Raw genomic sequence first — 72,089 nt, 5'->3', positions numbered from 1 at the left:
GTTCTGAAAGATACCTTGCCTTGGCAGACCAGGGCCGGGTATCCTCCCCGTAATGTTGTATGCCTAGAGTTAGCTCTGATCATGTGCTTGTATGACCTTTGCTAGTATAGATAGATGCCATTAGGAACTCTTGTATGCATTGCTCCTGCTAACCTTAGGTTTATTCTTTTATTCTTTATTCTTGAGATTGGCTTGTGTGTATCACATTACCCTCAAATATTTATCATGGCTTACCCCTGTATGAACTTTGGTCTATTACTTTAGCTTATGATCTTGGATATATATCCGATAAATCCTTTTACACCAATGCCATTCTTTGGGAAAATATAAATAATGATACCCTGAATACTCTCCGGTTGAAATGCTACAACAGTATATCCGTGCGCTTGTGGATTTATTTGTAACGTTAAGAAATACCGACAAGCATTTCTGGCACCATTGCCGAGGATGACATTGGTTAAAATATTTATCAATACATGTTCTTGGTTATATGGTTAAGGAATAGCCATTGCTTATACAGGCTAACTTGTCTTTCTTTTCTCCTGATGGATGAAAATAGGGTAGTGTATGACCGGTTTCGACTTGCCGACCAACTTCATCGAGAATCCAGAGCGTCTTATGAGAAGGGTCCAACCTCGTGTCGTCCCTCCTCAAATCGCTCTTTCAGCAACCAAACAAATCATTCTAGCACCATCTGCTCCTAAGGCTATGGCTGAAAATACTCTTCACGAGTTCTCCATCCCCTCCACTAACAATGTGGCCACTGGCCCCGCTGTTGACTTGGGAGAAATGAACTTCGAGCTAAAGATGAACCTCATCAACATGGTGCAGGCTAGCCCCTTCTATGGCAAGCCGAACGAGGATGCCAACACACATCTCCAACACTTCCTTGGCCTTTGTGACACCGTCGCAATGAGGGGAGTCACTCAAGATGCCATTAGACTCCACCTATTCCTGTTCTCCCTCCTCAGGAGAGCAAAACAGTGGTTCTACAAGGACAAGGATGTTGTCAACACATGGGCAAAGTGCTCCACGGCGTTCCTTGCTAAATTCTTCCCGTTGGGCAAAACCAATGTCCTACGTGAAGGTATGGAAGGTGAAGGACGTACAGTCATCCGCGTCATCTTCTCCTGGACTGGATGCCCCATCCACAAGCTCAAACGCTACGGAGGAAGTCCCACTCAAAGGACTTAAAATGGTGAGCCCTTGCCGAAGATAAATCAATAGTTATCTCATATTTAAATTTTCAAAATTTGGATTTCCTTTATTTGGTTTTTCCAATTGCATATTTAATTTCCCAAAATTACATTTTCATGCTAGAATTTATTCTAGCCCTTTTTCCCTTTCATAAAAACTTTTTGAAATTCAAAAGTAACAAAATAACTTGAGCAAAATACTTTGAAAAATTATTTCTGAGCAGCAAACTTTGGCCGGGCCTCCCCACTATGTCACCATAAAGCCATTGGGAAGCCATGAGCCAAAGCTGGCAGCTAGTGGGGCCCACTAGGGGTCGGCCGAGCCGTTGGTTCGGCCAAACTAGGCCCAACAGCTCCTGGGCCCCACCGAGTCCAATGGCTCCTAGCCATTGCCCTTGGTCGGTTCCCAATGGCCCGGCGGTTTTGCCCTATAAATAGAGGCCGAGAGGAGGGTGTTGTTCATCCATCAACACTTTCATTCACTCATCTCTTCCCCTTTCTTTGCTCTTGGGATTTCTTCAAGTTCTTGCTCAAGTTCAAGTGCAAGAAACCTCTCTCTCTCTCTCTCATTATCTTTGCTACAAGAATCGACAACCTTAGTGGAGCTACTCATGGGTAAGAGTTCATTTTGATTTCACTAACGTAACATGTGTGCAAGTTGTGTTTTTCTCCATCCACCATGAAAGGAGTTGGACGAAAGCTCTTCGGCGCATACAATAAGGTGACGGGATCGAGCTCAAGCCGCTCCCGTGGAAGCGCAAGCATGCACCACTCCAACGACTACACATCAAGCCCAATACGGGAGGAGGAGGTACCGCAAGAAGAGCAATCCGAACCACAAGCCATGGAGGTTGAAGAACTTCAACCCGACCTACATGGCGATAGAGAAGCACAAGCCTACGCTCTCATCAAAGGCCAAGTCTTCATCTCGAGCATTTGACTCCGAGCTTCTTGAGAACATAGGTATGGATGTCGATTTTGCTAACATTTGGCATGTAGTTGGATGGGATGATTTTGTACCCATTTCGGAGGAAGGTTCCCACCTCCTCACCATCCAATTCTTATGCACCTTGCAAAAAGACGATGGTATTTCCTTCCATCTCTTCGAAGAAAAGTATGAGCTATCTTGGAAAAACCTAAGTCTATTGCTTGGTTTTCATAAGAAGTGCTTAATCAACTTTGACAAAGCTATCCACGATTTTAATCGCCATTCCTTATGGACAAGCATTTTTGGTCAAGTCATTGTTGGCAAGTTTTCTCCTCGCTGTAATGAAATTCATAATCCTACTTTGAGGTTGATGCATAAGTGGCTTGCTTTATCGATTTTCCCTAGGGAAAATGTTCAGCCTATTCGTAATGATGAGCTTAAAATTCTTTATGCCATGGTTAAGAAAACAAGAGTTTCTCCTGTTAGGCCTATGATTGATCAATGGTTAGAAAATTTCAAGATGACTGGTCCTATTGAGTGTACCTCTTTGATTACTTGCATTGCTTCCAAAGTCGGGGTGTTAGATGGTATTGCATTTCCTTACATTCAAACACCCCACACTGTTATTGATGAAGCATATCTTATTCAAGGTCACATTCTTAAGCATGATGCAAACTAGTCACTTGTATTTTCTTCTCTGGCTATACAAATGAAATCCCGTTACCTAACCCGGAGCTTTATTTGTACGAGTGTTGGGAGCTAACCCTTCCTCTTATAGCACAAGAGGAAGCTCGTAGGAGTAGTATTTCTAGCAGAGTAACTCGGAGCAGGTCTAGGAATGAAGCCACTACCTCACAGTACTAGCCCCCGCAGTCCCAGCACATCATGCAGCAGATGTGCCACGCAGGGTGGGTTCTAGCCGGGCAGATGCCAAGGTTTGCACCCGGGTATTAGCCAGGTTGGGACCAACTACCACGACCATGTGAAGCTAGAGGCTCGGGCTGGCAAAGTGCAAGCAACGTGGAGAGATTCTTGTCATGCTTTCATGATCAAGATCACGTACACTCCACATATATTCATGCTGACTTCTACACCGGAAGTTACACAAAAATATGCCTTCCACCCACATAAATATACTCCATCCCTATGGCATGATTCCCCCCTATTCATCATGCAAAAGATATGGGCTATGCAAAAAAAAAGAGAAAGGAAATAAATATCCATGCTCAAATAGCATGAGAGAAAAAAAAGAGAGAGAAGAGAGAGGAAATAAGAAATAAAAGATGAAACAGAAAGAACAGATAGCCCATATCCCAAAAGAAATAAAAGAGGGAGTCATGCAAAAAAGAGTTCAAGTAAAATTCCACCAAAAATTCCACACACATGCACTTCTTGATCAGATTGTATGTCTTGCACCTCCTCGGATCCGCTCTTTGACTTTGCAAAATTATGCGATGCAAGTATGCTACCCAAAACCCCACAAAAAGCCTGTTAGATGTAGGATGAAAAAGAGGCAACTCATGCCTTGGTGAGGACTATACACGTTGGGTGATCAAGAACATCATAAGAGGAACTTGTTTTCTTTTCAAAAACTTATCAAAAACCTTCGGAAAGAAAGTTGAACAAGGAGCAGGTGAATGGTGACTTTATATAATCATTCTATCTTGCAACCACCTAAGACAGGGGAAAGGCCAAAAGCCCCATGGGACTAAGGTAAAAAGAGTGGACAATGCCAACTTATTCAATTCAAGGAAGAATCCTTTGTTGTACACATGGTGCATGGAAGAAAGAAGAACTCCTAATCAAAAACCTAAGTCTTAGTTTTTGCTGAAGATGAGCAAAGGGCAAGCTTGGGGGAGTTTGTTGACGGTCCTTATGACAGAAATTCGACATTCACACTACTCAAAGAATGAAGGAAAACTAACATTCCGTACTCGCATATTTGTTATCAATAATCTAGTTCCACATGTATTGGAAAATAAGTGATTTCAGGGATACAAGTCTGTACAAGAGAGGAAACGTGTGCAAACGCAGACGAAACACATAGAAGAACATTTGACACGTACACGATGGTTAAGAGGGCCCACATCCAGAGCAAATCAGCCCAATCCAATGTGGGTCCATGAGAAAAAGGACCAAGGCGCACCAGGAAGCCCACCACGCAAAGGTGGTGGCCAACCGGCCCAGCCCAAGGTTGGCCGAACCCTAGTTTGGTCGAACCTGGATAGGTGGTTCCTGCCCTCATCCTCCACGTGGCGGTGCTTGGTTGACCAAGGATGGTGGTGGGAGAAGATTTCCCATGGATACCTCCTGGAAACTGCCCGCAACTACCTATAAAAGGAGGAGGAGACCTCCCCTGTCACACACACCACACTTGAAGCCTCTCTCCCTCTCTCCCTTGCTACTGTTGTAATCCTTAGGCTAGTGGAGCTAGGCTAGAGCTGAAATTCTAGTAGTGCTAAGCTATTCTTCGGATGGGTTAGGGATGTAACCACCGGCTCTTGATATGGCTTTGTACTTAACTTGTCAGTGTTCTATCTATAAAGAGTTTGGTTGTTATGCTATCTCGGTAGTATATTATGCCATGACTTGTGCCTTATTAATTTATACTCATATGCTTAGACTGAATCTATGTTATCATATCGGTTCGTTGTACCTTCAGGCTTGCTCTAGTTCTATGCCTGTCGATCATCATGGTCGGGGTTTCGGAGGGGCTAAATTAGTGATCACGTGTACGAGCGTGGTGCTCGGGTGCGTTGGGATCCATTGAATATGACTGTGCCCCACGGTCAGAGGAGTAGGCGGCAGGTGGTGACATTCCTTTCCGTCCCTTGTAGTCCCCCACGTTCGGGTATGGTGCTAGAGTTCTGAAAGATACCTTGCCTTGGCAGACCAGGGTCGGGTATTCTCCCCATAATGTTGTATCCCTAGAGTTAGCTCTGATCATGTGCTTATATGACCTTTGCTAGTGTAGATAGATGCCATTAGGACCTCTTGTATGACTTGCCCCCGCTAACCTTAGGTTTATTCTTTTATTCTTTATTCTTGAGATTAGCTTGTGTGTGTCACATTACCCTCAAATATTTATCATAGCTTACCCTGTATGAAGTTTGTTCTATTACTTAAGCTTATGATCCTGGATATGTATCCGATAAATCCTTTTACACCAATGCCATCCTTTGGGAAAATATAAATAATGATACCCTGAATACTCTTCGGGTGAAATGCTGCAACAGTATATTCGTCCGCTTGTGGATTTATTCGTAACGTTAAGAAATACCAACAAAGACCAATGACCATACCCTTCGCCTATGATAAGTGTTGATTAATGCCCCCAAATGTTCATATACCCATACCCGGCTATGAACGAACGGCCGGAGATGTATAGATGCACCGTACACAGCCGATCACACCTCATCGCATCCCGCGCTGAATCCGGTCAAAGCAAGATGCGACTTATGCTTCTTGGCTTACCATTCCCATATTAAGTATGTGGTTTGTACAAAATAGTGCTCAAGAACTCGACAACAAAGTCACGGTCCTTAATCAACTCAAGCAAGTCTAAGTCAAGTGAGCTTCAATCTCAACATGACCCTGCCATTCTTGCTCAAGTTTGATTTATCATTCATAGTTGCTCAATTTTAATCCATTCATGGTTACTAAAGTATTAACTAAGCAAGCATCCTATAACTCGCGAGTGGTGGTGACCTTACCACCTCTCGAGTTCTACCAAGCTAAGCATGGATAAACAATTTAAATTCGTGACACCTACACAAGCATGCTCACCTAGAAGTAGTTGTTCTAAATCAAGGATAGATAATTCATCAAGTAGGAGCTAAGCAACACATGTACATACAAGACACATAACATCATTGATCCAAAATAGGGTTAAGAGATGCTTAGGTTCCTACCTTGGTTCACAAAGGAAATGTCGTCGGCAACGAGCTCCGGCTCGGGCTCACCCTCGTCTTGCTCCGGCGTTTCATTCTCTACATGAGTGCAATGATGCTTGATAAGTAAATATACCATGAATGATTGCAATGACATGAGTATGACATGATTAAGCATGTTTTAATATTGCTAGATGATTACACAAGAGTTGGTTGTAGCATACATAAGCTAAGTAATACAAGTGTAAGTGTAAAGGTGCTGGACGAAGGGTGGCGGATGTGGCGGAACCGTCCAACTTAAACTGGTTTAAATGCGCCTAATTGCTGCCGACACAGCAATTATCCGAAACGCACTTAAAACAGTATAAGTCCGATCGTCCGTCGAGTGTCCCTGGGACTCCTCAAAAGATCCACGTCGTGTCTCATAGCCATACATCAGGATTGTATCCGCGATGGGATAGCATCAACAAATATTACATTTTTATATACATACAAGAGGTACGAGTTAATACAAGACATAGTTTGAAGCAAACTTAACAGTCTAGTGTTAGACAGAGTTCTAGGACTTAAAACATAAACGGTTCGGATGGAGATGAGCATTATGAGACTTCTTCTAAGGGTATTGTGAGACTCATAACAATACCCTAGAGTTTCGGGGCTTCCTCCTCAGTGGACTCCTGCGGTGCTTCTGAAAAGATAGCCACAAGGGATAACCCTGAGTATGGAGTACTTAGCAAGTCTTACCCGACTAACCAATATAATAGTTTTTCTTGGAAGCACATGATAGCTTTTTCGGTGTACTTGGCTGATACATTTTTGCCAAAGAGCTTACTACAAGTGAGACCTTAGTTTTATCTTTTACTTGGGTTATGTTTTTACCTAACCATTCTAGATGATGAGAAAAGATTAATTGCGACAACAAGGTATTTAAGTCATACACCAATCATTATCAGAAAGATATGACATTCATGAAATTATGCTACGATGCTCAACGGTGATCAAGTGCATTCATAACCGAGAATTGCGGCGATCCGGATCATATTACATCCTGCAGGAGAGTACCTTGATCAACAGCTATATACGACTGTCCAGGTCGTACGTAACGACTTTTCGATTAGCAAAACCAATGATTGGGAATAAGACTACCCGGACCCAGGGACGCACCCCCACATGGGACCCCACGTCTGGCCCGATCACCATGTGAGTTTCAGGCTACGCCCCTGCCAATCTCCAGCACGTCAAGCGCGGGTACGAAGTATTCCCGATCAAAGAGTTTACTAACCTACTGGGCTTTACTGGTCCCATACCCAGTAAGTGATCAGATAATTATCACTTGATCAAAGGTTAAGACAACGAATCGGGCCTTAACCAAATTAATCTAGCATACAGAACTACATCCTTAGCTTCTGTCCGCTTCTCAATTTCCAAGTCATCTTTCCATAAATAACATGTATGACTCAAGATTTTCCTTAAGGTTGGTAAACCAAGCATTTAAGCAACTAAGCAATTCTAGACTTGGGTTATCTACTAAAGGTTTGAACAACTGGCAAAGATGTCCTTAAAACAAGGTATGACAATGCACAAGAATGGGTTTCAAGCAACTCCTAGACTTAGTGCATACATATAGCAAATAGCTAAATAATGGACACGTGAAATATTGACTCCAAAATAATAGGTATAATGCACCGGGGCTTGCCTTGTTCGCTAAAAAGGTTAGCACTGTCCGAAGGATTGGCTTCACAGGGGACCAATTCAAAGACTTCTCAAACTCCGGAGATCCTTCTGAATATTCCGAGTAATCTCCTTCTGGTGCTTCGATTTCTATAACACAACATATGCAGGGGTTAGGAATGCAACTTTTTGAATACAAGACTGTACAACTTTCCTTCATGATAAAGTTGCAAGCCAACAAGGACTATACAATTTATCATGATAAAGTTGCAAGCCAACACACAAAAACCCGAAAAGATTAGCCCACAATTTTTATTTCCTTAATTATCCTTACTTAAGGCCTTTTCTTTCATTTTTAGAAAATTTTATAATTATTTTCTAGCTTTAAAACCTAATTTCCTATGAATTAATAATAATTTGTAGTTATGAAAATATTATTCCATATTTTATGCATTTAATAAAGATTAAGTATTTATTTAAATCCCTTAAAAGAAAGGCATTCAATAAATGCTCAAATTTTTATTATTTTTCTAGGGTATGAAAATTTTAATGCATAAAGGAAAATAAAACAAGCCTAACAAAATTGGTTCACTAATTTTGGACTCTCCTAGAAATTTCTGTGATTTAAATGGTGAGATTCGGATTTAAACTAATTATTCTATAAAGGAAATCTAATTTTTCCCGAAAAACACCCCCGGCAACTTTTCTCACGCGACCTTCTTCTACCCCCTCTCTCTTGCACTGGGCCCGCGGCGCGGACCCACCCTTTTCCTATTCATCCTACCCGCCGGCCTACTCCTCCCCGGCCGGGCCCTCCTGGGCCGATTCTTCTCTCCACCCCTTCTCTTTATACCAGTGACGGCCCAACGGCTCATCTTTCTTTTCCTCTTTCTCTCCCAACGCCGGCCTGCTGGATCTCTGGGCCTCCGGCCTTTTTCTTCAACGGCCGACCAACACCGGCTCCTTGGGCTGCCGGAACGCTGGCCCACTGACGCCCGCGCCCGGCCTGCCTTTCTCCCTTCTCTCCTTTTCCTCACTGACGCGCGGGCCCGCGACTCCAGCGCCTTCTTCTTCCTCCCACCAAAACCGGCGCGACAGGGGGCGGCGCGGCTCGCCGGCCGGCGCCCTACCGGCGACGGGGCTAGGTCGGGAAAGCATCCCAATAGCCTAACTCACCCGTGCGCGGCGATAGCTCCTCGGGAGATGGCCGGAGCCACTCCCTCCACGGCGGCGGGCGGCGGCACCTACGGCCGGTCGTGGTCAAGCACGACGACGGCGCAACCCACCCCGACGACTCCCTCTACAGCCTCCTAGCACCCCAAGGACCCACCTATGACTACCCAAGAAGAAAGAGAGCAAGCGCAAAGAGGTGCTCACCGTGAGCAGGAGGTGCAGCGACGGCGGACGGAACCTACGGCGGTTTCTGGCACGCCGGCGGAGAAGCTGGGCAACAAGTGGCTAGGGTTGTTGGTGGGGTATGTATGGAGATGTAGACGGAGGGAATCGACGAGAGCGGCGGTGTGGCGGGGGAATTTTACCCGGCGGCGGCGGCTTGGACAGGGGAGCGGCGGCGGTGAAAAAGAGCAGCGGTAAAACGGGTGGCGCGGCAGCGGTAGTTATTCAAGGTTTTCACCGCGCGCATGGTTGCCACCGTGGTCTACTCGTAGGCTTGCCTGGTAAGGAGGTGGCCTAGCTATCTTGAGCTGGACAGCGGTAGACGCACCGGCGGCGACACGTCCTGCCTGCTCTGTCGCCCCTCCCCTTTCTTATTTTCTGACGCCCGATATTCAGAGCTCCACCATGGCCGATTCCAAATCCAACGGTTCACAAGTCACTTAAACAAAGTTGTAGATAAACTTGAGTCCTTCAACTTTTTTTTTAAGTTTCTACCCGGGATAAACATCCTAGCACAGTGGAATTCGAATTCCCTTTCTTCTGTAACTGAATCACTTAAATTCAAAGTTCAGTTCGTCAGTCTTGAATAGAGTCACTTACCTGACTTTAAAAATGGTTTTAGTGATCTAAATCCCTTCCTCTCTGTCCAACTTCTTCCCAATTGTGTTCTACAACCTTCAAAGTTTCCATTTTGCCCATAAACACTTGCACCTTTTGTTCTACATTTTTCTGAAATCGGCTCCAAACTTGGCCAGTTTACCGTGACAAGGTGCCGACTTTGAGCTTCCATTTGAAATGGTTCCCTCTACTATTCCTGATCAACAACACTTGAAGATTCTTGTCCAAAGTCCACACTTTAATATGGTATAGTTGTTTGGATCCATTTATTTGAAAAATTCAACAGAATCTAATTTCCAAAAATGAACTTTGTGCTGTTTTTCTGAAATTCCTGTTGTCGGACAGGGAACAGTAACTTTGATTTTCAATTTCTCTCTTTGATTTTCTTGAGGTATTTAGAACCAAATCTTGTCCCAAATCTTGATCTTTAAGTTCTAATCATCCTTACACCTCCATTCCATATTTTTGCCAAATTTTTCTGAATTTCAAATTCAAAATTCAAATTTCGGTCAAATTTGACCCGAATTTGATTTTTGGCCAATTTCTTCTTCTTTTCTTCATGAATTGCTTCCATTTCTTCAGAGTCACTTTGATGACTAAAAATGGCAGGTATTACAGCCTCTCCCCCTTAATAGAATCTCGTCCCGAGATTCCCGGGGTTAAATCCTCGGCTTTGAGAATGGAAAGGAAACTGCGTCAGGCTAACTAATTTTCTCTTTTCTGTATAAGGAAAGTGGGGTGGTGGTTTTTGTTCATCTGGTCCTGACGGTTTCAAATAACTCAGGATATTTAGACTCTAGGTCTTCAGCCTGTTCCCAAGTAGCTTCATCCGGAGTATGATTTTTCCATTGTACCTTGTAAAACGTAATACTCCGAGTTTGGGTATCTCTTGTCTTTTGATCCAGAATTTTAATAGGCCTTTCTTCATAGGTTAGATCTGGTTCGAGCTCAATTTCTGGATCTTCTAGAATCTGTTCTGGAACTCTTAAGCATTTCTTAAGCTGGGATACATGAAATACGTCATGTATAGAAGTAAGTTGGTCTGGTAACGAAAGTTTGTATGCCACTGGACCCTTTCGTTCCAGAATTTCATAAGGACCAATATACCTTGGGGCTAATTTACCCTTTATTCCAAATCGTTGTATTCCTTTCATCGGGGATACCTTCAAGTATACAAAATCTCCGGTATGAAATTCTAAGGATCGTCTCCTTTTGTCTGAACAACTCTTTTGTCGGGACTGGGCCACTTCCAAATGTTTACGAATTTTCCGGACCTTTTCCTCGATTTCCATAACCAGATCTGATCCTAAATGTGTCCTTTCTCCTACTTCCGACCAATTCAAGGGGGTTCGGCATCTTCGACCATATAAAGCTTCAAAAGGTGCCATTTTGATACTAGCTTGATAACTATTATTATAGGAGAACTCGGCTAGGGGCAAACACTCGTCCCATAGCTTAGAGAAGGTAAGGACACATGCTCTTAACATATCTTCCAAGATTTGGTTGACCCTTTCTGTCTGTCCTCCAGTTTGGGGATGATAGGCAGAACGTCTAATTAAAGTAGTGCCCATGTCTTTTTGTAGTTATTCCCAAAATCTGGAAACAAACTGGGAGCCTCGATCGGAGATAATTGTCTTTGGTACTCCATGCAACGATACGATCTGGGCTATGTAGAGTTTAGCATATGTCGACACTGGATAGGTAGTCTTGACTGGGATGAAGTGGGCTGACTTAGTAAGTCGGTCGACAATAACCCATATGGAATCATATCCTTTTGAAGTGGTAGGCAATCCAACTATAAAGTCCATGGAAATATCCTCCCATTTCCAGACAGGGATTTCTGAAGGTTGAAGTAAACCTGCCGACTTTTGTAGTATGGGCTTAACTCTCCGGCAAGTATCACACTCGGCTACATATCTTGCAATTTCAATTTTCATCTTGGCCCACCAGAATCTTTGCTTTAAATCTTGGTACATTTTATTGCTTCTGGGATGAATAGCGAACTTAGACAGATGTGCTTCATCTAAGATCAACTTTCTTAGGCTTTCATCCTTAGGAACTACTATCCTTTTCTTGAAGTACAACCCTCCATCTTCTTCTTGAATGAGTTCGGGAATCTTCCCTTCTGCCTTCTGTTGATAGAGCACCTTAATCCAAGGATCTTCTTTTTGGGCTGTTATAATTCTTTCCTTTAGGGTATCTTCTACAATAATGCTCTGGAGGGCACCTTGTTTTACTATTTCCAAACTTAAATCTTCCATTTCCTCACATAAGGTCTTAAGATTAGATTGGATGGTAGTGCAGTGACATTGGGCCTTTCTGCTCAAAGCGTCGGCCACCACATTAGCCTTACCAGGGTGATAATGGATTTCTAACTTATAGTCTTTAATCAGCTCCAACCACCGTCTTTGTCTCATGTTCAAGTCCATTTGAGTGAAGATGTATTTTAAGCTTTTGTGGTCAGTAAAGATACGACATTCACTACCCAAAAGATAGTGTCGCCATATCTTTAATGCATGCACGACGGCAACAAGCTCTAAATCATGGGTAGGGTAATGCTCTTCATGATGCTTCAGTTGACGAGAAGCATAAGCAATAATTCTGCCTTCTTGCATAAGAACACACCCTATGCCTGTTCCTGAGGCATCACAGTACACATCAAAGGGCTTCTCTATATAGGGTTGAGCTAGTACTGGAGCTGTAGTCAGCAACTTCATTAGGGTTTGAAACGATTCTTCACATTCGGGTTTCCACTCAAATTTCACTTCTTTCTTTAATAACTCTGTGATTGGTTTGGAAATTTTTGAGAAATTGGGAATGAACCTACGGTAATAGCCGGCCATTCCCAAGAAACTTCTTACTTCATGTACAGAGGTTGGTGATTTCCAATCCAATATGTCCTTGACTTTTCCGGGATCTACTTCAATTCCTTTTTCGGACAGTATGTGCCCAAGGAATAGAACTTTCTTTAACCAGAATTCACATTTACTGAACTTGGCATACAACTGGTGTTCCCGGAGTCTATTTAGAACAATACGCAGGTGTTGCGCATGTTCCTCTTCATTTTTAGAAAAGATAAGGATATCATCTATAAAGACGACCACAAATTTATCTAATTCTGGCATGAATACCGAATTCATGAGGTACATAAAATGCACTGGGGCATTTGTCAGTCCGAAAGACATAACTAAATACTCATACAATCCATATCGGGTTGAGAAGGCTGTTTTAGGTATGTCTTCGGGTTTTATCTTAATCTGATGATATCCTGACCGAAGGTCGATTTTTGAAAAGACCTTGGCTCCAGCTAGTTGATCAAATAACAAGTCAATCCGTGGCAACGGATACTTGTTTGTAATGGTTACCGCATTCAAAGGGCGGTAATCCACACATAACCTCAATGTGCCATCTTTCTTTTTAACAAATAGAGCAGGGCAGCCCCATGGTGAAGTGCTAGGTCGGACAAAACCTTTATCCAACAATTCTTCGAGTTGTACTTTTAATTCTGCTAATTCCTTAGGTGGCATCCGATACGGTCTTCTTGAGATAGGAGTAGTGTCCGGTTCTAACTCAATGGTAAATTCTACCGCTCTATCAGGCGGTAGTCCAGGCAGATCTTCTGGGAACACATCTATAAACTCATTAACCACAGGAATAGATTCTAGAGTCACTACTCTAGTCTTTTTGACCATCTGGTCCAAACAGGGATGAGCGGGTAATTGGAGCTCAAAAGAATGGCCTTGGTCATCTCTCATACTAACGACCCGATTATCCATATTGATTTGAACTTTATGTTCTTTCATCCAATTCACCCCCAAAATAATATCTATTCCTTGATCTTCTAGAATTAAAGGATAAGCACCCACCTTATTTCCTTCTAAGTTCAAAATCACATTGCGAGCTACTTGATTTGTATTCTGAGTAGCCCCAGTAGCTTGAATAGCATATTTGACATTTAAGGTATGCACTCCTAGCTGGTGTTGTGTAACAAACTTTCTACTTATAAAGGTATGTGATGCACCCGAATCAAATAAAACCATGGCAGGATAATTGTTAACAAGGTACATACCTGCCAGAATAGGCTCTCCTTCCGGAATTTCCTCCACATTCATATAATGAGCCTATCCTGTCTTGGTGTTCACAAACTTGCGACGAACAAACTTCTGCCTAGTGCCTTGACCAGAGGTTTGAGCCCTTAAATTTGCATTTCCCCCAACCTTGGGAAAACGGCAGTCCCGGGCAAAGTGTCCCGGCTTCCCACATTTAAAACAAACTTGTGGATTCCCTGGAGGAGTAGGGTTACGAAACCCAAGAGGTGGTGCATTTACAGGACGAGGAGCATTAATAGGAGCTTTAACATTCCAGGGCTGAAAGGGCCTCTACTGAAACGAAGGCCGATACATGGGTCGAGGAGAACCTTGGTATACCACTTTCATTCTTTGTGGGGCATTACCGAAGGTTCCAAAAGGAATATTCTTCTTTCTTTAAAGTCTCATCTAAGATCCTCATCTTTTCTTCTGCAGTAATGGCTGTGCTTACCGCAGAACTATAGTCAGCAAAGGTGCAGGTGGACAGCTTCTTCTGCATTCGTGCATTTAGCCCACGAAGATAGCAATCTCTTTTTCTGGACTCTGTATTGACATGTTCCGATGCATACTAGGCTAAGTGATCAAACTCATTGGTGTATTCCAGAATGCTGCGGGTTCCTTGCTGTAGCCCTAGGAATTGCTCCAGCTTCATGCGCATGATACCTTCTGGCACAAACTGTGTCCGGAAGGCCTCCTTGAAGTTCTCCCATGTAACTTCCCTTCCAACCGGTTGCCTTGCCAGGTAACTGGTCCACCAGGTCCCAGCGGGACCTTGGAGCTGGAGTCCTGCAAACTCCGCCTTTTGGGTGGTGGTGCACTGGGGAATTACTAGAAACTTCTGCTCCATCGTCTGAAGCCATTCATTAGCTTCAAGTGGATGCTCAGCTTTCAAGAATATTGGAGGACGAGTTTCTAAGAACTGGGTGTAGGATACACCCTGTTCTGGGTCTCGTCGGTTTCCACCATTGCCGGTGTTTTGTACGATCATTTGGAGCAGTCGAGCCTGTTCGGCTCCTGAACTCATAAGGCTGGCTATAGCATCTGCCAGCGTTGGAGCTCTCGGTAAATTCTCCTCATGGCCCCCTGACCCTGAAGCTCATGGACCTCTTGGATCCGTCATGCTGTCAAAAGTAAACAGAATATTAATATCTAAGGTGCATTTTGCTAACAGTTCCCTGCACACTAATATTTCACACATCACAGCATGACCATTCACAGACCACACTTATATACATATTTATTTATATTACATGACTTGAAGTTACTTTTTACAAAACCACCGTGCTACTCCGTCCATCACATTTATCTTACATAAATACATTACAACATCTCTTAGTTAAGGTCTTGCTTTAACCATCATAAGGGTAGAGTCCTAGCTCTTCGGCATTCAGTCCTAGCCGGGCCATCGCTGCCTGCAGAATATCTTGGTCCACTGTCATCAGCGTCTGTCCCGGAGGAGCGACAGGTGGGGCCTGATTTACTGAGTTCTCACTTTCTGACTCTGGCCCGGGGTCACCTGAAGTATAGGAAGTATAGGATGCAGAGGTACTAACTCCGGAATTTCCCTCCATTTCTTCGGGGTCTTCTTCTTCTTCCCCGTCTTCCTGCTCCGCTTCACCCTACTGCTGCATTGGTCTATAGCCTTGTGGATCTAACCCATCGGCATTTGCATTGGCCCAGGCAAATTGTTGGTTTCCCATGGGAGCTTCACCCTGATCATCTTCCATGTCAACATCAAACCCTTCTAAGTTCTCGTGAGCGTATAGGTCAATCTCGGGAGCTGCAGGTGGAGCAATATCACCCTCCACTCCTACAACATCCACTAATTGATCTGCTTCTTCTGGGTTCGGTGGCTGGGGTTCTTCTGGTGGTGGAGGCGGTGGAACATTGACTATGTTCTGCGCAGGTACCTGGGCCTACATTTCCTCCAAAGCCAGACGAAGAGATAAGATTTCGTCCAGCTGCTGGAATCTTTCTGCCTCGAGCCTATTAACATTGGATTCGGCTTCTTCTCTTGCCCTATCTGCCATACTCCTACTGGCCTCTATGAATCCTTGCATTACCCTGAGTTTCTCTTCATATTCATCTATTCTTCTGGACTACTCTCTCATGATTTTCTCCATGTCGTGTTCCCTTGCTAATGCCGCCTTCTTGTACAACTCCTTATCGTGTCTGGCACCCATTAACTCCATCTTGGCATCTTCATTTTTCTTCCTCTGATTATAATACTCTCTGATGCAAGACTGGTGCAAGTTGTACATGGCCATCATGTAGTCGGAGGCAGCAACAACCAAGATGTCATGCTCTACACGAGAAGAGTTCTTCAGGGCTTTAATCCTTCTCTTCCAGATTCCATCATCTTGATGCTTTATAGGATAAAATCAAGCAGAGCTCGACCCTATCTCTACCTTGTGCTTCTCACATAGGTCTGTGAGAGCAGTCATAGCCGCCCTTTCAATTGTGTCGTTGAACTCGAAGCCCGACTCCATCACTTCTTCTAGACGCCAATTGGGGTTGGTGTCTTCATCTGGAATGTGCACATAAACAGTGCAGCACTGCTTGTGACACGTGTCCTCCTTCCTCCAATAATACTCTGGAGGGTTATGGAAACCTAATTCCTGCAGCGTTTTCCATAGCAGCTGCACAAACCCTGGCTTATCCAGGTAATGCCCTCGGGTCCATCCGTCCTGGTCGGTGTAGCCTTCTTGAAACATCCTATAAAAGAAACGAGGTTAGGTCTAACGGCACTCACCAAACCCAAAAGTTTTTAAAACATGCTTATGCAACATGATGCAACGACTCCTACGTACTCACAGACTCATATACTCACTCGTACAGAAATTGGTGGCATCGTAATCTCTCCCTAATAATATACTACTGAATACTAGCGACACGCAGCAAACAGTTAGCATCTGCAAAACAAACAACCAGTTAACACTACTGCCACCTATGACTCATGTTTTCTTTATTTTAAAATAGAGTCTCAGTATTTTAAATGGTAATATCTGTTGGTTATCCCAACCTACGGCTCTGATACCAGCTGTGGCGGAACCATCCAACTTAAACTGGTTTAAATGCGCCTAATTGCTGCCGACGCAGCAATTATCCGAAACGCACTTAAAACAGTATAAGTCCGGTCGTCCGTCGAGTGTCCCTAGGACTCCTCGAAAGATCCACGTCGTGTCTCATAGCCATACATCATGATTGTATCCGCGATGGGATAGCATCAACAAATATTACATTTTTACATACATACAAGAGGTACGAGTTAATACAAGATATAGTTTGAAGCAAACTTAACAGTGCAGTGTTAGACAGAGTTCTAGGACTTAAAACATAAACGGTTCGGATGGAGATGAGCATTATGAGACTTCTTCTAAGGGTATTGTGAGACTCATAACAATACCCTAGGGTTTTGGGGCTTCCTCCTCAGTGGACTCCTGCGGTGCTTCTGAAAAGATAGCCACAAGGGATAACTCTGAGTATGGAGTACTCAGCAAGTCTTACCCGACTAACCAATATAATAGTTTTTCTTGGAAGCACATGATAGCTTTTTCGGTGTACTTGGCTGATACATTTTTGCCAAAGAGCTTACTACAAGTGAGACCTTAGTTTTATCTTTTACTTGGGTTATGTTTTTACCTAACCATTCTAGATGATGAGAAAAGATTAATTGCGACAACAAGGTATTAAAGTCATACACCAATCATTATCAGAAAGATATGACATTCATGAAATTATGCTACAATGCTCAACGGTGATCAAGTGCATTCATAACCGAGAATTGCGGCGATCCGGATCATATTACATCCTGCAGGAGAGTACCCTGATCACCAGCTATATACGACTGTCCAGGTCGTACGTAACGACTTTTCGATTAGCAAAACCAATGATTGGGAATAAGACTACCCGGACCCAGGGACGCACCCCCACATGGGACCCCACGTCTGGCCCGCTCACCATGTGAGTTTTAGGCTACGCCCCTGCCAATCTCCAGCACGTCAAGCACGGGTACGAAGTATTCCCGATCAAAGAGTTTACTAACCTACTGGGCTTTACTGGTCCCATACCCAGTAAGTGATCAGATAATTATCACTTGATCAAAGGTTAAGACAACGAATCGTGCCTCAACCAAATTAATCTAGCAGACAGAACTACATCCTTAGCTTCTGTCCGCTTCTCAATTTCCAAGTCATCTTTCCATAAATAACATGTATGACTCAAGATTTACCTTAAACCAAGCATTTAAGCAACTAAGCAATTCTAGACTTGGGTTATCTACTAAAGGTTTGAACAAGTGGCAAAGATATCCTTAAAACAAGGTATGATAATGCACAAGAATGGGTTTCAAGCAACTCCTAAACTTAGTGCATACATATAGCAAATAGCTAAATAATGGACACGTGAAATATTGACTCCAAAATAATAGGTATAATGCACCGGGGCTGGCCTTGTTCGCTAAAAAGGTTACCACTGTCCGAAGGATTGGCTTCGCATGGGACCAATTCAAAGACTTCCTCAAACTCCGGAGATCCTTCTGAATATTCTGAGTAATCTCCTTCTAGTGCTTCGATTTCTATAACACAACATATGCAGGGGTTAGGAATGCAACTTTTTGAATACAAGATTGTACAACTTTCCTTCATGATAAAGTTGCAAGCCAACAAGGACTATACAATTTATCATGATAAAGTTGCAAGCCAACACACAAAAACCCGAAAAGATTAGCCCACAATTTTTATTTCCCTAATTATCCTTACTTAAGGCCTTTTCTTTCATTTTTAGAAAATGTTATAATTATTTTCTAGCTTTAAAACCTAATTTCCTATGAATTAATAATAATTTTTAGTTATGAAAATATTATTCCATATTTTATGCATTTAATAAAGATTAAGAATTTATTTAAATACCTTAAAAGAAAGGCATTCAATAAATGCTCAAATTTTTATTATTTTTCTAGGGTATAAAAATTTTAATGCATAAAGGAAAATAAAACAAGCCTAACAAAATTGGTTTCACTAATTTTGGACTCTCCTAGAAAATTTCTGTGATTTAAATGGTGAGATTCGGATTTAAACTAATTATTCTATAAAGGAAATCTAATTTTTCCCGAAAAACACCCCCGGCAACTTTTCTCACGCGACCTTCAACTTTTCTCACGCGACCTTCTTCTACCCCCTCTCTCTTGCACTGGGCCCGCGGCGCGGACCCACCCTTTTCCTATTCATCCTACCCGCCGGCCTACTCCTCCCCGGCCGGGCCCTCCTGGGCCGATTCTTCTCTCCACCCCTTCTCTTTATACCAGTGACGGCCCAACGGCTCATCTTTCTTTTCCTCTTTCTCTCGCAACGCCGGCCTGCTGGATCTCTGGGCCTCCGGCCTTTTTCTTCAACGGCTGACCAACACCGGCTCCTTGGGCCGCCGGAACGCTGGCCCACTGACGCCCGCGCCCGGCCTGCCTTTCTCCCTTCTCTCCTTTTCCTCACTGACGCGCGGGCCCGCGACTCCAGCGCCTTCTTCTTCCTCTTGCCAAAACCGGCGCGACAGGGGGCGGCGCGGCTCGCCGGCCGGCGCCCTACCGGCGACGGGGCTAGGTCGGGAAAGCATCCCCATAGCCTAACTCACCCGTGCACGGCGATAGCTCCTCGGGAGATGGCCGGAGCCACTCCCTCCATGGCGGCGGGCGGCGGCACCTACGGCCGGTCGTGGTCAAGCACGACGACAGCGCAACCCACCCCGATGACTCCCTCTACAGCCTCCTAGCACCCCAAGGACCCGCCTATGACTACCCAAGAAGAAAGAGAGCAAGCGCAAGGAGGTGCTCACCGTGAGCAAGAGGTGCGGTGACGACGGACGGAAACTACGGCGGTTTCTGGCACGCCGCCGGAGAAGCTGGGCAACAAGTGGCTAGGGTTGTTGGTGGGGTATGTATGGAGATGTAGACGGAGGGAATCGACGAGAGTGGCGGTGTGGTGGGGGAATTTTACCCGGCGGTGGCGGCTTGGACAGTGGAGCGGCGGCGGTGAAAAAGAGCAGCGGTAAAACGGGCGGCGCGGGAGCGGTAGTTATTCAAGGTTTTCACCGCGCCCATGGTTGCCACCGTGGTCTACTCGTAGGCTTGCGTGGTAAGGAGGTGACCTAGCTATCTTGAGCTGGACAGCGGCAGACGCACCGGCAGCGACACGTCCTGGCGACACGTCCTGCCTGCTGTGTCGCCCCTTCCCTTTCTTATTTTCTGACGCCCGATATTCAGAGCTCCACCACGGCCGATTCCAAATCCAACGGTTCACAAGTCACTTAAACAAAGTTGTAGATAAACTTGAGTCCTTCAACTTTTATTTAAGTTTCTACCCGGGATAAACATCCTAGCACAGTGGAATTCGAATTCCCTTTCTTCTGTAACTGAATCACTTAAATTCAAAGTTCAGTTCGTCAGTCTTGAACAGAGTCACTTACCTGACTTTAAAAATGGTTTCAGTGATCTAAATCCCTTCCTCTCTGTCCAACTTCTTCCCAATTGTGTTCTACAACCTTCAAAGTTTCCATTTTGCCCATAAACACTTGCACCTTTTGTTCTACATTTTTCTGAAATCGGCTCCAAACTTGGCCATGTAGTGCTGTTTCAGACTTAGATAATTTCAGAGGTGCAGTTTACCGTGACAAGGTGCCGACTTTGAGCTTCCATTTGAAATGGTTCCCTCTACTATTCCTGATCAACAACACTTGAAGATTCTTTTCCAAAGTCCACACTTTAATATGGTATAGTTGTTTGGATCCATTTATTTGAAAAATTCAAGAGAATCTAATTTCCAAAAATGAGCTTTGTGCTGTTTTTCTGAAATTCCTGTTGTCGGACAGGGAACAGTAACTTTGATTTTCAATTTCTCTCTTTGATTTTCTTGAGGTATTTAGAACCAAATCTTGTCCCAAATCTTGATCTTTAAGTTCTAATCATCCTTACACCTCCATTCCATATTTTTGCCAAATTTTTCTGAATTTCAAATTCAAAATTCAAATTTCGATCAAATTTGACCCGAATTTGATTTTTGGCCAATTTCTTCTTCTTTTATTCATAAATTGCTTCCATTTCTTCAGAGTCACTTTGATGACTAAAAATGGCAGGTATTATAGCGGACCATCCGACTTCGGAAAGGTGGACCGTCCATTTTGAATGGCGGACTGTTATGCGGACTGTCCGCCGATCAAGTGCGGACCGTTTTGGCAAAGGTAGACAGATTCGGGATGGTTTTCTAACTTGAATGGCGGACCGTCCACCCCACAATGGTGGACCGTCAGCAGTACAAAATCAACACAGGATGAAAAGATGTGCAGAGGCTCGATTGGTTGTGTGGTTGAACGGCGGACTGTCCGGCCATCATATGCGAACCATCCGTAGTACAAAAAGTGCTCAAGAAGTAGAAATGTAAAGGTTCTGTTGTTTTTTGGTGTGCAAACGACGGACTGTCCGCACCGCCCTCGTGGCTCGGCGACAACTCTAGCATCGGTTTGGGGTGCGGTTTGTTTCTTTGGGTTCCCGGAAGTGTCTAGAGTTCATCTAGGGAGATAGATTTGACACGCATTAAGGATTCAAAGCTCTAGGTCATTAATGGTGATTTGGCTCTAAAGGGTTCCATGGATTCACAACATAGGGCAATGGGGAACGGATCGGGGATGGAGATGGTTCATCGGCGATGTGTAGGACTCCGGTGAGGTGCCACAGGTTGGTGTAGGGTGGCGTTGGAGAAGCTCTGGGTCGTCCTTCACTTGAATCTTGGGGAAGGTCTTGGGGATGGAGGAAGAAGATCTTGAGGAAACTTCAACTCCGAGCCCAAGGAAGAAGCTGAGGTCGAGGTGGTGCAGGGCATCAACGTCGAGCTCCGGCAATCCTCCAGCGAAGCTCCGGTGAGGTGAAGGCTTCAATGGTGGAGGGACCTTGGGGGCTCCTCCATGGCTTGGGTTGAGAGAGAGAGGAAGTGAATAGGATGGACTGCAAGGTGCTCTGTGCGAGGAGGGATGTGGGCTGACGAGTGGGTCCGTGTGGGTGACGTGGCGCAAAAGTTATGCACGCGCGACACGTACCGAGGTGTGCTAGCGGACCGTCTACGAGTGAGGGGTGGACTGTTCGTGGTGACATGGCAAAGGAGTTGCTGGGTCGTGCTTGACCGAGGCAAGTTTTGTTTATTTGCAACCATGATTAATGCTTAATGATGCTCACGATGACATGCTTAGTCTAAACAAGATTAAGCCTGTTACAATCCGGATATTTCCACACCTAAAACGTCATATAATTGTACTGCACTAGCTACGTCATTATTATGCTGAGTAAAGTGTGTGCCGCTTGCTCGGCACAATGCAAGTTGATCCCAAACCTAATCCTGTAGCTGGGACACTTGTGGTCTAGTTTTGTGAACCTATCCTTAAATCCTGGACACTTGTGGTCTAAATTAGGAACACTCTAACCCTGAATGGTGGACACACATTGCGGAAAAACCCCTTTCCCTGCTGGACCAGAACAAGAATCTGGGAAGCACACTCTAGGATCTAGCAGGTTGCTGCACATTTATGTACTGTACGTGTGCACTACAACAGACACAAGAACGTCAGCAATGCCACCGTGGTACATGCATAGGCATACTCGGTCGGTAATCTTTAGCTTTAGCTGTTGTCAAAACTGCACATGTTGGAATGAACGTCACAACTCACAAACTATGTCGACGAGGCGTCCATCAAAGATGAGTGTAAACAAGGCGAGTTATCCTCCAGTTCAATTCAAAAACGTGTGTCAATTTTTCCTTGCACCAAAGGTGTGGAAATTAAAGCTAGGCACAAAATGTATAGAGAGAGAGATTTTTTTCTTTTTAAGAATCCCATTGGTAAGATATGATGAATCATGAAAACTAACGAATTTGCAAAAGCCATAAATATATTCGATACGATCAATAATACATATAGGGTACTATTGGCAATGAATGGGATGGGGCATGTGAACTTGTGGTAAGAGCTGGTGGAGGGGATTCACTTGGGAATACTCATTCCCTTGTTTGTCTTTTGGAGGAAATTAACAGGGAGTTTAAGTGAGACTTTATATCCTTTGTTTGGCGTGGGGGTTTAGAGGTGAAAATTCCCCTTGTGTGGTAGGTGCACATTTTTTATTTGAATGTTTGAGCATTACAAATAATTTAGCAAATTACTAAAATCTGTCATATGTAACGTTCCTTTATTTCCTTGGTATAAAAAAAAATCTTGACTCACAAATTTTGTGCATGCATCCACACATGATGCTAATTGTTTTTAAATTTTTTTTGCTACATGTTTAGTTTTCAAACTTTAAGGATCATTTGGATTGAAATGAATAGAACGTGTTCACGCCTGCTAACACGTGTACGTTACACTCAGCTAGCAGGTGTTAGCTAGGCTCGACCATATGAAATATAGTATTCATCAATTCGGATAAGAGGGTACAAACAATTAGAGTTATGCTTACATTGTAGGGTGCAATATCGTTGTATCTATTTTTTTATCTTAGAAAATCTCTTGTATAAATTAAAAAGATAGAAATGAATGATTATTTGAGTATAAGGATATATGATTTTTTGAGTATAAGGATGTATGTATAGATCCACTAAATGCAATAAACATATAGTGGTAGAAACAGAAAAAATCCACAAGTTTTTAAAAATACAATTAGCATTATTTTACCATAGCAATGCACGGGCATTTTGCTAGTTATATATTAAGTCATGATTAATAATGTAAATGCATTTATCTTCTACTTTTTAAAAAACAAATTCTCACCCTCCCCATGGGAATTGATTGGTGGGCATTTCTCGTCCCATTAAAACTTCCAGGCCCACTAAACAAATAATAGAATTTTAATCTCTCGCATCTAAACTCTTTTTCCCACCCACCAATTACATCCAACCAAACAAGCCGATAGTACATAGATATATAATTATACGTCAAGAAGATGAGGCAGTGGAGGAATTGCGTATACAATATATTACGATGTGTATGCGTATAAGTTTAGCCGGCGCTAGCATTCACATATGCATGCTCCTCAGCCTACGTTGATACATGTACATTCGTACATACACACAGGACGGAAACACGAAAAGAAAGGGAATTAACAAGCAGGCGACTTTAAACAGAGCGTCAAATAATTAAGTTGCCAAAACCGAGTAGACACTTCATCCACGGTCGCTCACGAGCGAGCGGTCCGCGCGATAAGCTTATTTGGCGCCGCCGGTCTTACTCGGAGCCTGGGGGCTTGTAGGCGATGAACATGACGCACTGCACCTGCTTGATGTTGTCGAAGCCGATGATACGGATGTAACAGTCGGGGTAGGCCTTCTTGCACTCCTCGAACTCAGCGTACACCTGGGTGGCCTCGGTGCAGCCGAACATGGGCAGCTTCCACATGGTCCAGTAGCGCCCGTCGTAGTAACAGGGAGACGTGCTGTTCTCACGATAGACGAACCCGATCTTGCTGAACTCGAGGCAGGGAATCCAGTTCTTCCGGATCAGGTAGTCGATCTGCTTTAGGACCTCGTCCGTGGAGAGAGGTGGCAGGTAGGAGAGGGTCTCGAACTTCTTGTTGCCCTCCGCCGGCCACACCTGAGCAATTAACAATACCCATGCATCAGTTCCTGACTTCCTACTACTCAGTTGCATTTAACTCAGATCGATTGTCGAGCTGTTTATTCGGTCGTGCATGCTCTGTATGTACTCTGTTTCTCTCTACTTAACGAAAAACATGCTATTGCGCGTCTTAAAAAAAAGATCGATCGATTGTTACCTGCATGCACCTGATCCTTCCGCCGTTGCTGACGTTGCCGAAGCCGGAGCTGCTGGAGCGGCGGCTGACGGGGAGTCTGGCGGTGGACTTGAGCCCCTGGAATGGAGCGACGGAGGTGGCGGCGGCCATCGCGGTGGGGGCCATGGCTTACTAGAGACCAAGCTAGCGAATAAAACTGAAGCCTCAGTAGCTTGAGTTGAGGCTTGTGGCAAGGGGCACATATAACCAAACCAGAGGGGATGTCAGGATATGGCAGGAGTGGCTGCTGTTGGACAGTCCAAACGTTTGTGGCTAGCTCATGCGGCGTCAGCTGCTCTGTCGTCGTCTGATGCACCTTTGCTGTATACGGGATGCAGGCGCCAACCAATTAATGAGAGGAGAGGAGCTGGTGGTCCACAGGCGAGAGATGATTTGCCTCCATCCAACCTCATACGAACCAGACAGTCCCGGTCAGGTACAATACAAACGGCAACAAAGCATCTGCGTATGAGCGTATCCTGTGAAAGGCATATGCAAAGAGTACGTGCACACGAGTCCATGTCGATGCAAGGGAAAGACAAGACAACCAATCGGCTTATTTGTGCCTTCCAACAGTTTTGGAGTTTGCAAACCAAGCTTCGGACATTCCAACGTTCGATGTTGGAAGCGAATACATCCAATCTGTGGTTTTCAGTAATAAATATTTGGCAGGGCAAATTTGTTGGACCGGACGAATTTGAACCGCAGAGACAACACGTGAAATATATGCAAACACTAACAAAAACGCAGCTCTCATATAAAAACGAATATCGTGCATTTGCAAAACTTATTCAAGTAAAAGGCTAGCTATTAAGTCAAGAAAATGTATGCAATAATATGCATCAGACCACCCAAACCATACTTTCACTGGATTTTATTATGAAAAATTACTGGTCCAAAATAAATCCAAAACGAAATACAACAGGAAACTGGGTGAAATTGTAGGCTTCCTGGTTTTAGAGCCTGCCCCGCTTTCAAAAATAGCACACAAAATTTACAAGAAAGCAAACATACGCCCTGTACATGCTTGCATGGTAAACGAAACCTTTACAAATTTCTGGTTATATACATGTTGATGATCTCAGAAGAAATGTACACGCCAGAAAATTTTTTCCTTCACTTCCAGTAACTCATATACAACATCCACGAACCTTGACGGGCTGCATGCCCCAATTGATGCCAGCATGTCCCATACTTGGCATATGTGGATCAGATGATATTTGAAAGACCAGTTGGCAATAGCCCGCTTGCCGCATGCGACATGTACCATCAATCATTACCACTGGTCTTTCATGCCTTGTCCTCAATAATCCAGCTAGTCATTGTACCCTTGATTTCACATACAATCAGTGATGAAAGAAGACAGTGCAACCATAGCAACGGAAATGGATCAACTCAACTGTTGCAACGCCAGAAAGGGTCACCTGGTTCAGTTGAAGTTTCTAGCTAAGAGATCGTGAGAATAAACAAGTAGACTAATTTCCAAAAACAAACGTACCTAGCAAACTGGTAAGCCAACCATGCAACGGCAAGTTCAAAGCTGAAGGCACAAATGGACCACAGCCACAGCCATTCTTCTTGTTGAATGCATAGATAATGCAGAATAAGATGCCAGTGTGAACCGGCAAGCTCCATGATATTGGTAGTGCAGGTGAATTTTCTGTAACCAAGATAGTAAGTTGGAGATTTAGAGCAGGTAATTTTAGAAACAAACTGAATTCTGTAGACAGAGAAGAGTTAAAACCATGGCCTCGGCAAGGCACGTTGGAACTTGCTCAACCTGCTTACAGAAACATCATCTTGGCCCTTACATGTCATGAAAAGTCTGCTTCCATGGAGTTTAGTCCAAGTGGTATTCAACATTGCATCAACGAGGCTCAGGATAGAAGGGTTCTAGAGAACCCCAAGTTTTTCCAACCTTAATTTTTGCGCGCAAAGGTACTGAAACAAAAGCAAGCAGCAATTCCATTTTAGCTTGGTTTTGAAGAACTGAAACAAGCCCAACCATCTAAATTCAGATTAAAAGTGATACCCAAGAGTGAAGCTGCTTCCTCCATACATATCTGTAATAGCCTTCCAGCCTGTGCTACCATACATGGATCAACTTCCAATACCAATTCATCATGCACCTACAAAGAAAAAAAGTACTTATATACATCCACATTTAAAAGCCAAACAGAAAAAAAAAATCAAGGAAAATCAATATCATTTCAGTGTCATAAAATACCTGCAAAATTAGGTGACACTTCCCACCGATTTCTGAAAAGTTCCTCGTAACTTCATCAGTTGAATCATCTTCCTTCATTCTGTTGGTAATTAACGAATGAACTCTAATCATAGCCACCTTGATAATATCAGCAGCAGAACCCTGGAAACAAGTGCATATTAATCATATATTCAACAAGATGAAGCATCTAAAACATGTGAGAATGCTCTTATTACCTGGCAAATAGAATTTACTGCTTGTCTCTGTGCTTTAGCTTTCTCTTTGCCATTGCCAGCCATTATTTTTGTAAGAAAACGTCGCCGGCCCATCAAGGTCTCCACATATCTGAAAAGTGATAATAAATAGAAAATTACTTTGATGCATTACCTGGGAATAGGGTCCCATCAAGGTCCCATACTCTATTGCTCTCCACATCTAACAAGCCCATACTCTATTCAGACCCGACGGGGGCGGGGGCAGGTCCGGAATTCCCCCCGCGGGTCTCGGGTTTGGGGACCCGACACATGGCAGGTGCGGGGGCGTGTTTATACTCCTCCCCCCCCCCCCCCCCCCCCCGCGGGTGACCCACGGGGCCCCGAAGTATACAATTCGGCCCAAAAACTAGCCTAGCCCAACAACAACCACCCTAGGTATATAACTCCAAGTCTTAGTGCGTCTTCCACTCTCCCCGTCTCCCCTCTCCCAGCCACCCCTCTCCCAGCTAGTGCGCCGCCAGCGCCCCCGCGCACGCCACCGGTCGCCCCCGCCGCCGCCCGTGCGCACCGCTGGCCACCCAAGCCCCTCGCCGCCGCCCGCGCCCCCGACCCCGAGCGCCGCCGGCCACCTGTGCACCTCGCCACCGCCCGCGCCCCTTGCCTTCGACCCCGAGCGCCGCCAGCCGCCCGTGCCCCTCGCCACCACTCGCACCCCTCGCCCCCGACCCCGACCTCGAGCGCCGCCCGCACCCCCGACTGCCACCCAAGAGCGCTCCGACGCCCGCGCCCCTCACCCCCGACCCCGAGCGCCGTCGGCCGCCCGAGAGCGCCCCGCCGCCAGCACCCCTCGCCCCCGACCCCGAGCGCCGTCGGCCGCCCGAGAGCATCCCGCCGCCCGCGCCTCTCGGCAGCTTAACCCCCTTGCCCGCGACGGCGGCGGCGCAGACCCCACAGCCACGGGCGGCAGCCAGCAGCGCCGAGGGGGCAGTACCGGGGGCAGGGAGCCCAGCGGGCGGGGCGGCCCCCGCAACACAGCAGCACGGCCCCCACGGGCCAACGGCTCGGGTGTCGAGGGACCCGCCGGGTTTCAGGCACCCGCGGGTTTCGAGGTTGGGGCAGGATTTCCACCCGAATAGGGTTTCGGGTTCAGGGCGGGTTTACTATTTGGGTTTCAGGGGTGGGTCCGCGGAAGCTTCACCCGGCTCCAACCCGCCCCATTGCCATCCCTACCTGGGAAGGCTGTATCAGTCAGTTTCCCTTGTGGGTAATATTTAGCCTTTAGAAGTCTAGCACATAGGCTGTCTGGGTAGTAGATCAACCTCCATGCCTGTCTTGCCAAAAGTGCCTGATTGAATAAATTCAGGTCACGGAATCCCATTCCCCCTGCCCATTTTGGCATTATCATGTCCTCCCATGAACACCACTGCACCTTGCTTCTTCCATTTGACGCACCCCACCAATATTTCCTGATAAGCCTCATATTTGCGTAGGAGGCAATTTAAAAACTCCCACTATATAATGGTAGTGCTTGGGCCACCCATTTTATTTGAACTTCTTTTGCAGCTTGTGATACATTCTTGTCGCTCCAGTCAGCCATTCACTTCCCAAAACGAGCACTCAATGGTTGGAACTGATCACGCTTCATTGTCCCCTCCGGCGTAGGAAGTCCAAGATATTTGGTCTCAAAAGCTTCCTGTTGCAACTGTAGCACGCCACGAACCTCCGCTCGGGCATCTTGGGGACAACCAGTACCAAACATTATGGAGCACTTATCTGGGTTGATCAATTGGCCTGTACTTCGAGCATAGTCAGATAACACTTCTCTAATGATATTGGCCTGCTGGGAATCTCCTTTGAAAAAACAAGAGGCTATCATCAGCAAGCAACAGATGGGTAATAAGCGGTGCTTGCCGACAAATACTCAGAGCTCGAAGGTTACCATTGGCGAACTGTTTACTGAGCAGTGTGGACAAACCATCAGCAAGCAAAAGGTTGCATTTGTTGCTCTGATCAGAAAGATTGCAGGTGCTCAGAGCTTCACGAAAATGTTGCATTTGTTTCTCTGATCTTGGGGAGACAGAAAGATGTTCATAGCCCCACATTGCTTCATTGAAATCACCTATAACCAACCAGCGTAAATTGGATAATTTCTTCAACCGTTGGAGCAGTTCCCACATATGTTTCCTGTCTTGTACCCGTGGTTCACCATATACACATGTCAGTTGCCATTTTGGTCCGTCGGCATGCTCCTGGACTTCTACATCAATATATCTCTCTGTACATTTTCTTAACCAAACCTGTACAGATTCATGCCAAAATAGAGCCAAGCCACCACTTAGACCATCACTGTCGACACCCACATAATTCTTCAAGCCTAGTTTCCATCTCAAATAATTCAACTTTACACTGCACTGTTGTGTTTCACACAAGAACACGATTTTTGGGTTATGCTTCTGTACTAGGCCAGCAAGATCACGAGTTGTGCGAGAGTTCCCTATCCCACGGCAGTTCCAACTTATAGCATTCATAGCTTCTTAGTGGCACATGGGATATGCATAGCAGATATGGCGAGAGTCTAAAGAAACAGATTTACAGCAAAGGAAATTACCATGTGGTTGGAAGATTATGCTTCCAAGAGATCTTCCTATGCTCCCCAGAGCTTCGCATGGGCACTAAGCATCTTAGCCAAACGTCAAACCCTTTGGTTGCAGGTCAGCCACAAAGTGAAACAGCTTGAGTGCAGATCAGCCAAATCGTCGAACACCTTGACTGCAGCTAAGAGCACCCGAATCGCACGCGCAAAGAAGGCAACGTCGCGGGAGGTCGCGGAAGCAGGAGGGGCACACACACCTCAACGACGACGGCAGAGGTATGGAGCTCGACAGAAAACAAAAGGAGAAAGGGGGTAACTCTGGTGGTGGCAGCCGGCAAGGTCAAGGAGAGCACACCGCGTACCACGGCAGGGAAGGAGGTTGAGCTCTGGAAGTTTGAGGTAGAAAAATAGCACAAGGATGGGCGAACAGGGAAGGGCCAGCAACGGAGAGGTCTTTTGCTGGAGATGGAAGGGCGCCGGCGATGGAGTACGGCGGTGCTAGGGTAGGGCGGTCATCCGACCAACAAGAGAATAAAAAACTGGAATACTATACAGCAGCTCACATATTATTTTGTTAGATAATACATGTTCAGCTGTCAAAAAGTAATATCTGGAGCAACATTTTTTTTTGTAGACCTAATTCTACACTAGCATCAAAGGGATGATACTATATATAAAATGACTATGAACAGAAATTGCTACCAGGTAGACTAACCCTTTTTGGCGACAAGATGCCACAGCTTCATGTAGCCATGAGGAAACACCAGGAAAATATCTCTTAAAGCTTTGAATTTTCTGTGCAGCTTCCTCTGTGCTACACTCAAGTTGTTCTGCAAGCGAGTTTGCACCCATTCCATAAAGGATGCCGTATATGAATCTTTTAGTGTTCTCTCTCTCTTTAGAAGAGATCAAGGCCTCTTCTTTGCCAACCCACCTTGAAGCGATCATAGTAAAAACATCACCATCAGGTTTACTTAGAAGCTCAATCAACATAGGATCTTTAGAAAAGTGAGCCATTAAACGCAGCTCAATTTGTGAGTAATCAGCAGTTACCAACAACCAGTTCTCCTACAAAATGAAAATAGATCATGACATTATCTAAAGGACTGTTATAAGAAAAACATATTCAACTATCCTAATTACAGAGAAAACTTATTCAATAAGTACATAAAAGCCAAATGAACAAAACCTGAGTGGGAATGAAAAATTCACGGGCATTAATTTGATGATGATCAACCTCTGACACGCTTGAGTATTCTTTATCAGTTTTCCCTGTGTTGAATTCCACCACGTGCTCAACACACTACAAAATAACAGGGTAAGTCAGTCGGTAATTTATCATAGTGAAATCCAAACATAACACACAAAGGATCTACTAAAATTAAATAACCTGGAGATTTGGCTCCTCCATGGATAAACGGCCAGTGGCAGTTGATGTCTGAAGCCAATTTCCATGGATGATGTACCTTTGTGATTGAGTGCACAACTGAGCACGTGAACAAATGGAACCCAAAGTGCCATTCAACAATTTTGCCAATGTTCTGTGTTCCTTAATTATTGGGATAATTGGGTGTTGGTCCCTGAGCAAAGAGAAGAATTGAAAGTTTTTATTAAAAATGAACAAATTAAACTGCTCCTAATTAACTGGGTTAAACGATAGAAGCTTAAAGAGAGCATGCTGTCCAGATTGATAAGGATTTTTTTTAAGTAAACAACAAAGCCAAGGCAATTCTAAATAAATCAAGGAAAGTCAAGGGCCAAGTGAAACAAAAATAGTGCCATATATTTCAAAACAGATGTAAAGCCTCCCTGGCAAGGTCGCTGTAGTGTTGTCTTGCTACAGATATTCAGAGTGTACATATTAGGGACATAGACGACAGCCTATAAACTGAAAATAAGGTAAACAATTACATCTTCCTGTATTTTATGCATTTTGCATAATCTTTTTCAACTCATGTACCAAAATGAAGTGAACCAGATAATCAATAGGTAACAAAACTGACAAACACTTTCTAGGTAAAGTTCATTTGCACCATAGCCATCCCCATGGAATACGAGGCCAGAGGGATGGGGGGAGTAGGAAGGTAAGGTAGAACTTCCCCTCCCTTTGGTACAGTAGCTTAGGTTAACTTATATATAGCACACAGTGCTTTTCCAAATAAAAAAAATCTTATGTGAACATGTATTAAAATTATTGCACAAAGTCACTTAATGCGACTCCAAAAAACAGAAAAAGTGTGCCTATTTGCACAGTAATTGTCTTAACGCATGTCCAGAAGACAACATTAAGGATCAAACTCATGTTTCATACTAATATCACTGCCCACAAGCACTTTCCTAGCTTTCATTAAGACAACATAATAACATATCTCAAATCTTAGTCTGTTTAGATGACCTGGTTATTAAAACTTTCTGTGTGGTAACTGCTTCCTGTGGGTGTGAGTGGGGGTGTGTGTTTGGGAGGGGATACTTGTGACCCCTTCTTTATATTATTTTCTATCTTCTTAATGAAACGAAACACAGGTCTCCTGCATTTTTAGAAAAGAATATATATACCGTAACTCACACAAATTACCACTGGACCATCACTAACTCTAGACACACTCACACACAGGACATACCGGCACGTACATTTTATAGTAGAAAAATATATGGCAAAATAGTATAAAGTTCTTGCAGCAAATAATGTCCTGTCGTAAAATAATACACAAGTATCTCCAAAAGAACCAAAAAAGACATCTGACATCAGAACTACCAACTGGAAAGAATGAGAATACCTTAGATGGTCTAGAGACTGCTTGTCAGTGCTAGGATGCAGCTTCCCTTTCTCACAACCTTTTGGAACTGGCAATTTTAAGTGTGTGTATAGAATGTCTGCAATATCAGCAGTTGCATTTAGAGAGAAACTCTTGCCAGCTAATCTGTAAGCTTCTTTCTCTAGTTCCTTCAGCTTTTTTATTATAATATGCCTCGCACGGAGACAAGCATCCATGTCAGCACCAATTCCCCAAAGTTCCATATCAGCAAGAACGTTTACCTATCAAAATGAATGCATAAAAGAAATTAAAGCATAATATGAGCAACAATCTTGTATTCCAGTCACAAAAGGGTGCCATTTTGGATATCAACACAAATGCTAATATGCTAGTTTGACCGCTGATTTCTAGTATAAAACATATGCAAAATATAGCAAAGTAACAATGTTTTGAAACTATCTTTCAAAAAGAATATAGCTACAGCATTTTCAAATGTTCAATCAAAGTATTCAAAAATATGTTTGCCGGTCAAAGTTTAAATGAGTTAACAGCACACAACCCAAAATGACACTGTCTGACTGGAGGAAGTACTCCCTCCGTTTATCTTTATAAGGCGCGATATGACTTGACATGGTCTCCCAAATTACACTTTGACCGTTTATTTATCTTATCTTATATTATTTATGGTTATAAACTTATGATCATTGGAGAGTACATTTGATTACGAATCTAACCATTTCAAGTTTATGTTATAAAAATTAAAAAATGTTAGCTAAATTAATGGTCAAAGATTGTAAAGTTAGAATGTTGATATGCGTGTGCGCCTTACAAACAAAAAACGGAGGGAGTATTAGGCAAGGATAAGAGTTATACCAATGGGCCCTCGATTGTGTGAACCAAATCATAGAGATTTTGAGAAACAAGTAATTTATTCAGAACAGTATACAAAGCCTTAGTCTGTGCAGCACGTCTACAACAGCCATTGTGTGCTGCTTTGTGCATCTGATTTCTCCATCTTCCATCCCGATTTGCAGCAGAAGCACCTTCACTATGAAGTCGTCTTTTGACTAACTGTTTATCACAAAAGGGTGAAAATACATAAGTACTACATTGTCAGAAATAGCTTGATTTCAAAATTAACTACCATGTATTGCCAAGATCAGAAGAAATTGACAGCAAAGATAGTGCTGCAAAGAACACACACATAGCCCAGGATGCTCAAATAAGAACACACACGTACACAGTAGTGCTGCAATTGCTTGCTGCATTTTCTGATTTCTTTCCTACTTGTACACAGCCATAGGCTACTGCAAAGGATGAGATATTCTCCTAATTACTGCAGGCACAAAAGCCCTAATTGTCTATTATTCTCCTTAACTGCTAGTTGAAAATTTACTAACTAAAGGACTCTGCACCTAGACACTTTGAACCTGGACAGGTACAGCACACACAGGATTATTTCCAACAGAACTCAGCCTAAAAGGATTAGATTGAAGAGAATGCATCAGCAATGAAAAGCTAAAGGTACTGCAGAGCACAACATATGATTTACCTTCTCAAGATTTGGCACTGTTCTGCTTTCTTCATCGGGCCAAAGAACCCATGCCACGAGGCATATGTCCAATCCACTATAAACAGAGATTGGTGATAGCAACACATACGAGTTGTCAAGTACTTCAATATTTTCCAACACTTTATGGTCAAGATGAAACCTTGCAAGCCGTTGGCAAGAGATATAAGCTGATTTAAGTGCCTGAATCTGGACCTTCAAGTTCCATGTCATTTTCTTGACACTCTTCTGTTGCATAATGTCAGCTATTTTTTTCCATCTTCTCTGAAAATTACCCCACATTTCGCTCGAATCTTTGGCACCTGTAGTGACTAGATCTTTTGGGAAATTGCAGTAATATATGGGAGAATTTTCCCAACAGACAGCCAACCCAAAAACTTCGAAAAGGTTTGAAGATGGTTTCATTGCTTTCTTGATAAAATGGACATCGAAGCAAAATTCACTAACAGCAGACCATTGATCAAGAAAACAGTCAAATCCCCCTAGGAAGTTATATGCATTTACAGGACCTTTGTCAGCCAAATTTGTACTACTCGATCCAGCAATAAAATCTGTTGACAAAGGTGATGCTGCTTCCTGTGTAGTAATTTTTGCATTGTTAGCTAGGTTCTCTTTCATTTGAATGGAAGAACCAGGGTGTTCCTCTCTTAGACTGTATGTAGAAATCCTTGGAGCAGCATAATCAGAGGAGTTATTTTTATTTTTATCATCTCCAGCATTGATCCCTAAAGCTACCTTATTGCTCCTAGCTTGATCTCCACAAGGAGAAACCACTGTATCTCGCATTGGGGAGTCCTCAATAGCTGGGAGTGAAGGTGCAGTGAACTGAGGAACTTCTACACCAAGTGACTTGAAAGCTGAGAATGCTGCTACTCTAGCAGCTTCTGCCTCCTCAAGGACAATCTTGCGAGCTCCGTTTTTTATCTTCTTGGCTATACCAAATTGCATTCGTCGTAAACCAGAATCATCTAGTCAATTGAACAGATTTCAATTAGAGCAAGCTTAAAAACAAACAAGAAATAGGCTAAGTAACTGTATACCAAAAAAGTCTTACTGAACACATCCAGAAGCAAATGAATTAGATCCTAAGTAAATAAGTACGTCAAAAAGCATGACAAGGAAAGCATGAATAAAAAGTGTACCTTGCCCAGACCAATTAGAAGATTCAAATAGAGCTTTTGCAATTTCAGGAATAGATGCTTCAGCAATGGCAACAGGGGTACGCAGACCAGACTTATACAAAGCCCTTGCACGTGAGCCCTATTTCATTGTTTACATAAACATAAGTAAGAAAATAAGATGTGGCAACCCTTGGATAACTCATATATACATGATAATGGAACCACACCTTGACAAATGGTATTGATGTAAGTTCAGCAATCTCTGCCCTAACTCCAAAAGAGACACGATTTTGGAACTTCGCAACAAGACCTTCCAAATCACTCCAACCAAGTCTCTGACAAAATGCAGAAACCATTGAAGCAAACCTTCCAGCATTTTCCTGTAGTGCCTGAATCATACCTCTGGCAACCTTAAATGCCTCGCAAACATCAGCAACAGGAACCTCCTAAAAGAAAATTAAATGAGAACAGTTAATATTTCAAGGAGAAAAGATGGAAACACATAGAACACTGAAAACATGGAAATAATAACAAAGACAAGACCTAAAGGCTACATTAAAGAATGCACATCCATTATAACTTACAGGACATAATCTTTCTGCTTGTGCAGAACACAAAAGAAACGAAATCAGATACTCCCTTCGTTTCAAATTGTAGGTCGTTTAGGCTTTTCTAAATCCATAGATATAATTATGCATCTAAACATACACTAAATCTAAGTGCATAGCAAAAAATATGCACCTAGAGAAGTCAAAACGACCTACAATTTGGGACGGAGGGAGTATATCTCAACTGGGACATTAGAAAGTAATAAAATGGTCCACCAATCAATTACATTGATATGGATGGCATATGCAGAAATTAATGTTCAAGAAAGTAGGATAAACCACTGGTCTTATTGTTTGTTATGATAGGAGAAAAATAAGAAAAAGAAACAAAAGAACAGATGTGGTTCAAAATAACAAAGAAGATCCTACCAGATAATGAAGGGAAGGTAACAATGTAAGACGGGTAAACATCATGAATCACATGTTTATAACTATACATATTTTTTCACGTACAGGTCCCAAGGGCCTGGGCTGTGGGCTAGCCTTGCCCCTCATGGATAGCAAAGTTAGTTAGATTAGACTAGTTTAGTTTGTTGGTTTGGATCCGTGCTTTGGGCAGCTCCAGCGTCCAAATCGAACACAACCGAAAAGGTACAGCCACAGAGGATTAGTTCGATTTTAACTGAATCGAACAGAACTGCTGCAACATGTGCAGGACCCATATAATACACAATTTCTTCCTCCTGCGCTGCAAGTTGCAGCCTTGAACGGCAACGCTGCTGCTGAATCAGCCTGCTTTCGACACAAGGAATCTTTTACCTGTGTTCGACTTCTGCAGTGTATAAATCGAACCAAACTTGATCTCTCTTCTCCCATGGTTTGATTTCCATGCACACTGGAGCTGCTCTTAGAGGTTATGTTAGATTAGTTTGTTAGGAGGCCACTTCGTGGACTTATTTCTTAGATGGTACCTGAGCTATAAAGGCAACCAATTGTGATAGGAGTTAGCAGGCAAGAAATATATCAAGAGTTCTTATCTCCCTCTATCCAAGCCATTGTGGTGAGGCTGTCACCTATGGTGAAGTCACACTTCTTGGGTTCAGGGCCACCCAGATCAAGATTCGTAACAGTTATGGTGATGGAAACCATCTTCCCATTGGCATTCGTTCACTAGATGCATCCTACCCACCATCCTCTCAGCATTTCAAGGCGGGTGGATGAGATAAAAGATAAGTAGGAGTAATTGTAGAGAGATAAAGCGGAGACGGGTAAAGGCAGAAGACAAATGAAAGCATGTTAGCTGTCACAGATATTAGAATTCTAAAACTTGTGACATTTTAACGGGGTTACTTTACAAAAGTAGAGTTTGCCAGTGGGTCTCCCTATGTCAATATAAAACATGACCTAATATTTCAAGTTGCCATCTATACAATGCGATAACATTCAACTTCTGTTTCTCCGCCAAATAGTTTTTTCAATTTGCAAATTAGGCTTTCTACCTACCTTAAGCACTATGCATTGATTCAGGACTAACACAAATGTCAAATTTGAGTAATTGCAAACAAGCAGATAAAGCTGACAAGTAGTTATTAGAAGATACCTGAGCAAGCCTCGATAACATCAAAGCCACATAAAAGCGTTTAGAAACTCTAAGTGTCTGCTCATTAATAAGAGAATTTCCACCAGCTTGTGGAGTCTTGTTGCGTAAACCGGTGTTTCCCTGAGGCATTCCACGAACAGGCATTGCCGCCCCATGAGCCATGTGCATCAAGAACGGTTCAATTACTCCAACTCGATTGCCCACTGACTGCATTCAGATGTACCAACAACAAAAACAGAAATTTAAGAGAGAGAGAGAGAGAGAGAGAGAGAGAGAGAGAGAGAGAGATTGTGTATTCTGTGAATTGAAATTGCACAACGTTTTGATTTTTGAACCAACAAAGTTGAGAAATACACAATTATATACATTTTATGACACTGCAATGGCAACACCATCCACAAAAGTTCAATGTTTGCAATTGTTCTCCAAACGACATGGTATCATGTCAGCTGTTCCCTTTTTTTTGTTGGGCCAAAGAACACATTGAGATTCTGAAAACTAAGAAAAACAGTTTAAGTCCTAAAAGAACTTATGATCCAGATCAATTTACATATGAAGTAGCAAACTGCAACCAGGTATAATGCAAAGGAGTCCAATTAAAATATTTTAGTCAGATTCATAGTTGCATGACAATACCAAAACAGATTTCGCACTTTCTGATTTTGACTGATCACTTTCTTAATTCATTTTTGTTCATGTTTAGTTCAACATAAGGGTTCTTTTCACAATTTTCTAATCAAAACAGATAGACCTTGCATACCTGCTCAAGAGAAGAAAGTTGCATGAATCTCTCATAATATAATTCCCAATCAGGTTCAAGATCTACATTTATGGGCGTGACCAAGTAAACCAAATGCAAATCAGATGCCAGAACAAAGCCTTCTCTTGCCCTCGAAAGATCATCAAGCACAACCTACAGGTAGAAACAGCAACATGCAAGATTATAAAAATGCAAGAAATAAATAAAAAAGGAAAGATTAAGTAAGCTACCAGTGATTCCTCAGGATTGAGTGAACTTCCAAAAGCTGCTCTACCAAGGGGTGTAGAGGAGTATATTTTCGTCTCATTGTTCCACTCAAGAAACCTTTTATGGCATAACCAACGAAGGGAGTCTTGAGCTGACTTCACGACATCGTCAAAAGGTTTGGTGGAGTTAAGCAGCGTACACCGCACATATCGATTAATATCATTTGCAGTTTGCACAATTCCACCAGCAACAACCTCCATAATTGCATGAGTCATTCCATTTTTATCTTCAGAGAGACAGGACTCCAAGGGAGGGCAATTGCTTCTAATAATACCTGTAATCCTCTTGACCTCTTCAGGCTTGCATACAAGTATCTGCATGGATTTGTCAAATATTAGACAAAAGACAGAATATTTTGAATATAAAGATAAAAAAATGAAAACAAAACTAGTGAACTATGAGAACCATTCTCTAAGTACAATAAAATGCAACAAAGATCTTGTAGCTTACACTTTCTCCTTTTGTGTCTATTCCAGTTCGACCAGCACGACCAGACATCTGTCTGTAGCGAGTCCCATCAATAAAATCACGACCTATCTTAGGTTGCCTAAATATAACCCGTCTAGCAGGCAAGTTAACACCAGCAGCTAATGTTGAAGTGGCAGTCAGCACACGAACAAGGCCTTTACGGTAGCATGATTCCACAATCTCCCTTTCCTCAACCTGTCAGCATAACAGGCTATAAAACTCATTGAATCAAACAGAACAGGTCACAGATAATGAACTCAATGATCTGGCCAGCATTATTGTCAAGTAGATAAAGTAGCCCTGAAATAGCACTCAAAAATCTAGAACCATTGATGATTATGTAAATTGAAAAGCCTAACATTGTTGTGTGTGTATGGTGGGTGGGGAGTGGTTGATAGTTCCTCCAGACAGCCTCACCCAGTTGTGGTTAGGTTAAAATGGAATCGCTTTCACAGTTAGTACTATACACTCCGCGAAGAAAAGAACATTGTTGATATTTTGTGTATTTTTATTTTACGAAGATAGAAATGGCAACTTCCATACCGTAAGACCAGCATGATGGTATGCAACACCAAAAGGAAGGGTTTCTTCCAATACAGGATCCAATCCAGAAGGGCACCTCCTCAAGGCATCAATAGCTGATGCAGCATCTGAAAATTCTGAACTAACATCACTTGGTCCAACAGAGGTTATTTTCAAGAACTTGGCAACATGTCTTGCAGTTGACTCACAGCCTTTACGGCTGGAGCAAAACAAAAGCACAGAATGACCCTGAAGAACAACCTGGAAAAAAAACAAGTAGATCATTTGATTCCTACACATAATCAACTTGGAAAGTGTGGTGGGAAACAGAAAAACTGAGACCTGCAGAGTACATATCAAATTTACCTCGTTGCACATTTCAACAATATGATCTGGATCCTTGCCACCAAGGTCAGCTACTTTTGGAAGGACACGAACAACGTTCATGGCTTTATCAAATATTTGATTACCAACTTTGATAAATTCCTCCAGTGGAACTGGTCGAAAGTCAGTTTGGTAAAGAGCAGCCTATGATTACAAAACAGCACAAGATAAACATCAATTACAAAAGTTTGAGTTTATGATGAGGTATACTAACATTTTAGTATGGAAAATATAATAGACATTTGACTAGACATCATTCATTTTACCCAAACAGATCAAAAGTTTTTTTCCTCAGAGACTAGGTCATGCATGATTGGAAATTGAAAAGAAAATAGTTGTGCAAAAGAAGACAACAGAGAGAAGACAGCGCCATGGCTTTACGAGAGGTGAATACCGAACCCTTTGAGGTGGTACTCACACAACTTGTGAGCACCCAAGTTCCAGCCTAGGTGGGCAGCCTCTGAACTGGAGGCTCTACCAAGCTAGCTATTGAGGATTTAGGTTTTCTTCAGTAATAACTCTGGTTTATTGCCCATAATCTGCAATAGGTAGCCTTTTTCGTCTAGTTAACTGAGCTATTTTAAGTTGTACAGAAACTTGGAGTCAAGTTGATTCGTTTCCAGATCAAAGACCAATCAAATGATACAGCATGATTCAAATCTTTTGCCATTTGACCAGCACACAACAATTATGCACTGTCACATGATAGCAAGATATTCATGTTAGGCTACAGAATTGAAAGAAGATGGTGGCATTATAATGCCTTAAAAATGATGACAGAATTTACAATTGGAATTTTAAAGTTCGATTGCTCACATATATCAGAATAAGCACATTCACCCCTGAACTAATTACTTTGTCATCACTCATCAGATCTTAGCTAAATAATACAGGAAACTTTACTTTTTCTTCAAAAATGGTAAATGAAGTACAACACTAAGTTGAATCTCTGTGGGGTTAGTAATGTTCTTTCTACCACATATTACAGCATCGCTTAAATAAGTATAAATAAAATTAAGAACATAACAAAGACAATGAATATCTTACTTGAAGCCAATCAGCCACAGCAGCAACGTTGGGCATAGTAGCACTCATACCAATTATCTGCAATCCATGAGTTGACATCTTCCCACTGCTAGAGCCTGAGGTTTCTCCACTAGATGACTCTGAGTTCCCTTCACCAGCAGCATATCGAAGCTTTGTCAGCATCAACTCTAAAAGGTACCCTCTGTGTTGGTCACCAACCTATAATGCAATTGCATAATAGAAGACACCTTAGCAAGTTTAAATTATTACATACTGCTCAACAGAGGAAGTCAAAGTAGAAAGGAAAAAGGAACCAACCCAGGGACATTGGGGTAAGGTAAACAAAAACAGGTAAAGATGCATCATTATGTGCTCCTTAGGTAAGGGCTGGAGGGTCAGGGATTGTCATACTGTCATAGAGCTTTAGCCTCGAATGGACAGCTGGGAGGCTGTAGCTCATGGGCCCTAGGTACAGGTAAAGCTCTGAGGGAAGCTCAGAGGAAAGAAAAAAGCATGCTTCCTGTTTGACTTGCATGTGTTAAGACTTAAGCATGCCGCCATTAATTCATCCAGAGCCAGGATACCTGGTTCTTTTCTTTATTCTTTCTTGTTTAATGGCTATTGCCAAGGATAACAAACCTTCTTATTTACAAATTGCTCTTAATAATTATGATCTAACAATATGTCAATATGAAAACTCAGCTAACAGGTAAAGTAACACATAAGATTAGATAAGATGGTTAGCACCAAGGACTCCAAGCCTTGAACAAAAAAGTTACCCAAAAATGTAAACAGCAATGCAGTAGCGTAGAAGTACATCACTTTGGACTAAATTAATTGGAAGCATGATCTATACCTTATTATCTCACTTTTCAATTAGTTATCTATAATAATACCTCTATTATTTGTAGAGCTTGACTGCTAGTATGTTATGATTGTACATATACAGCTGTACATTAGTTCAATTGCGCAGAGATCCCAGAAACACCTATACAGACTTTTGCAGTGCTCCATCTGTTTCACAATTCAAATCCACACTGACCAAGGAACTAAAAGTTAATAAAATCAGGCCAATACATACACTAATTAAATGGCAATAATGTCATGTACAGTATTAAAGGAAGGGGAAGAATAGAAATATTACAATAGTTGTGTAAGTTTTCTCAATGCTGCCACAAACTTATACTGTGAGATGGCAGTTCCCAAGACAATGGGCTTACAATGCAAAACAGATTGAATATGAATAACCATGGAAGTAATAAAAAGTGGGAAAGCGAAGAGAGGATTTCCTGAGAGGCACTTTGGCTTTAAATAAGCTTACCATATGAAGTTCATCTATTACAATTACACCAAGTTCAGAGAGGCGGCCATCCTCCAACAACTTGTTTACCAAAGAGTTTGCCTTCTCTATGGTACATACAGCAACTGCAGTATCCTTAGGAAGTGATCCTCCCCCCTGGTTTCCATAGAAGCTACGGACATGCCTACCCAGTGGTTCAAGAAGTTGTTCAAGATGTTCAGCCTGTAAAAGTAAATGAATAGTCAAGCACAAGTAAGTTTCAAAACATCAGAGAGCTGTAAATATCTGAAAACCTTTTCAGCGCATATCGACACATAGGGAAGGACAAGAATTGCCATATTCCCACTTGACAGTATCCGCCTCAACATCAGAACTTCAGCAACAAAACTTTTACCAGCACTGCAATATAAGAACAAAAAAGATATACATGAGACTAAACCAAGCTTTTTTTTTCCAAGTTAGGATAGAAATATGGGAGAAAGTAGTGGACAACTGAGATAGTGAAGCGTCCAGGTATGCCCAAGTATGAAAAGGCATGCAAGATCTGCAAGTACCTTGTGGATGCACAATACACAAGATTCCTTTTCTCCAAGACACCGTCGACAAGTAAACACTCAACCTGCAATGGACATGGGAACATACAACATAGTCCAAAGGACAATCAATACAATCAAAGATTCGCAAACAAGGATTATATTTAAAGAAAAGAATAATATTGTCTTTCAACATAACATACTTGATTACTTATTTATTTACCTGATACTTAATGAAAAAAGATGGGGGACTATACTAAACATATTAAGAATATGTATTTCAGTTGGGTTCACAGAATTTAGCTACCAACATATTCTTTTGGTTCAATCAAAGCAGTCAAACCATATACCAACTCACTGAAATAAAGGTGAGTGACAGTTGTGACTTATGTCTAACAAGAGTGTGCCACCACAAGTACACAACAACAACAACATAGCCTTTCAGTCCCAAGCAAGTTGGGGTAGGCAAAAACATGCCGCACAGGGGCTTCGAACCAATGTCCACACGCTAGAAAGGAAGAGGCTTAACCACTGCACTACAGCTGAACTTGCGTGCCACAACAAGTACCAAAACAAAAAAAAAGGCATGTTTGAATGTCCATTGGACTTTCACGGTCTATGGCTTGGAAGTTTTAATCCAGACAATGCTTTCACAAGTAAGCAATCTGGATTTGACCATGCCTGATACGCATCGTCAATCCTGGCGATGCAGCCCAATCCAGCCTGAACATCACAGCCCTAGTAACCAATCTGTGGCCGCAAAGGTCAATGTAGCAATCCAAGCACATGGCGACACAAGTATCACTGTTGAAAATCAATGACCTCAGACCACGCCATGGCGCTCCTGATAGAGTCATAGGCGGCCCATGGTTTCAGCTGCGGTGTTGAGGTCTATGGTGGCAGCACGCTAGGCTTCATTGAGCTTTACGGCAGCAGCACTGGGCTGCGTCAAGCTCTACATCAGCTGCACTGGGCATCAATTGCTAGTTCGCTACAGGGGAAGTGGCATTCATGCTCTTTAGGACAGCATGGTTGTTGTCATTCAGGAACTGACTATGCAGCCACCAGCGAGGCTGAGCTCACCGTTCCGCCTTGGACCCCGTCGGCACTCGACATTGTCTTGTGTGGTTGCACAGGATCCCCCAACCCTCCCTTCTCTTTCCTGGCCCCTAGTAGGCAGCAGCATCATGTCCATCGAACAGACCAGAGGATGATGAAAACCCTCCCTTCTCTTCCCTGGCCCCTAGGGGGCAGCAGCATCATGCCCATCAAACAGACCAGAGGATGATGGGAACAGAGCAAAAGAAGAGGAGATTGGACATTTGGATGAACTTTTGACTTTTCACTTTTGGATTGGATTTTCAGCAATCTAAATTGGATTGGGTGGACATGGACTTTGGATTTGTTTTATATCGGATTAGGATTTCCATCCATTCCCACCTCTACTTGCAATGTAAATGGCAACATGGATTTGAGGGGTGTTGGCAGTGGGATCACTGATTCCCTGCTTTGTTTGGTTGCACAAGGTGTAAAGATATTGATTACCAGTGTACTGTTTAGTCCATCTTGGAATACATCCTGCAGACTCCCCCAAAGACAGAAACTTTGGTAGGAGGCGAAGCAAATCCCTACTAACATATCAGCAGAGACAAGGCCTTGAGGGAATATGATGAATAACATGAATTGTATCGCATCACAGTGGACTGGAAGGGGTATCGGGTTTCTACTGGCCGGTATCAGATTACATGGGACTCGTTGTCTCATTTACAGTCAGCGGTGAATGAAACAAGATTTAACGGAATCAATTAAAGCTGTAATCAGGTTATGTTACAGATGGCCAAGCCAAACACTATCTTAGTACGAGTTTGGATGTGACGTGTATGATACAAGTCCTAAAGATGTTTAGGAGCAAAAACAATTGGCGAGCCTACTAGTAGAGAGGGTAGCAGTGGTTTGTTTAATAGCTGCCTGGAAAAATTTTCTAAGATTACACAACTTACACGGGAGAAAAATGGTCAGGAAAAAGAAAGCTACCTACCAGGGATCAAAACGATAATTAGCGCAAAGAAACCTAACCTGCCAAGGATACAGCTCTGAAATGCCTTTTTTCATGTATACAGCACAAAGCTCTGGAGGGAGCCAACTTGATAGCTTTGAGTGGTCCTTCAGAGGAACAGAGCTAGTAGGTGTGCTAGCTTCCACTTCTTGAGAAACAAATTTACTCTTGGAATCTTTCTTAGGCTTGCAACCATTTGAATATGCAGCAAGTGATTTCTTTTGATGAGAATCTTTGTCACCCTCTTGGATTGAATGAAGCTTCCCTTCAGTTGTCGACTTGAATACACCCTGACATTGGATCATAGCTGCAGAATCAGAATCCGTCTGCAAATCAAGAACACCTGTCTTCATCTCATTTCCAGGATCTATGAGATTTTCTTTTCTCTGAAGGCCACTTTCTTTCAATTGAACATGGTTTGTTTGTACATTACCAGCTTCATTGCTGCCTTTCTCTTCACATTTCGAACCTGAAACTTGGATGTCATCCACATGAAAGAAGTCCAGGTGCTTCACAGGCAAAGGAGAGCTGTCTATATGCTGACTGTTTGCTACCAGTAAGTCAACTTTGTTTGACAATTTCTCCATTTGATGTGTATCAGTGCTGCCTACTGTATTTTGACAGGCAAGCTCATCCTTTCCTGATCTAGGAAGAGTCTTAGAGGATACTGCTACTGCGCAAGATGACTTATCCTCTGCTGCATCAAACTCAGGCCTTCCACGGACCTTGTCAGCCCGGGCAGATATCCCATCAGCTAACTCAATTGCTGCATTCCAGAACTCCTCCCCAGGTGAAGTAAGGGAATTCCTTGATACAGATTTTGGGGTTTCCCCAGGGGCTAAAGAAAATCCAACTTTGCAATGCTGTGTGGTATTTGGGGTAAAGCTACATCTTTGCAATGCTGAAAACCCCATACAACTCACCTTTACCCCCTCAACTGATTCCTGAGATAAAAGGGCACAATAAAATTCCAAGGGAAAAAAAAGAAAGGTTTCCACTTTGCAGATTTGACTTGTTCTGGTATAAACAAACCTCCACAGCCTCCGAGCCAACATGGTGATTGATGCATTGCTTCTTGAAGGCCACATTATCATCTGATTCCTGCAAAGAACCAAACTATGAGTTGAAGCTCATGAATCACCTTTCATACAATGCTGCCCGGATTGGAGGAATCGTGTATCTTGGCCCAACCTTTAGAGCTTCCAAGCCACCGCAGTGAACAATGCACTGCTTCTTGGCAGAGGCATTGTCACAAGGAACCAAGAACGACTGGCTCGCACTCCGCCTCTGCTTCTTCTCTAACTGCTCGCCGTACCCAGAGTCATCCCTCATAGGGGGAATAGCACTGCAACAACAAGATTACATCCGTAATTTGCAAAAGAACAGTTCTTGGCAGTTGGCACCAGCACAAGATTTCCCCCTCCCGTTTCGCACACGAATGGCTCACCTGCAGCAATGGGACAGGAAGTCCGTCGTGAATCTCTTGAGCTCCAAATCGGCCCCATCACCCGCCGCCGTAGCGGAGGAGGCGACATCGAAGTCCATCGCGGCCGAGAGGCTCCGCCTTGCGCCCGCGTCCCCGCCCCTCGGCGAGCCCGCGGGGGCAGCCGAGGCCGCCACCGTGGCACGGGTGGAAGGCGACCGGACGAGGTACCCCTCCAGGGACCCTTTGGCGCCACCGGGGCTCCCATGCTGCGACCCGAGTCGCGGCGGGTCGTCCTTGCGAGAAGAGGGCCTCCGCTTCTTGGCCGGGAAGAACTGCGGAGGGGGCAGATCGCGGGGAGGAGTTAGGGCTCGGAGGCATGGAGGGGAATGCGGCCATGAGCAAGGGTTAGGGTTTTACCTGGTCGATTTGGGGGCGAGAGGAGCCCGACGCCATTGCGAGAGGCGAAGGGGAAGGAAGGTATTCAGAATTCAGTTTCGTTTGAAATGGGCGGAGGAGTGGGGAGGGGAACACAATTCTTCGCTCGCCAGGCCGGCGTTCACGTTTGAATACCGGGGACCGGACGGAAAGGGATTGCTCTATTATACAGCTCGCGCGATGTCGGGCTGTCCGCTGTCCTGCCCGTCTGCCCGATGCTATTTTCAGGATGGAAGATGCTTTTACATTTTCTTAGTATTTTATTCCATTTTAGTTCTCTTTTCCGTCCATAATTCAACATATAGAAATTGAACATAGAGATATAAGACAATTCAACGTCAATTCCAAATCCATAATTTTTAAATTCAGATACAACACTAATACTCCATCCGTTCCAAATTGTAGGTCGTTTTAGCTTTTTAGATTCATAGATATTATTAGATGCGTAATAATATCTATAGATGCACCTACAATTTGGAACGGAGGGAGTATATAGAAATTGAACGTAGAACACCACACACTCATATTTCTACTCCCATTCCCTCCCATCATTTATGCTAAAATTTCCACAATATATGTTCAATAAAGTCTAAGTAGTATCCATAAGCATGATCTTGTATGCGTGCTTCATCTTCTTCGATGGCACCTTCTTCCCTTCTCTCCAATGATTCTCAATTTATCCTTGCCAATCCCCACCTTGCGCTCCTCAATGGCCTTGCCCTTGATCTCCATCCTTCCATCTTGATTCCTTCTTTTGCTTCCTCTCCATCACAGTCCTCTTCTTTGTTGCAATCATCTCTTGAACGCTGTCTAGATGATAACACCATTTCATCCTTAATGTCTCCTTCTCTTTCTCCCTGAAAGCGTATTTTCGTGGACGTCACATAGCTTGGACAGCCACTATCTTTCTCATCTTGAGCGCCACTCTTCTCATCTTTTTCATTTACATCTCTCTAAGTGCCAAACTCTAAAGAGAATGACTTGCCCGACCTTTCCTTACATTCTTATGTATCCATGCCAGGAGCGAAGCCAGAGCTTCAAGGCACAAGGGCCTTATCTTCCTTTTTTTTTTCTTCCTTCCTCTTCTCTTTCTCTTCTTATTCATCCTCTTCGTCCATAGTTAGAAATTGTATTGGGGTGGGGGCTGCATAGGGATAGGGAACTAGAAACCCCCTAGGCTCCCATATCCGCTCCTGGTTAGAGCAAACGACCAATAATGTATCATCACAAAGGGGCTCCCATTCAGATGTCGCCTCCCTCTGCTTGTAGTATAGCTCCTTAGAGTGGTTAGTCCGCCAAACTAAAAAATTCATTTGCAAATAAGGTTGCAAGATTTTATAAGCACTTGGTTGGGCACGATCAGTCTGCTCCACACAAGCTGCCCATCAATTGCAACACTTTTGAATCGAACTCCATTGATTATTGGGTGAATTGGTTGTTCGATGTGGAGGTGTCTTCACATTTTGATTGGAGGATGTCTTCACATTTGCATAGAAGTACTTCGCCATGTGCTTCCAATAAGTCTTCATGTTTTGATTAGCCCCTGTGGTTGGATCAATACTCTCTTTAGTATTCCTCATTTTCATGAGAATATTAGTGTGTCAAAATTTGTGAAAATTTAAAATCATTTTGTGTGCCGTGGTGTATTCATATAAGATTGGGTTAAACTAAAGACTAACCCTATAATATTCTTTAAATCTAAAAGCTAGTAAGTTAAATTGTGCATTTTAAAATTATAATCATTCTTGTGTGATTTGACTTGTTTGGATTTAATGAGTTCTTAAGTGTGAAAAGTGTGATTTTGAGCTCATAAAAACCCTTTCAAATATTAAAACCTAAACAAGCTAATGCCCTATTTGGATCCACCCATCTAAAGTTAGTTGCCTAAAATTTTGTGTCTCTTTTTTAGCCAGCTAAAGATCAGCTAGCTAAATTTTAGCTAATTGTGTTTGGATCCACCAGCTAAATAGTGGTTGAGGAGTTATTTGTCTATCTTACCCCTCCCACCTCCTCGTATATCTTTCTCTCTTATGATCTTATCCACCTCCCACCACTTCCTCCTCCTCCCCCAGAAGCTCGCTATCACCTCCAGCTCCCTCCAATCCCTCGTCTCCACCGGCCGCCTCCCTCAAATCCCTCATGCCTACACCTCCTCCACCTTCCCAGCTCCAGCCTCCACCACCTCTCTTCAAGCGCCGGCCGTCCCTCGGCTAGGAATCGACCGATTCCCATCCACTGGTGTGGCGGAACCGCCCTAATTAACTTAGCTAAAGCACGATTAAGTCGCCTCACACGCGATAATGTGCTTTAATCAAGTTAACTCAGCAGTCCGTCGGATTTCATCCGATAAACCACTCCACAGGACCGAGAAAGCATAGCTCATAAGAAGGTGAGTAGTTCCAGAGAATACAATAGATCATCCAAATTAAACCAGTGCATTAATTTATTACAACATCAGGTTCGAAATTCAAACAAGTTTGCAGAGTTCTTAAGCAGCGGAAATAAACAAACGGAAGCTAGTGCCGATGTCGGATGTCACGTCGAGGCCGATCATGACATCAATGATTCCCGTCCTCACCGTCTGAGGAGGGATCCCACTCGACCGTCCACCCAGGAGGTAGCTGGGGAGGCCAAGTGCCACTAGTAGCAAACTTGGGGGCGTCAACATCACCTGAAAAGATGTGCCACAACAAGGTTGAGTGACTACGCTCAACAAGACTTAACCGACCGGTGGTACTACTCCACCAACACCTAGACATACAAGCTTTTTGACTCTGGGGTTTGTTTCTGCCAAAAGCTACTAGTGTTGGTCCTTACTTTCGACATTTTAGCCACCAGTTCTAAGTTCTTTTACTTGTCTAAGTTAGCAACTATACTAAACAAACATAATCTTTCAAACAATTAATGACAAGCAGTAGCATTGCATTCATCCTCAAGTTCATTCTTACTCAGTGTAGCGTAGCGATCAAGTAGTACCAAACTGTGAGAGGCAGACGAATCGATTCGAATTTCTTAACCATGTATGGCGAACCTAATCCCACGATATCCGTGCACCATGAAGGGTCGCTTCACTTGTCCGCCGTCCCCATCAGTTCCCAGACCCGTGTCGGGCCCACTTCCCTTGGTACAAGGCTCCACAATCCCGGCCTCTGTCGTTCTATGACCGCACTTGTCACCACATGCGGCCACAAAGGGAACTTCATTCCAGGGATAGTGGAACGAACCGCTCACGTCCTGATTCAATCAGGTACTAGGCTTCCCCATCCCATACTAGGTATGAGATTAGTACTTTCAAAACTTGATCACGAACACTATCACATTTCGACCTTAGTCCAATTTCACGTAGACAGACGGGGCAATCCACCAACCACCAAAATAGTTCACAAAGCCCTGCCCCGTCCATCGTCCTTATAGTTGTAACAAAAAGACAACAGACAACTCCTATAACTCGCGAGTGACAGTCAATCACTCGACTTTTACCGAGTCCTATTAAGCAAAGCAGCTACTCGAGATCCTGTCATACTAGTATTCAGAACAAAGGAACCTAGGATCATGCAACTAGAGTTTCCAAACAATTCCGTTAAACGTAAATGCACAAACATTAACAACAGAAGGCATGCACAAGTTTAGAAAAACTGGGTTATGGTTCGGGGCTTGCCTTCACACGCTAAGTTAGCTTGAGGGCCTTCGGCGGGTTCAGCAACGGGCTCTGCTCCGACTTGGAGCAGCTCTGCAGCCGCGTCCTCATCAAGCACTTGATGTAGCTCGTAGGTTCCGTATGCGACGCTCAGTTCTACACGAGATGCAATGCAAGGATAAGACACTTAGACGGTGATTTCAACAGTATTTGTAAGGACTTAAACCCAAAACTGTAGTAAAACTACATGAAAAGTTGCAAAACCTACTTTATTGGATTCTACTTAGAACGAGGATTTCAACCAAGGTGATTTCACATTTTTTTGATCTTTTTTCCTCAATTTCAGATGTAATTTCCAAGTTTCTGTCAATTTAATTTGAGTTAAAAGAGTCGAATCGGGGAAAACTTACGATCTGACCCTTAGACTTAAGGAATAACTGTACCGAGATTCTCAGATTTAACATAGAGAAGTTCTTAAAATTTAACACAGATACCCTCGGTCAAAAGAAAAGACACAACCGAGCCCTCGGGCGAGGCGGACAGCACTCGGGCGAGATGGACCAGGTCCGGTCACTTTCACGGACGATTCAGGGTCGGGAAGAGCTAGAAAGGGGTCGGTAGCTGACCTCCAGTGCTACTGACGAGGTCTCGGGGTCGGGAAAAAACAAGCCGAGGTGGAATGAGGAACAACAGCGGCTCGGGTCGGTGTCGCCAAAAATGGCGGCGGCGATCCGGTGAGACAGGGGCCTCAGAGGCTCCTTGAGCAGGTCGGCGAGCTCTTCGAACGGGTCGACGAGCTCCAGGCGACCAAGGCGAAGCTGACAATGAAGGAGTCGCTGCGCGAGGCTGGCCGGAGTGGCAGCTCCAAGTGTGGCGTTGAGTGCGGTGGAGAAAAACAAAGCAGGTAGTGCGGCAATATCGGTGGTGGCGAAGGGAACTTCGGTAAGAGGCTTCGGTACCTTTTTATAGATGCGCGGAAGTGTTCGGAGGAAGGACACGAGCTCGAGCAAGTGAGAGGGTAAGATTGAGGAAGAAGGAAGTGCTCTATCGTGGCGGCGATTGATCGGCGCCTCCATTGGCGAGGTCGGACGCAATCTTGCCCTGGTTGGGCAGCAAGGATTTTGGGCTGCGGGGGAGCTATCACTACCTGCGCGGTGGTTGGCGGAGGCGGCAACGTCACGGGGCACGCGCGTGGGCAGCGCGGTCGGGGTGTGACGGGAGGGCCAAAAGGCATTGGGGCGCGCCGTCGGGGATCCGGGTGGGGCGGATGCGCACGGGAGGCGAGGCAGCACCGGCGTGGCAGCGGCCGGTCTTCGGTCGTGGAGTGGTCGGGGCGGTGGCGGGGCCATGGGCAGTACACCTGGCGTGGCCGGCGAGACCTCGGGCGGGACGAGACGGGGCGGAGGGCCTGCAGGGCGTTGCTACGCGCGACTGGGGAAGAGGCACGCTGATCCATCTTGTCGCGGCCGGCGACTGGGCGAGGCGGCGGTCGCCGGTGAGGCCACACCACACGGCGGTGGCGCTCTGGAGCGCGGCGCACGCGCGCTTTGGCGCTGTCTGGCCGACAGATCCGCGAGATCTTTTGCCGAGCTCATCTTCAAGCCTCTCGATCTCCCGGTTTTCAAACCGTGCGACGTTGACTCCCTTTACACAAGTTGTAGTACACAGACCAAGGTCCAACTTTGTAATTGGATCAAGTTCAAAAACGCGGTGGATTTGGAGATTCAAAGCTCCAAAGTTTGGAGGAACGACAATTTCCGGGACTTAGAGAAAAACAGCGGCTTGGCTGGTTTTCAGGGTTCGGGGCTGATTTGAGCTTCAGATTTGGGAAGCTTCGGAGGTGAATTGGACCAAGGTCCAATTAACAAAGTTGTTGTAGGAACTTAGTTCTCCAACTTCTATAAAGGGATTTCTTGATATTCTGTTCAACTTTCCAAAGATAAACCCGCCCTAATGTGCCAGTTTGGGCTGATTTTCCAGACTTAGCCGGAATGGTTAAAGGAGGCTGAGTTGACCAAACTAAGGCCCCTTTGGTTGGGCTTTCCAACCTGCTTTTGCTTTTGCAAAAGTCAAAAGCCAACCAAAGGGTTCCAAAGCCATTGATGCTTTTGTCCAAAAGCAGCTTTCATGGTAGTACAAATCCAAAAGCACATCTCCCCCTACTTTCAAGTGCTTCTGGGGCAAAAAATTTCCCACCTGCCAGTGGTTATGATGTACCGTTTCATTTTCTAGTGATCTATTTTTTCTCTCGCACGCGAAAAGAACCAGACCAGTCCTCTCCCCCGTCCCCCGCACAGCACTGTCCCTGATCCAGGCGGACCGCCGCCCGCCGCCCTTGGCCGCCGGCCGGCCGTCTGCCGCCCCCCCCCCCCCTCACCGGCCACCGCCCGTCCACCGTCCCCCCACCGCTGGGCCCCCTGTCGTCGGCCCCCTAAAATCTGTCCGCCGCCCTCATCGGGCCCTCGTCGCCGGCCCATCTGACGCCCGCCGCCGGGCCCCCATCACCGCCCCCCTGACGCCCGCCGCCGCCCCCTGTCGGCCGCCGCCGGGCCCCCGTCGCCGACCCCTTGAGGCCCGTCCGTCGGCTCCTTGACACCCATCGCCACCTCCTGACTCCCACTGCCGCCCCCTAGATTCAACAGCAGGGCCCCCATCGCCGGCCCCCTGACGCCCGTCGCCACCCCCTGTCGACCGCTGTCGGGCCCCCGTCGTTGGCCCCCTGAGGCCCGCCGCCGGCCCCCTGACACCCACTGCTGCCTCCTGACTCCCGCCGCCGCCCCTTAGCTTCAACAGCAGGGCGCCCCATCACCGGCCCCCTACCCCTGCTCCTGGTCACCAGGCGCAGTATACGCCCAAGGTATGTCTTCCTTTTTCCTTCTCAACCAATTTTTTTTATAACACTTGTTTCGTATAAATCATTTACACTATTCTAATTGTTTTATGTTGTCAGGTACAATTACAACACAAAATCAAATAGGAAGCTACTTGCGAAAAGGAATTTCTTGTGGTATGAATAATCAATTGTACTCAGTATGGTTAAATGCAAAATGATAATTCAAAAATATATAATCAGTGAACATTTGTACTTGGACATCTATGCTTATTTATTTCCCATTAGTTTCATAGTTGGATAGTTGGCTTCATAGTTATGTCTTGGCTTAGTTCTTATGATTTTTCTTTGATTGGTTGAAGAATGGGTGATAAGGCGGATTGGGGTGATACTTTTTTAAGGCATTTCATTGATGCCTGCAAAGAAGAGATTGAAGCAGGGAATAGGCGATGGGAATTTTCACTACTACCGGTTGGAAGAACGTTGTTTTCAAGTTTGCAGAAAAATCCGGTGACAGGAGAAAAAAAACAATTGAAGAACAAGTTAGATCTTCTGAAAAAGGAGTATGCAACGTTTATGGAGTTCAAGAATTGTGCAACTGGTCTTGGATGGGATGAGGCAAAACAAATTGTTGACTGCTTAGACGAATGGTGGGACGAACACCTTGCTGTAAGAACTATGTTGTCATTGTAATTATATTCTTCCGATTCTTCATTATGGTGTGCCTTGCTAATTTTTTTTTCTAATTGTAGAGATGCAACAATCGTGAGAAAGGAATCAAATGCCACCATATTAAGTTTTGAAAACAAGGACCCAAGTTTCTTGATGACCTGCATATCTTGTTTGGCAAGGCACATGTAACTGGGTCTTCTGCATCCTGTCCTTGAGATATATCATCCGATGAGGCAAGTGATGAGAATGTGGATGAGGTAGCAAAACATACGCAGAAGGATATGACAGTGAACCTCGGAAAAAGGAAACACAAGGGTACCTCTATTGGTGTTGAAGAGAAGGATGAAAAGAGCCCATTCTTTCGTTTGTACAAGTCCACTTGTTTGAAGATAGAAAATGCTGCAGAGAGCATCTCCACAAGTTGAAGCATCATCAGCTCCTCCAACTAACCTAGTTCCTACCATTACAGAGACTATAAGAATGGTGAAAGAATGTGGGGTGCAAGAAGGAACTGCTCTAATGCACACAGCCGCTTCCCTAATTGTTAAACCTGAATTTAGGAAGCTCTTTAGCTCTCTAGAAACAACTAAAGGAAGACTAGATTTGATTGAGAGGGAGCTAGAAAAGGAGATAATGAAGCGCCACTGATTTGTTTCCATGTTTGTCAAATTATTTTATTGTCATATGTGACAACAATTTTCCTATGTTGAACCATAATTTGTTACCCTATATTGAAACATTATTTATCTATTAGTGTGTTATGTTGAGCTTTTTCATTTAGTATTGTCAAGATATTTGTTGTATTTAATTATTAATGTACTAATGTCTCATGTAGATGAATGATAGATTGGGAGATGTGATCAAAGGAGGACAAAAAGGACTACTACTGCTAGCTGAATTACACAGCATGCTGGTGCTATTGGAGAAATGGGCAAATTGTATACTGAGCGATATTTGCACAAAGCTGAATATAGGGAAACGTCAGAAATTAGAATTCAATGGGTGATGAGGTGTATGTCATGTCCGAGGTATTTTTACAAGATGTTTCGGATGAGCACCGAGATTTTTGATAAACTTCATAACTTGCTAGTCTCTATTTACGGATTGACGTCAACCAACAATGTTTCGTCTACTAAGTCATTGGCAATGTTCTTGTGGATTGTCGGAGGACCACAATATTTTTCACAAGCTAAAAATCGTTTCACACGGTCACTTTGGACAGTTCACATGAAGTTTCACAAACTGTTGAAATGTTTGCGCAAGTTAGCTAAGGACAATATTAAGCCAAGAGATCCTACTTTTTCTACGGAGCATGAAGGGTGAGAGAGGACCATTGTTTGCCATACTTTAAAGGCGCAATTGGAGCAATAGATGGTTCACATGTCTGAAGCGTCCTCACATCAGCGGAGACTATATGTGATGCAAATATCAGTCCCAGGAGGCTGATAGCATATTTATTCAACAGATAGCTCAGTTACCATACAACTCCCGAGGGAGTGGGCGTGAAAGCCACGCCGCGATAAGAAGCAAATAAATAACAGCGGCTAACCAAGCGACTGCCAAAAGACAGCACTGGGGACTACACGGCAGTAGAAGCATCTTGTGAAGGCCAACACCACAGGCAGCGTTGGGTGCGGACACAACCTCCTACTCAAAGTCCTCGGTGACGAAGTCTGGGTCTTCCTCTGTAGCAACGAAGCAAGGGTGAGTACAAAAGTACTCAACAAGTCCAACCCCATCCACGGAGGGGGATACAATCAAGAATATGCACAGGATATATCAAGAATAAAGTTAAGGTTTATTTGCAATAAAGCTAGATTTTCAACACATGCACGGGTTCATTTTCGAAGGAGTTTTTGCAAAGCTTTTCTTTTAGTAACCAAAACATTGAGTGGGGTTCATCCTACACAAAGGATCCAAATTTTATTGCTATCGGACTCCCCGTCCGCCATAGCTCACGGCACAACTTTCGGACACTTCCAAAATCCAACACACGCCATAAAGACCATCCATCTCCAAATGCTAGTTATGTGACCAAGCCGTAACTCGTCCAATGCCGTGGACATGGCTACCCGGATAGGTTTAACTCTGCAGAGGTTGTACACTTTTCCCACAAGTAGGGTACCGCAATACGATCACCTTAGTGCCGGTGCGGATCCTAACAAAACCATTACCCACCTTAGCCAAGACTGACTAGCCAACACGGAAGCACCCAAGGGGTAACGACCTATCCATGAGGTCGTAACCGGGACCTAACTCACAAAGATCTTACTCCTTTTCCATGAGCTTCCGTTGCTCACCAGCTCACCTGAAGACTAACAGTTTAGCTTGTTGGATTTATGCTAAGCCGTTGCCCATACAACGGTTGAGTGGTTGCACGATGATTGAATTAGGCAAGATGACATATCAACTCGGTCCTTAACCATGACAAGATGGATATCTCCCAACCTTGCTCAACCACTAAGGTACGAGCTCAACATTCTGGTGTTTCATACAAGAAACACCCATCCATCTTATCTAAGCATTTCTTGCCTTTATACCCGAAAACCTATTTTCTCATTTGCAAACACTCACACATTTAACCTCTAAATAAACCATTGTAGTCATGATTGAATTTGAGTAACAAGGTCCTAAGCATTCTAGCAGTAATTATCATCTAAACAGAGCAAGTCATATTTAGAGATAATTATAGGACAACAAGGATTAATCATAATAATCAAGGGGTGGCTATCAAACCATGTCTTGCAATAAAACAATATGTACTTTTATAAAACAGGCCAATAGGTCGTGTTTGAAAAACTAGGGATAAATATGCATCAAAGGGTGAGATTGGACTTGCCGTCCTCGAAGCCTTCCGGGAGTTCCGGCTCGTGCTGTTGGTCCTCGGGCTCGGGCTCGTGGTGAAACTCCTCCTTGTGCTCCTACTCGGGTACTCCGCGATCTACGGCACACACAAACGGGCACACAAATAAATAAAAGAAAATAAGATTTTACCCGTTGAGCTCCGAACAGAGAACGCGAATAGAAAATAGGTAGAATGAGTATTTTTGGGAAATTTGTATATGGATTAGCGGAAGTATACTGGAGGATGACGTGGTTGAATTTGGGATTAATTGGAGGAAGTTTGGCGCATGAAATGACGAGTTAAACATTGATTAGGGGCTTAAAAGAGAGTTTAGGACTAATCCGCGAGAAACCAGGGACCTATTTGTAAATATTTTCAGGAGTGGAGGGGCTGATCTGTGAGAAGCTCTTGAGAGTGGTGGAAGGGTTATTTCACAAAATAGAGAAAAGTGGGGGTTAGATCGGAATTTGGGGCTTCTTCTTCCTTTCTCCCTGTACCGAGACAGAGGAGTTGGAGGGGAGGGGCGGCCGGCCTGGGGGCGGCGACCTAGGCTTGCCGGCGGTGAGGGGAGGCGGCGGGAGAGGGTAGAGGAGGCTGTGGGGGATCTGTTTTGCCTGTTACCTCGGAGATTTGGAGAGGGGAAGGGGGCGGACGGTGGTGGCTTCTTGGGCGGCGGCGCACGGTACGGTGGCGGCAGCGACTTGGCGGCGCGCAGGAGCAAGGCGGGGAGCGGGGGATGTTGGCGACTGAGAGGTGGTAGAGGGGAGCTGGGCATTGAGGCATTTTATAGCCGACGGAGGTGGCCGGTGGTGGAGGTCGGGACCGGCGGTGGTGTGTGGCACGGGGGCCGGCAGGTGAGCAGCGGCGAGCGGCTTGCGCGGCGCCGGTGGGGTGGCGGTAGGGGCCGGCGGGTCTGGCGCGTGGAGCGGGGGCGGGGGGCGCCAGATGAAAGAGGCGGCCGCGGGCGGTGCGCCGGCGCCGGGCGCGCTGGGTGCCGGCGAGACCGGCGCCAGGGAGAGCGGGCGCGGCACGGCAAAATGGGGAGGCCCGGGACGTGCGGGGCCGGGGCGGCCGGCGGGGCCGGGGGACAATGCCAGTTGGAGGCCGGGTGCCTGGGTGCCAGAGGAGTAATGGTGCTAGGCTCCAAGAAGAAGGAGGAGGAGGAAAGAGAAGAAGGAAGGAGAAAAAAGAAGGAAGAAGAAGGAAGGAAAAGGAGAAAGAGAGGAAGGAAAAAGAAAATAAATAGGAGGAAAAAGAGAAAATGAAAGGGGAAGCCGGCAGCGATTGCGGCACGCGCGGCGGTCTGTTGACCAGCACGCGGCGAAAATTACGGGAGAGGATAAAATGATGGCTGTCGGCTTTGGGTGCCGGGACGGCGAAATCGCCGGAAAGATTCTGGGATTTTCGGGAGCTCAACGGTCGTAAGATTTTGAAAGCGATTTTTAACGGGTGATTTAAGTTGGTAATTTTTGCAGATGTTACAATGTTAAAGTGGTAGTACCAGTGGACGAAGTTGTTAACCACACATGCCGTCATGGATATACATCTCAAAATGTGCTAGCTATTTGTGACTTTGATATGAGGTTCACCTTTGCAGTTGCCGGGTGGTCGGGTTCTACACATGACACATGTATCCTCAATCATGCATTGGCAAATTTTCCTTCATTTCCCATGCCTCCTAAAGGTATACATAGTTCTTTCAACAAATTAGAAATATTTGTATTATTATGTACCTTACTAACTTGATTTTGTAGGAAAGTATTATCTTTTGGACTCAAGTTACCCAAACCGAATTGGGTATCTTGCACCTTTCAAAGGAAGCACATACCATATACCAGAATTTCAGCATCGTTCGGGGCCTCCTCAAGGAAAGTACGAGATGTTCAATTTCTTGCATTCATCTATTCGTAATGTCATTGAAAGGTCTTTTGGAGTCTTAAAGCAGAAGTGGCATATTTTGAAGGACATGCCAAGTTTCTCACCTCGTACTCAGAAACATATCATTATGGCTTATCTTGCATTGCATAATGTTATTCGTGACAGCAATTTGTGTGATAAGGAGTTCAAGAGATGTGATGATGATGAGGATTAATTGGTACAACATACATGTGGTATGAGACAAACACAAGGAGATGAGAGTGACGATGTGGAGAATGAGGATACCATGAATATCATTCGTACTAGGATAGCTGATGCTTTGTTAGTGCGAGAGGGGTAGAGTAATGTTGAGGGATGGCATCCTTGTATAGAACTTTTGATGGATATAGTTCTATTTATATGGACCAATCACTTTAATGGATGAAAAACATATAAAATTTATTTTTTTCTTTCTAAAGTAGTGGTTTACATTTGAACTAGTGAACGCATTATTTTGTTACGAGCAATTTGGATATAAACACACTCACAAACCTTTAGGGGCATTACAGGTATGTTTTACACAGCCTACAGTTTCACAGCTCCTCTAACCAAACGGTCTTCTGCTTTTCCCATAATTGCTTTCTCACAGCTGCTTTTCCACAGCCCACAACTCACAGCAGCTTTTCCAAAAGCCACAGCCCAACGAAACACACCCTAACTGACTTGGACCTGGATTCTGAAGGCTTTTTGGGGTATATTTCAAACTTGCTCCTTAGAACAAAAGTTGTTAAGGTCCTGAAGCTCTAAAACTTTTATATAGGGCTCAGCTCAAGATGACATTAGAAATTTCAAAATAGAGAGCCCCAAAGTTTGGACTTTGCTTGCTTTAGAATAAAACAACACAGATTGGTATTTTGAGTTTTTGGAGGGATTCTGCTCAGATTTAAGGGAAACACCAAAAATGAAAGTTGTTAGGAAAGTGGAGTCCTACAACTCTTAGTTGGACAGATCTTTAACTTCTTAAGCAAGAATTGAAGTTACGGTTTGGACAGCGCTTTAACCTTGTGAGGGCAAAAGTGTACTTTCACTTGCTAGAATGCTGCCAAAGCTCTTCTTTAAGCTCTAGTGACTTACCTTAGGATTAGAACACAGTTTAATTAATCTAGGTTGTTACAGCTGGCTCCAAGCTCCGTCTCATTGTCGCCGGCCAAAAATTCACCGCAGCCCCTCCATCATTTCCAAATCGCTCACTCTTGAAGCTCGTCCACCTCCCCAGCTCCGCCCCTGACCCATCTTCGATGAGGTCCAATGACCATACCACTAGGAATCTCAGTTCCCGCGGCCGCCTGTGCGTCCCGCCACCTGAAGCTCCCCTCACCACTGAAAAGCATCTCCCGGCCATCCCCGACTCCGTATATCCCCTCGAACCACCCTCCGTAGGCACGCAGCGGCAATGTGGTGCGCCCTGCCACGCACCATGGAGGTGGGCGGTGGTGGCACACAGGTCGGGGGAGCTCCGACACGAAGTTCTAGTGAGCGGCGGCCCTGAGGATGAGGAGCCACGTGGGCGTCCTCGCGCTTGGCTGCGAGCCCCGGATGTGGACGGTGGTGGACGCATCCACGGATTAGCAGCACGAGGAATCGAAGGGGGCGAACCTCTCAGCAGAAATTTGGGTGGGGCACCTAGCAGTCTCTTCCCCGCTCTCCTCCTCCTCTGGCTTGCTGTTGAGGGCAAAAATGGAGGAAAGGTCGAGCCGCCGGGAGGGCTCCTTTCGCCGGCCACCACTCATGGGACACTAGTGCGCAGCTCCGCCTTGCCGCTTCACTGACGGACCGTGACCCAGAAGGGAAAGAGGAGCAGCGGTAGCCCTTGTAGCGCAGGGCCGGCACAGTGGAGATTGAAGGGGTGGCGGCGGCGCTTGCTCGGGTTACGGGAAAAAGGGTATCAAGGATGGAGATGATGAGGAAGGGTGGGTGGGGACTAATCGAGGCCAGTGGTGTTGGGGGGAAATATTAACGACCTCCTAAGGTCCCTTAAAACAACAACCATAAAGGTCCAAGCCCACCTGCGGTGATGACGATTGCCACCGGCCCAGCATGGGAAGGGGACATCTAGCTCCGTCTCGCCTGACCCAGGGTCCTGGGGTCGGACATTCCCGACCCCTCGATGGCAAAACTCCGCCTCGCCCGACCCACGGTCCCAGGGTCAGATGCGCCCTACCCCTCAACGCAAGGTTCCGCTTCGCCCGACCCCGGGCGTAGGGGGTCGGACTCATCCGGGCCCACAAGACAAGGGTCCGCCTCAGGCGCGGACCGGCAGACGAGGGCGTGGATCTCGTGGGCCCCTTACCGATCTCGCCATAAACGCGCCGTGGCTCTGACGCGCAGAAAGGCGCCCGCACCCCTCGACGTGACTCACCACAAGTACCCAAGCGGAACACTGGAGCCATGACCACACCGGCTATAGTGGTCGCGGCTCCCCCTGATTCACCACAGGACACTCATGGCACGCGCCGCCCGACACAGGAAGGAGCGACAGGGACGCGACGTCCGTGTTCCACGGGCCGTAAATAGGACTACAGGGGTCGGTGGTCTCCCCCAGTGTGCATAGTTGCCACGACCGAACACCATCATCATGCTTAGCAGCAGCAGTCGCCAGGAAGATCATCGACAAGATTTGAAGACAGCCGCCCTCCTCCGGTGGACGCGCTGACAGGAGCCGAAGGCCGGAGCAGTAGGCGGTGACCCGGGGACTTGGTTCTTCTCTTTGTACTTTATTTTACTTAGCTTATCTCTTTTACTTCTCCACACACCCGGTTCACCTGTAACCCTGAGCCCTCCTTGCACTATAAAAGGAGAACCAGGGGCCCTGAGACAGGGGGACTCTCAAGTCAATAGAACCCACACACTCACCTCTAGAGCATCAGTGCACACCCAAGAGACTTGGGACCGGCTCCCTCTCTCACCCGTTTGTAACCCCTACTACAGACCCCGCGTGGACAACACGAGCGGCTCCTCATACTAGACGTAGAGCCTTTCTTGCTCGAACCAGTCTAACCCCGTGTCTTCCCACACCACCATCTGAAGCCTTACGCGCATAAAAGAAATTTACTAGCCGTAGTCTTGATCCGCTAATCTTGACAACAACAAGTGGGTGGAGGGGTACTATGGTCTTTTACCAATTTTAGCTGGTTTAGCTGGGGTTCAACCAGCTAAAGATCTTTAGCTGCAGCTAAAGTTTAGCGGGATTCTGTTTGCATCCAAAGTGGCTAAATTTAGCCAGCTAAACTTTAGATGAGGGATCCAACAAGGCCTAAGCGCAAGGTAGCTCCTCTTTTTTCTCTCATTCTTCCCTTCTTTTTTGGAAAGACATGTAGTCATTCCCTTTTTTTTTCTCCTTGGCTGAACACCTCGACCAACCAGGCTGGCCTACCCCGCGGGAATTGCTGAAGACATTCACATGAAAATATGGAACTTATTTGTACCCATTGACTTTGTCGTTCTCAATATGGAGGCCGATGCCAAGGCCCCTCTCATACTCGGAAGGTCATTCTTGAGCACAGCAAATGCACACATCAATGTCGGAGCTGGAGAAATCTAGCTCAATATGAATGGGCAGCAGGAGAAGTTTGCCTTTAAACCAAAGGTTGAACAATGCTCACAAGTCATGAACTAAAGACTTAAAATGTCCAAGAGAAAGCATAAGGCTAAGTTGAAGAAGCATTTACATTCTTGATCCATTCTTCTGCTCTCTTTCACTCACTTTGCTTAGAGGCTACATTCTGGTGAGATTGAGAGCATTCTAGTGCATTGCATCAAGTGTTTGCTCTTTGTGGCACTAGTGGATCTTCAAGTAAGCGTCATCAACTTGTTACTCTTGGAGGTTGCCACCTCCTAGATGGCTTGGAGGTTGTGAAACCATCAAGTCCTTCAAGAAGATTGTAGAGGAGCCTTGGTTATTCTTGTGAGAGGTTATTATGCTCGTCTAGCTGGAGTGATGAAGAGTAACTTTTGTGGAATCGGTATGGAGTAGTTCTTTGATCAAAGCTGGCTCAAACATCAAGTGGTGTCTTGATAGAGGAGCGGTTGTAACTTTAAATCCACCTCAATGTGGATTAGGGGTAATCGGCAAGTCATCGACACCATGTAATCAAATTTGCCTCTTGTGTTCAGTTGCTTTGTTTGCTCAATTTGATTTTTGCAATATACTTTGAGCATTTACTTTCCTAGAGATTGAATTGCATCTAGTCACCCTAGGTTGCAAACCCTTGCCTAGTCTAGGAAGTGTAAAAATAGGGATTCTCTTATGTTACTAATTCAATTTTTTAGCGTTGTGATTTTAGTTAAAACTGCCTATTCACCCCTCTAGTAGGTATCCTAGATCCTAGAGATACCACTTGTAACACCCCCACTCCAAAGCTGCATTACCTAGCCCTCCTCCTCTAGTCGGTATCCTAGATCCTACAGATACCACTTGTAACACCTCCACTCCAAAGCTGCATTGAGGCGCAGGTACGCATACACACATCACCCCACTTATACTTTCACCATCATTTCGTGCGAAAGGATTAACCTGGAGGTGCTATTCCTGGAGAATAAAGACTTATAAGTCGGTCCCACCCTTACTTAACTAGCAATGTGGTTCTATATCTATGCACACAACACTAATGGATCACTACTAGGCCATCTGAATTGGGTCGAATGTCACAGCGGGGTAATGTGGCACACATGAAGGCACTGCAGAGTGGGTCACATGAGCGTGTCCGAACTTGGACTTAGCGACAATGGGAGCGGTGGTATGATGTGTGTGTGGAGCGTGAGGGAGCAAGGGCATAAGGGGGGCAAGGCAGGTCGGACACAATGGTAGTGAGGCGAGGTAGATGCTGAGGAGGCGCGAAAGGCCACCACCTCATCATACGGGTGCTATCAAGCGTTTGAGCGAGGGGAGCAGGGGTTGGGTGCCTTGTGCGAGCATTGTGTTGAGGTGAGGATGGCCTGTGGTGTCGTCGAGCGTGCAAGAGAGGAGAGCAGTGCAGGTAAGTTGGGGCATGGTAGGCTTGTGCAATATGATCCAGAAGAGTTGGGTTAGTGGGTTAAGTTGGGCTGGAGTTTAGGTGGGTTTAAGCCCATATTAGAATAAGATTTTCAAAATAAATTTTATTTATATAAATTTTCATTTTAAATTCAAACTAGATTCAAGTTTAAACTTCACCCAAAAATCTAAATAAGGGCTAGTTGAAATTCAACTCACTCATGTATTATGATTAGTGCACAATTGAACTTAGTACCAAGTTTGAGTTGAGGGGTGAGAAGTAAATGCCGACTTAAGTTTGACCTATATATATGAATTGACACAAAAAGTTTTGAAAGTTTACATATTTTAACATTATATAAAAGTATGGAATTTCATAGAGAATATGTTGGTATGAGTTTCAAGCAACATACGTTCTCTATTAAATATTTCCTTGTGTTTACTTGGGACAAAATGAGTTCATTCATACATGGATAGGAAGGAACACAAGTGGGCATATTCCTAAGGTCGCCAAACTCCTGTACACAATCAAAGTCACCTGTAATTTCCTTCTTGCTTGCCTGCCTCCTCTTGCCGCTTAGTTCTCGAGCATTACTAGCTTGGTCCCCCTTCCCTCCAGCAAGGTCACTAGTTGTAGGGAGGAGCATGGACCCACCCCTATTAGATCTACTTGTAAAAATAGCTTTAATATTTTATTTTGTGGCCGTGATGCTGTTGGTATTTCTTATACTCCTAAAATTAATTCAAGATTAATTCTACAAGCGTACAAAATCACCATTATAGCATTTCACCCGGAAATATTTTCAGAATATTGTATTTACATTTTTTCCACAGGGAAACACTAGTGCTGACTGTGTTGACAAAATAAATCCTTGAACATACCACAACTTAACGAGCAACAACTCAGCCGGGGTAACGATAGATAGGAGTGATAACCATGACACATAAGAACTTTAAAGGTAAAAGATTGGAGCTCCTTTTTTTAGTGGTTTAAAAGTACCCACTTGTATTTATTGCTACTTTTGTCTATGATTTTGTTCACCATTTGATCTGGAAAAACAATTAAAAATTAAATTTAAGGACTATTTTTTATACTTGGTCCCACCAATTTGGTAGTCCTTGGTACCTCTCTTTAGGTACTTTCTTTGTTTGCATTGTTAGATTTCTCGGGATGGATGGCTCACATTTTTCCAACCATTCTAAATTTTCTCAAAAGATAAACATGGTGTAGCTAGTCGAGAGGACAACGAGACTGAGATAAATTCCTTAATACTTCTACATTCTTCAATCATCTCTAAAGCACAGTGATAGTGGTAGAAATATAAACCAAGAGACAGTCTATCCTAGAGTCTATCTGATACAGGGTGCCCGACCTTCTCATAGTAGAATCTGGATATGCCGTAAAATTCGACGAATTGGGTGAGTAACACGCTGCCCGTGCAACACACCTTTCACCTCGAATTCGCAAAACCACACGCTTGATAAGCAATCCACTCAACCACACAGAAGTGAATTAAATTGCCCCCTCAATTCCCAGCGGAAAAGCACGAACAATCTAATGGTAGGAACTCCAAATTCCCTATCTAGTTATTGGTTTGCAAGAGGCTAAACTCCTAGATGAGAACAAGAGCATATGCTGCAAGTTTTGATGTATAATAAACATGGTCTGACCTCTTAGGTTGTGTACATGATTATATATAACCCTACAATAGTTTTGGACCGACTTGGACTCGACTATGTTACAAAACAAAAAACCTAAGTTACAACCGATGCCTTGGTTTGATGATTCCGTCCGCCTCAGAAAGAATATGATAGCATGGCTGGATCCGTTGGAAATGTTATGAAATAAGCTTTCCAACGAGTATTTACTCACCCCAATCCGACTTCATATGGAGGAGTTATGCTATTTTTACTCCGTGTCTATCTGGTGGGTCCAAACCGAGTCCGAACTGAATTAAGCCTCTTCTATCTTTTATCTTCGTGATTGACTCGGCTTGAATCCATGCAGGACCACAATAGGACGTCTCCCATGTCCTTTGAACTTTCCCTCTAGTGCTAGAACCGTCCTCCCTCTCCTCCCTCATGATTCCATCATCAGATGATTGTGTTGTTAGGCACAACTTCATTTCAGCAATCCTCTTGTTTTATTCCTTAGTCTTGACCTCCAATGATACTAGTCCTTCAAACCTGAGAACAAGCAAACTACATGCATTAGGTAGTATACTATCCTCATAAAAAATATATACATTACTAAGGAACAGATTCACCTTATTTTGTATTTCCTATGCATGTGCTCATGTTATTGGTCCTTTGTATGCATTGGGAATATTGTCTTGATCATTCGGAGTAGCAACTATAGTAGAAGAATGTGAGAAGCTTGGGAGATCCTCATCACTATCCTAGCGACCTTTGTACATGTGGGAGATGCATACTTCAGCTAAGGAAAGGGATGAGAAGGGAGCCATCACATACACCTCTCTTAAGGGTTGCCTAAGATAACTAACCACTGTCACATGGTTGATTACATAGGCTGGATAGTGCTATCACCACTTGCCGGCTACCACAAGCAATCTGTGGGGCTAGGTGTAATTCAAGCCAGGCTATAACTCTAAGCATTGTGCTTATAGGAATACCCTAATACTCACTCCTAGATCCAGAGAGCAAGCAATCTACCGAGACTTGGTACAACAAGATACCGGTAAACAAAGGACTATGATAAAAGCACTCAGGATTGTATTCTAACCACTATACTCTAAACTACATATTTAGTACTAGAGCAAGGTAGTACTAAAATATAAATGACTCAAGATAGAAGATAATGCTTTATTGGTAACTAAAAGTCTTACAAGAGGAAAGTAGAAGTTACAAAAGCTTATATTGAAACTCCTAAAGATGACTCCGGAATCCGAGGCTAAGCTCGACACGACTCTAACTCTCGAACTAAACTAGCTTAACTTCCTTGGTGTGTGTCTATGAGAGATGGCGCCAATGACCCTATTTATATATGGCTTCCTCATCCTCATTGACCTCACTGTCGGTGTTTTATACCCGGCAACCTACCAAGGGGTATCCCGAGGTAGTAGATTGGTTGGTGAGAGATCATTGGACCTTGAACTCGAAGGTAAAAGCGAGGACACAAGACACGGATTTATACAGGTTCGGGCCGCCAGACTAGCATAATATCCTACATCCTGTTTGGGGTGTTGTATATTGCGCCCTGCGCTTGGATGTTGTGTAGCCTAATCATTAGCTATTGATGATGGTTCTGAGCTACCGATCTAGGTTCCCTTACCCTCCTTTATATACTTAGGGGGCGGGATTACTAGTCGGTTACAAGGAGGAGTCCTAGTAGCATTACATGGTATGAGTCCTAGTAGGATTATAGAGGAATCCTAGTAAGAGTCCGTCTTCTTCCTTCCTTGCGGGTACTAGGGATCTATCCCCGACAAGTCCCTGAGCGCTTCATAGTCGAATGCAATAGTCTTCGAGTATTTTTTAGATCCTCGCCGAGTAGTTTTGGTGCTATTTGAGTACTTGTCTGGCTGAATCTTCAAAGTTCTTCAAAGTTTCCATGAGGCTATGGTGTGCTCAAGCCCTTGATCATTTTGATTTTGTAATCTTCATCTTTGGAATGTGATATGGAGGGTGGCGGAAGTTGCACTCCATATGGAGTAGCCTTCGAGCCTTAGGTTGAATCGAAGAATCAAGCTGAGGGTCAATAAAATATTGAATCTTCTTTCTTTGCCCTTGAAAAAAAATCAATTGTTGGGTGTAGCTTATCAACCCCTGAGCCTTGGAATGATTAATTAATCAATCTGAGGGTCTTTAGTCTTCATACAAGTCATCATCCGAGTAGTTTTGCAACGTCGAGCCCCCGAGCTTATGCGCCAAGTGAGCCGTAGGAGCCATGTTGAGTAGTTATTAGCGCTTAGCCCCCGAGTTTGAGAGCAAACGGAGCTGCCGCAGGTATTTTGAGTAGTAATTGGCGCTATAGCCCCCGAGCTTGGAAGATAGCTGAGCCATTGGAGATATTCTGAGTAGTAATTGGCGCTTAGCCCCCGAGCTTAGCTAGCGGTGCCATTGGAGGTACGCTGAGCGTCCTGGAGAGTCATCGTCGAAGCTTGACCTGAAAATAGAAATGCATACATAATGTGGCATATTTGTAGAATTTGGAACTACTGAAATTTAAGTAGTGATAAATATAATGTAAATGTTGTGTGTCATGCTCTTGTTTTGGCCATATTTCTCGCGAGTAGTTAGCCTGTTACGTTTTGGCTCTCAGTCCCTGTTTAGCCATAGCGTGTGTGAGATCTTTGTGTCTCGTCTACACATATTGGCACTGCTACTACGTAGATCTTTGTGTCTCGCATCTTAGCATTTAGGCTTGATAAAAGATCCGAGGCTATCACGAATTAAGGCGTGTTCTACTCGAGGAGATTGGTGACCGCTAAGAGAAGACAACAAAAATAAGTAGTCGACATTGCGACAAAAAAAACTGCAATCGCATAAGAGTTTTCTGCCTTCCGGCGAGTTGATTTTGTGCGCATAGGATTTGTGCCTCCTTAGAGTGTAGCCATTGTGAGATTCCTGTATTCAGTGCATCAAATCAGTGGCTATTGCCTCCAAAATACAATATACCAAACCCCGTGGCGGTGCCTCAAAAACTCAGTGCACCAAACCCGTGGACGTAGCCTCCGTAATTCGGTGTACCAAGTCCGTGGCTATCGGTCAATATGCCTAGGAATAGTTGGCAAAGTGTAGCCCTGGAGGATAATTACCATCCAGAGGAGCACATAGATAGGTAGTCATCGCGTTGCCCTGCATGCGGAAAACAAGCCGAAAAATAATTAAAAAGGTGACTTAACTTGATTCATGGACGATTGTCGATGAAGCCGTGTTGATTGTTGATGAACCAACTAGTCGGAGTCGATTCCGACTAATTGTCGATGGTATGAAGCTTGCCCCAACTAGTTTTTAGTCGAGATGAGTAGTTGAAGTAGTCGCTGGTGAGTCGATGTGGCCGGATATCGATGTAGTCGAGGTTGTCGCTAGCTTGTTGGCGAGCGCTATGCTGAGTCGAAGTAGTTATAGATCACGGGCTTGCTACTTGTAGCAAGGAGATACTACAAGTTTGGCAGCTTGGTTATGTGCGCGTAGCACAAGTTCACGAAATTGGGCCTTGTTTAGTTGCCCAAGTTTGGGGTACCAAAATTACTGTAGCAACACTGTAGCGTTTCATTTGTATTTGTGAATTATTGTCTAAATATTAACTAATTTGGCTCAAAAGATTCGTCTCGCAAAGTACAACAAAATTGTGCAATTAATTTTAATTTCATCTACATTTAGTACTCCATGCATGTACCACAAGTTTAATATGATGGGGAATCTTCTTTTTGCATAGTGCCAAAGTTGGAATTTGGGGGTGAACTAAACAAGGCCTTGGTTTGTGCGGACAGAACAGCAGCCCTCCTAATTGCTTTTGTCCCTTGCACTGATCCATGTGCATGCTGTTGAAACATCGTTCTGGGATTCCTGGCATCCGTTCGATGAACAACAGCGTGCAGCGGGCCAGCTTTTGTGCATGATTAGCTGGGAAACTCTACGAGATCGAGTAAGGGGGTGTTTGGCTCCAGAGGCTAAACTTTAGTCCTATCACATCGGATATTTAGGTACTAATTAGGAGTATTAAACATAGTCTAATTACAAAATTAATTACACAGATGAGACTAATTCGTGAGATGCATCTATTAAGCCTAATTAGTCCATGATTTGATAATGTGGTGCTACAGTAACCATTTGCTAATGATGGATTAATTAGGCTTAATAGATTCATCTCGCGAATTAGCTTAGGAGTTCTGGAATTAGTTTTATAATTAGCTCATGTTTAGTCTTCCTAATTAGCATCCGAACATGACAGGGCTAAACTTTAACCCCTGGTATCCAAACAGCCCCTAAGCTTCGGACTCGAGTACCGAAACCAATTCCTACTAGGATTCTGGTCCAATGCCAACACCTTGATCTTGATGTGGACAATGGCAGCTGAATTGCTTCTCTCCGCTTCGGACTCGGCGGTGTACAACCTTTAACGGTAACATGAAATTGATTTCACCTCAAGTCGATCTTGTACTAACGAAGAATTTCATCGAGTCGGCGAGTTGTGATCGTCGACACATAACAGCAATTATGTTGTGTTGAGTAGATTGATCTTTATGATGATGTCCTTCAAGCTCGCTCGATGATCTCGACGATTACCCCTACCTGACACGCTAGATGTCGGTATTTTATACCCGGCAACCTACCAAGGGGTATCCCAAGGTAGTAGATTGGTTGGTGGGGGATCGTCGGACCTGAAACTCGAAGATAAAAGCGAGGACACAAGACACGGATTTATACAGGTTCACGCCGCCAGAATAGCGTAATACCCTACGTCCTGTTTGGGTTGTTGTATATTGTGCCTTGCGTTTGGGTGTTGTGTAGCATGATTGTTGGATATTGATTATGGTTTTGAGCTGCCGATCTAGGTATCCCTGCCCTCCTTTGTATACTCAGGGGGTAGGATTACTAGTTGGTTACAAGGAGGAGTACTAGTAGGATTACATGATACGAGTCCTAGTAGGATTACAAAGGCTGTAATCCTAGTAGGAGTCCGTTGTCTTTATTCCTTGCGGGTACTGGGGATCTATCCCCAACACTCACCGATGTCGTGTCATTGACTCACAAGGAACTATAGTGAGCTTGAATGAAATAGACTAGACAATTCCCTATTTGACACTAGAAAATTTACTTGTTCTTTTCTGAGCCCTCAAAATTTTTCGGTTCCCTATTTGACACCGGGTATAACTTTGGTTCCTTATATGACACTCTGTTAGATTTTCCATCCGATCGCCGTTAAATGCCCTGTGCAAAGATGATTTTGCCCCTATGGAAGAATGTGGGCCCCACCACAGCCACCCTCGCCAGTGGGCCCCACCACAGCCACCCTTCTCTCTGGCGTCTCGATCTCCCGTCGGCGAACGGTGGCTGCCCGCGGGCGCGGCGGGAACCCGAGCGGGAGCGGCGGCAGTGGGGACGGTGACGGGGCACTAGTGGTGGTGCGGTGGAGGCTGGCCGAGGCGGCGCGGGGAGGAGGGCGTGCTCGTCGAGCTCCACTCCCTCCCCCGCCGCGCCGCCCTCCGCCTTCGCTGCTCCGGCATCGACGCCAGCTCGTCCGCAGCCCGCTCGCGCACGCGTGGGGAGGGGTGGGAATGGCCACTGCGGCCGGAATAAACCGGCAGGGAAGGGCGCGGCCGGTCCTGGAGGTGCGGCCGGCATGCGTGGTCGCTTACAGCGATCGGGGTGGCGCGGCCAACCCGCACGGCTGGGGAGGCATGGCGGCGTGGTAGGCAGTGGGAGAGAAGAGGAGGAGAGGAAGGAGAAGGATGGCTGTGGTGGGGCCCATATTCTTCCAGAGGGGTAAAATTATCTTTTGACATGGCATTTAACAGTGATCGGATGGAAAATGTAACAGAGTGTCGTATAAGGAGCCAAAGTTATACCCGGTGTCCAATAGAGAACGGAAAATTCTTAAGGACCAGGAAAGGAATGAGTAACTTTTCTAATGTCAAACAGGGAATTATCCTCTCAATTAGCTGGATGTACCTGATCCTGCCTCAGATCCAATTAGTTCCCATCCTCTACCATCTATGGTCACTCGTCGGCAAGCAAATCAAAGCCTTGCTTCACCGTCCGTTGGTTGCCGAGGATGTGGGATCCCATCAAGTGTATCCCCTTATCTCCAAGGCAACATATCAGGTGCAAACCAACCAACCCGTGGAAACTTGGAAACTAACAATTAGGGACACACGATGTGAATCCAACGGATGGGGCGAGAGGTGGGCTGATTTTGTGATTAAGCCCCCCCACCTCCCGGATTTTTTTCAGAAAAACTCCCTAAGCGTGCGCCAGATCTCTTCCGCCGCCAGGACGTGTGCCGGTTCTGCCGCCAGTACGTGCGCCAGGCCTGTTCCTCGACGCCTTCGTTCCCTTCGCGAGCGCCGCTAGGCGGTTGTTTCGACGAGCGACCGCTGCCAGCGATCACGTACCCTTCGTCCGGCGCCGGCGACTAGCCCCAGCCCCTGGCAGAGTGGGTTCATGGCTGGCCTAGGAGGCTAGGAGATCGGAGGAGGATCTCAAGCTGTGAAATCTGTGTTACGTCGGAGGAGGATCTCAAGCTCTGAAATCAGAGTGCTTCCGTGGAATAACTAGCTAGCTGGATCGCCACATGATTGGATATGAAGCAATGATCGGGTTGATGCTGTTGTGATGGGGCTTTACTAGCTCGTATTTGATATTATACGTCTGCACACCAATTCTACCGCAGCACACCAATTATACGTCTGCACACTGTTCTCCTCGTGTGTGTGAGTTCCTTCTTCGTGACATTTGATTTTCGTTTTCATTTTCGTGGCCCAATTTCCTTCCTGTTTGATTGCAACTTTTGTTAATCAGATTGCCAGAGAACATATCCGGACGGCGCGACGATGCTGAACAACGGCGACAGCCAACGGCAACAAGAGCTGCAGCCGCCTAGGACAGGGAATGATGCCATCTCTGAAGCCGTCGCCGTTGATCCCGCCGTCGCAGGACTTACAGGAACAAGTTTTGAGGCCGCCGCCATGGATCATTTGAAGCCTGTGGTTGGAATGATGTTTGATACACTTACAGATGTGGAGAAATTTTATAAATCGTATGCACATGAAGCTAGTTTCTCTGTTCGTGTTGGTCAGCATAAGAAGCAAAATGATGAAATATTATTCAAGCGGTATTATTGTTCAAGGGAAGGGTATACAAAG

The 72,089-nt window shown here is 44.6% G+C and overlaps 2 protein-coding genes and 1 pseudogene across 5 annotated transcripts; 1 reads left to right on the top strand and 2 right to left on the bottom strand.

The window, feature by feature from the left end:
- Positions 1-23,762: 23,762 nt before the first annotated feature.
- Positions 23,763-24,782, bottom strand: LOC117850089 (ribulose bisphosphate carboxylase small subunit, chloroplastic). Its single transcript, XM_034731881.2, has 2 exons — positions 24,582-24,782; positions 23,763-24,400 (listed from the first exon to the last, which is right to left on the bottom strand). The coding sequence occupies exons 1-2, from the start codon at positions 24,723-24,725 to the stop codon at positions 24,035-24,037; spliced, it is 510 nt and encodes a 169-aa protein (XP_034587772.1). The 5' UTR covers positions 24,726-24,782; the 3' UTR covers positions 23,763-24,034.
- Positions 24,783-25,458: 676 nt separating this feature from the next.
- LOC117850087 (helicase and polymerase-containing protein TEBICHI) lies at positions 25,459-46,527 on the bottom strand. Of its 4 annotated transcripts, none has more exons than XM_034731877.2 (29): positions 46,368-46,527; positions 45,972-46,282; positions 45,716-45,869; positions 45,557-45,625; positions 44,545-45,468; positions 42,490-42,554; positions 42,229-42,334; positions 41,957-42,157; positions 40,657-40,854; positions 39,592-39,753; positions 39,247-39,486; positions 38,686-38,898; positions 38,199-38,549; positions 37,969-38,121; positions 37,209-37,415; positions 35,288-35,506; positions 35,082-35,199; positions 33,922-34,907; positions 33,243-33,440; positions 32,391-32,650; positions 31,004-31,193; positions 30,803-30,916; positions 30,329-30,681; positions 27,042-27,150; positions 26,827-26,967; positions 26,632-26,728; positions 26,344-26,540; positions 26,098-26,259; positions 25,459-26,023 (listed from the first exon to the last, which is right to left on the bottom strand). In XM_034731877.2, exons 1-27 carry the CDS (start codon positions 46,401-46,403, stop codon positions 26,467-26,469), a joined length of 6,249 nt encoding a protein of 2,082 aa, XP_034587768.1. In that variant the 5' UTR covers positions 46,404-46,527; the 3' UTR covers positions 25,459-26,023; positions 26,098-26,259; positions 26,344-26,466. The 4 variants fall into 4 exon arrangements, with proteins under 4 accessions (XP_034587768.1, XP_034587767.1, XP_034587770.1 ...); XM_034731876.2 differs by having other exon boundaries at positions 26,380-26,540; XM_034731879.2 differs by having other exon boundaries at positions 25,459-25,998; positions 26,380-26,540.
- A 25,250-nt stretch (positions 46,528-71,777) lies between these two features.
- The window catches only part of LOC117849261 (protein FAR1-RELATED SEQUENCE 5-like), a 4,387-nt pseudogene continuing 4,075 nt past the window's right edge, over positions 71,778-72,089 (top strand).

This window comes from Setaria viridis, chromosome 3, assembly GCF_005286985.2.
Source record: "Setaria viridis chromosome 3, Setaria_viridis_v4.0, whole genome shotgun sequence".
In the NCBI taxonomy this organism is placed as follows: Eukaryota; Viridiplantae; Streptophyta; class Magnoliopsida; order Poales; family Poaceae; genus Setaria; species Setaria viridis.
The sequence above is the reverse complement of the archived record's forward strand: the minus strand, read 5'-3'. Positions and strand labels throughout refer to the sequence as shown.

Coding starts and splice junctions, on each gene's coding strand:
- LOC117850089 (XM_034731881.2), bottom strand. CDS start 24,725: ATGGCCCCCACCGCGATGGCCGCCGCCACCTCCGTCGCTCCATTCCAG. Junction 24,401..24,581: donor GAAGGATCAGGTGCATGCAG/GTAACAATCGAT, acceptor TTAATTGCTCAG/GTGTGGCCGGCGGAGGGCAA.
- LOC117850087 (XM_034731877.2), bottom strand. CDS start 46,403: ATGGCGTCGGGCTCCTCTCGCCCCCAAATCGACCAG. Junction 35,200..35,287: donor CATCAATACCATTTGTCAAG/GTGTGGTTCCAT, acceptor ACAATGAAATAG/GGCTCACGTGCAAGGGCTTT. Junction 30,917..31,003: donor TGGAGGAGCCAAATCTCCAG/GTTATTTAATTT, acceptor GTTATTTTGTAG/TGTGTTGAGCACGTGGTGGA.